Source organism: Anser brachyrhynchus, assembly GCF_964034855.1.
Source record: "Anser brachyrhynchus genome assembly, chromosome: 3".
In the NCBI taxonomy this organism is placed as follows: Eukaryota; Metazoa; Chordata; class Aves; order Anseriformes; family Anatidae; genus Anser; species Anser brachyrhynchus.
The window spans coordinates 79,493,907-79,559,536 of record NC_137696.1 but is presented as its reverse complement, the minus strand read 5'-3'; the positions used below and the strand labels follow the sequence as shown (position 1 = coordinate 79,559,536).

Genomic DNA, 65,630 nt, shown 5'->3' with positions numbered 1-65,630 from the left:
GTCACCCACCCCCATCCTCACCTCCTCATGCCCCACACAGAAAAACAAAACAAGCCCCAAGCCTGCCCTTAAATACTTACTGGGCCCACCTGGCCCCTCCCAACGGCCCGCAGCTGGGCTAATTTAAAGGTGTAATTGCTAACTAAGCAGTGGTGGCTGCTGCAGCTGGGCTGCCCCCAGGCTGGCTGTGGGGTGTGCTGCCTGAACAATGACAGGCCTGATGGGTTTCAGGAGGGGGTGTCTGCACGCCGGCTCCTTTGGGATTGGCTTGAAGCATTTGGACAAGCTCTCAGACATAGGGTCTGGTTTTTGCGTGACCCTGTGTGAAGATAGGAGTTGGACTTGATGATCCTTGTGGGTCCTTTCCAGCTCAGGATATTCTATGATTCTTTCTTGGAAGGAATGAAAACAAGATGGTCTGCCATTTGGAGATCTCTTAGAAAAATCTGTAATGTATACAAGAAAGAGAATAGTTAATTTCCACAGCAATTACAACATGAATTTCACTAAACAGACCACTCAACAAAATATCTTTTCAGGGAACCAGAAAACTGATACAGAGGAAAAAAAGCCTGGTTAAAATAACAGAAATCTACTGTCAGAACTTCACTGCTGAAAATGAAGTGAAACTAGAACAGCAAATCGTCAATAACCATTGATATAATTGGAAGAATTTTCATGTAAGTCATAGCAATTGCACTGCTCACACCAAATCTCATCTTCTTCAAATGTTTTTCAGAGCTGACATGTTATTAATTATTCACTTTCCAGTAGTGCACCTGGAAGTCTCAGTGTTTATCATTACACCAGGTACTAGAGAAACCCAGGGAAAACTGATTGTCTTCAACATTCAGTGTTGCAAGTAGTCATTAATCAATTCGCTTAAATATTAATTCCAAAAAATGTCCATGTTCGATTTCATCAATGGAATATCATCTCTGTCCACAAATAGTATGATAGTAATGTCATCAGTATTATGTAAAACCCATCTATTATTCTCTTAACATTTCCTTTCCAAAGTGTATCAGAAATGCCACGATTCACAAAAACTTAAAAGATATTCCTGGCGAACATCATGGAAAACTAGTCAACTTTCAGTGTCCCCAACCCACATATAGTTATACCACTAGTCTGGCTTTGGATTGGACCAGGTCCCCTCCAACCTCAACCATTCTGTGATAAGCACACAATAAACATGAAAGAGATTTCTAACACAATAACTACTTTATATACTGTTACAGTAATTCTTCTCAAAATACTTGACATTTAAATTCCAATGATGCAATGCTATATACTCTTGATATCTCACATAGAAAAAAATTCTTTTTTGTTTTATGTAGAAAAAATATATCCCCAGCCACTATCCTCATGGGTAACACCTGTGTCTATTGATGCAAGTGTAATAGCAATTAAGGTGATCTTCGAATGACAGTCCATCTTTGTATAGTGATTGGTATTCCTCATCAGGGTGGGGGAAAACTCAAATATCTGTATATATCCAAGCTTCATTTGCAGTATTTAGTATTATTATTTTGCTTGCCTTTATTTTTTAACTTTGAGATTTCACAATCAAGGCAAGTAGATCAGAAATTTTCTAGAAAGCTCTTCAGACTTTTACAGATCAGGTTAATTTTTCTAAAGAACTGTTACTGGAATGCTTTTTGATTTCATTAATCTTCTAATCTTTAAGCACTGACTGATCATCAGAACAGGGAAAAAATGTCATGAATAATATATGTGAGCAATCTTAATCCTCTTTCTACTTAAAAATGTCTATAGCCCAGATTGAGTCCAACATTTATTTAAACAACACCTTTTTCTCATTAATAAGAAGTTTGATATATCCAAAATTGCAAAAGACTGCCTCAGTAGCTTTCCTCAGCTACTTATATAACTTAAAGAATTTTGATGGTAAATGTTCACAATTCTATGAAGTATATGCCCATTCACATACATTTAAATTAAGTTTCTGTCATATTTACAATAACAATTCATTTCAATCTGTCTTGTAGAAAATGTACATAAAGGGAAATTCGCTACAGTCAAAACAAAAGTAGCAACTGTACAAACAGAAATTTCTTGCAGTATTTGACCAAATGTATTAACTAATAATTGTTATTCTTCCCATATGGGCAATATACCTGCATTTCACAGAAGTCTGCTCTCTTGTTAGTAAAGGCACTTCTTAGAAATATATTCAAAATTGTAAATTGTTTTTCTGCAGACTTTATTTTAGTTTTGAGATGCTTTTTTTTTGGGGGGGAGAGGGGGGAATTCAAGCTAGTTAGTTATTGATAATGGCATAAGAAAAAAAATCCACACAAAATTTATTTTAGTAACAAAAAGTACAATGATGATTTTCAAAGCCAAATGCAAGAAAATTAATAACTGAGATCTAGAAGCAATTAGGAAATAAATAAATAATGATTTTTAAAAAAGAATGGAAAAGAGAGTAAGAAGAATAAATAAAATGAAAGCTAGAGCTATACCGACATACACTGCGGTAAAGCTAACACCTGTCCAACTGGTCATAAATTCCTCAAGTATGTTTTTAGGCCTTTTAACACCTATGTCTGCTTGACTTTCTCTGACAGAGGACAATATGATTTCTAGGCAGACCATCTTGTTTTCATTCCTTCCAAGAAAGGATCATAGAATATCCTGAGCTGGAAAGGACCCACAAGGATCATCAAGTCCAACTCCTATCTTCACACAGGGTCACACAAAAACCAGACCCTATGTCTGAGAGCTTGTCCAAATGCTTCAAGCCAATCCCAAAGGAGCCGGCGTGCAGACACCCCCTCCTGAAACCCATCAGGCCTGTCATTGTTCAGGCAGCACACCCCACAGCCAGCCTGGGGGCAGCCCAGCTGCAGCAGCCACCACTGCTTAGTTAGCAATTACACCTTTAAATTAGCCCAGCTGCGGGCCGTTGGGAGGGGCCAGGTGGGCCCAGTAAGTATTTAAGGGCAGGCTTGGGGCTTGTTTTGTTTTTCTGTGTGGGGCACGAGGAGGTGAGGATGGGTGATATAGCGTGGCACTTGGCCTGCAGGTGCTGCTGCTGTGCTGGGGACCGGGGCTTTGCCTCGGGAGCAGGCCCCCACCGAGGCTGGAGGCTGGGTAGCGTGGGGAGCTTGTGTAGAGCCCCGGGGGACTTCGGGGCAATTGTGGAGAGGCTGCAGGGCCAGGCGCTGCCTGCCTCGGCCTCTCACTCAGCTCCTCCTTTAGATTTTTCTAAAGCACACTGTACATGGTTTTCATCCTTCCAAAAGTGTATATAGATAAAGAAACTTAAAGATCTCAATTTTTTAGGGCCACTACTACCAGTTGTTGCTGGTGTTAATTAGAACGTGCTGTTACTGGCCAGTATTTTTGATCAACCAAAAAGAGCTAACAGCAAGATCAGCACATGTAACAGAAGCTCTGTGAAAAGTGTGCAGTTACATAAAGAAAACAACTAGTATCTGTGTTTCTGAAATGCAATTTGTGGAAAAAGACTGATAGATGTCTGGTTCCTTTTGATTCCCTGAAAATCCTGTATAATCTTGTTGGTAATAGAAGATGAAATATACATTTATCCAATGAATATTGCTTAATATGTTACATTTGTGATGTACTGTACTTGTGCTGCACTTGGAAAATACAAAATACATGTGCAAAGATAGCATGAGAGAATGCATAGCTTCATGATGAGGAGTAAGGAGGACTAAAAGAATGCCAAATTTGCAAGACATCTAGATAACAGGGGCCCCTTGGACCCCAGGAACTGGGTCAAACCAACCTTACAGTTTGGACTGAGACCAAGAGCTCAGAGAGCATGCACAAGAAGAAAAGGTAAAAAGTTCAACTCTGGTAAAGACATCTCTTCGTCCGGATGACCACCAGAGAGTACTACGCAAGTGCAGAAGGACTGATAAGATAATTAGCATACGAAGCAGGGCTAGGCGGAGCTAAGAAATGGATATGCATAGATGTGTTGTAAAACTTAATGCATATGTAATATTTTAGGAGATAAAAGAGAACATGAGTGAACAAATCAGACTAAGTTAGATTTGGGCAGGCATGCCCCTAGCTTTCAGTGCCTAATAAAAGCATCCTCATATAATCACTTTGTGGATTATGTGTCTTTGTGAATGCTAACAATCTCAAGAAAATGATTTCGAGAAGTGAGAAAGGGCAATTTGATTGCTTTCCTAGAGCAAATGACATGCTGAATTCAATAGTGGATTAGGAAGGACTAAATGCTAAGGAATATACTGTTGTTAGTACCATCACACTATTAAGAAGATGGCTTAAATAGTATATTGAGTCTTTTCTTTGTCCAGCTTCTAGAGTTCAGTCTATTTTTTTCCCATTTTCCATGAAACTTTTAAGAATGCAACACAAATGTATTCCTGTCCCAAAGAGAAAGGGCAGTCTTATAACCATAAAGGCTATGAAAACTTACATGTAGTGATCAGGGGAGTATAAGGATGCAGATGAGACTTCCAGCACCATCATGCCTCCTGCGGAGTGACAGTGTGGGACAGAATATGCAGTTCATCTCTGATTGTTTTCCATCTGAACATCAAGAAACACTTTTCTGTTGTGGAGGTAACTAAACACAGGCGCATGTTGCCCACAGAGGTTGTGAAGTCTTCCTCCTTGGAGATGTTCAAAAGCTGTCTGGATATGGTCCTAGGCAATTGGCTCTAAGTGGACCTGCTTGAGAAGGAGAGTTGGACCAGACAATCTCCAGAGGTCCTTTCCCACCTCAGCCACTCTGGGTCTCTGTGAAACCATATCCTGAGCTGCATCAAAAGAAGCATGACCAGCAGGTTGAGGATGGTGACTCTCCCCTTCTACTTTGCTCTTGTGAGACCCCACCTGGAATACTGCATTCAGTTCTAGGGTCCCTAGTACAAGAAGGACATGGACATACTAGAATGAGTCCAGAGGAGGGCCATGAGAATTATGAAGTGGCTGGAGCACTTCTTCTATGAATAGAGGCTGAGGGGGTTGGGGTTGTCCAGCCTGGAGAAGAGAAGGCTCCAGGGAGACCTTATAGTGGCCTTTCAGTACCTAAAAGGGGGCCCACAGGAAAGCTGGGGAGGGACTCTTTGTCAGGGAGTGTAGTGATAGGACTAGGGGGAATGGCTTTAAACTAAAAGAGGGTAGATTTAACTTAGATATTCGGAATACATTCTTTTCTCGGAGGGTGGTGAGGCACTGGAACAGGTTGCTCAGAGAAGCTGTGGATGCCCCATCCCTGGAGGTGTTGAAGGCCAGGCTGGATGGGGCTTTGGGTAACATGGTCTAGTGGAAGGTGTACCTATCCATGACAGAGGGGAATTAGATGATCTTTAAGGCCCCTTCCAATCCATCCATTCTATAATTCCATTGTCCACATGATTGTGTGACACTTGTATTCAGCTGACACTGTACAAGGAATAGGTGTAGCCTTATATCTACTAAAGCCACTTTTCCTCCACCCAAAAATAACAATTATATCAGGAAAACATTTCTGAGTGTCACTTTCTATATGACTTTTATATATTCACCTACTGTATTTAATGTCATTTTAAATAGATAAACATGCCATGAATATTTCACAACATAAATGTAATAGGAGCCCCACTTCAGTACTGCAGCAAAGCTCCCTAGTGTTCACCTGTTTCCTGCCCCACTAAGCTCAGACACTTCCATGTGAGTTAGAGGCTGTCACATCCCTCCTACCTAAATCTTGCTTCATAGAAGCACATCAGAAGAAACTTCTGGAACCTCAAATATATAATGTTATATCAATGTGACAGTTTTTCATGTTTTCAAACTGCCAAAGAAAATATTTACCTCCATGAATAATTTCATAACAGTCTACAGTGTTTAAAGACCTGCAACAGCCGTTTACTTGTAGTATCAAAACTCTCCTAGCAGGTTTAGTCAATTATTATTCTGCCCACTGATATATCACCAGAAATACAATCTGATAGTATTTTTATAAAATGGTATTTAACAATAATAGCATGCACATGAAATCAGACTTTATTTTTATGCACATATAAATTCTACTGCACAAAAACCCTGCAGTTAACTGTTATTATGATACCTGTTAGATATCTTTTTCCTTTTATTGATGTGCACTAAGCACTTCTCAATGATGTTTCATGGTTTGCAGAACATATCTGAACTTAGCTGAGAAATGATTTCAAAAGTAGACTTCCACTGGGAATGTCAATGAGGTAAGGACATTTTTGACATATTATCTGCATTACTGAGCTTTATTTGATTTGCAAGATTAAAAGAGATTGAGTTGAAAGAAGCAGTGAGCTGCACCTTAATGGAACAATAACCTGACATCAAAGATGTGTGTGATTTGAAAGACTGAGTGGCAGCTGCTACAAGGAGATTATAAAATCAGAATCCAGGCTTCAGTAGTGTTTTGGTGTTGAACACAAACCTGTAGTTCAGTTCAGGAATAATTTTAGCACATCAAACGTAATCTATGCTGACTACTTTTTTGCTTCCATCTTTTTCCCTAATTAGATAATCAACAGCTTACATTACTGTCTGAAATACCCAGAGAGAATTATGTTACTTTTCTACTTGTGACAGCTATATTTTTAGCCAAAGCTTAAACACAGTCTTCATCATCTAGGGGATGACTCAGTGGGGTGAGGTCAAAAAATGGCAAACTGGACACGTACTTTCACTTCCTAGAAAAGGAAAGTAGAGAAAAATCACTCGTGTCAATCCCTCATTCCTATCCAGAATTTGAGCCTACAGCTCTCTGGTTCCTGGGTAATCTATCAGCTGGGAGATTCTTTTCAAGGTAAGCATATTCTTCCTTTTCATGCCTTTTTTTTAATACGTGTCTGACTAGATTTTAATGCTCAGCTGTAGAATGGGTTTGGCAGTTGTGAGTTTCTCTGATAATGAGTTACACTCCAAAACGCTTGCATGGTTGGGCTAAGGCCATGCCTTAGCACTTCAGCATTTTCTAGTAACTAGTTAACATTTACTATCAACTGCCAGTTTCATTCTTAGGCACTTGAGTCTCCTTATATTATGTATGGATAGCCCTGGCACTGAACTTGGGCTTCTGAATTCAGCTTTGTGGCAAAATGCCTGAAAGAAATTGAAATGTTCTTTCAGACACTGAGTTCTGTCTTTTACCTTAGTGATAATGTAAGAGATAATCTGAGGATAAAAGATTGACGAAGGTTGTAAAAGCATTCTGAAGGACAAATCAGGATGCTTTCACATTTGGGCTGTGTTGTTTTTGGCAAGATAAGAGGCTTGAGGGAAGGGACTTGGCTACAGACACTCACATTCACCTTCTCTGGCTGGTAGCTTATCCAGAGGGCTGTTTCCTTTTATAAATATGTCAACTCATGTTAAGAAAAAAATACATAATACAGAAGAAGAAAAATAACCATATACGTGTCAGGATGGAGAACTGGCACTTATGCTTCAGTTGGAGCATTGGATCATCCCAAGGATATTGTCATGCAGGAACACAGGAAAACTGAAACTGCTAATTCTGTCTGTAAGAGTTATTTGCACTCTCCTTCCCTCCCCATTGTATGCCTAATTCAAGCAAGGTTTTTTAGGAGGTCTGGAACTGTGAAAGGATAACATCAATAAAACTAAAATACTTATAAATGCCATTTTTATAGAATGCTTTTCTACATCTTTAAAAATGTACGCCATCTATGCCTTTAAAAATGTGGCTGTCCAGGCCCACAACTGGTTTTGAAAAATGGAGGGAGGTTTAGAGTGATCAGGTCAGAGGGTAACAAGGTAAAAAACTTCAAAGCTTCTGAAATACTGTCTTCAGTACAAAAAAACTGTGTACTAGTCCTATTCTCATTTCATTTTTTATTACAATTCAAATCTGTTCTATGACATCCACATAGTGAGCTGAGTCTGTCTGTGAAGATAAATTATTTCTAAATCCAAAACCTTTTGTCTTCATCCACATTGCTGGGACACGTGTAGGTCTGTATGATCAAACGGATGTCACAAGTGACACACTGTAATAAAGATGCCAGACAAAATCGGATGTAGGTGTCATCCCATTATAACTGTTCTGTACACACATCGGGGTTTCTGAAGATGCTAACAGCACTGAATAAAGAAAATTTCTTTTTTCTTCTTCTTGTAAAGAACAATTCTAATCACAGAGCTTTGGGTAACAGCCAATTTATTAGCAGTAACAACAACAAAAAAAATCTTGTCTTATAAACAAACAAAAGAGTCCTTGAAAATATTAAAAACCCAGAAAATAAACTGTGAAGGCAATGCAATAGGAAAATGTAAATGCAATTTTAGGGAAAAAAAATAAATTTTCACTTAACTTCCATGCAAATTTTCTTCCCTGTGGCCTAGCCTAAGTATATTCCTAGATCTAGGTGGGAGCATCACACAGAGCTTAACTAATCAAACTGAGAATAGTTAATCTTGTTGACATTAATAGCTTAAAGTTACTCATTTCACTGTGAAATTTGTATATCAAATGCTTCTCAGAGGAAACATCCTATACATGAGATGATAATCACTTCCTGAGCTAAATAGGATACATCATTACAAAGGTTTGTTGCAGATTTTTGTTGTTGTTGTTTTTTAATGTGTATTTTTTCTACAAATATTATGTGATCACAGTAATTAAAGACTGACAAAAGTAGACTCACCCACCATTTGGAAAATATAGTAATCACACTGTGCTTATAATGAACCATGGCGTATAAAATCCCAGTAGATCTGGTCAAAATGTTACATTTTTATAAAACTGAACATTCCAAAATGTATTTTAAGCCCACACCATGGACAATAGAATCGAACTTCTGTTTTACATGAAGATCCTGATTAATTGTTTCATAATGCAGCAATTGTTTAATAAACAAAATAGAATCATAGAATCATTTAGGTTGGAAAAGACCTCTAAGATCATCAAGTCCAAGTATTAACTTAGTACTGCCAAGTCTACCACTAAACCATGCCACTAAGCACCACATCTTTGCAATACCTCCAGGGATGGTGACTCAGCCAGTTCCCTGGGCAGCCTGTTCCAATGCTTCATAGCCCTTTCACTGAAGAAATTTTTCTTAATATCCAACCTAAATCTCCCCTGAAAATGAGGCTATTTCCTCTTGTTCTATCACTTGTTGCTTGGGAGAAGAGACTAACCCTCTCCTTGTTGAAACCTCCTTTGAGGTAGTTATAGAGAGTGATAAGGCCTCCTTTTCTGTAGGCTAAATAACCATAGCTCCTTCATCCACTTCTCATAAGGCTTGTTCTCTAGACCCTTCACCAGCTTTGTTGACCTTCTTTGGACACGCTCTGGAACCTCGATGTCCTTCTTGTAGGGGAGAGCCCAAATCTGAACACAGTATTCGAGGTGCAGTCTCATCAGAGCTGAGTACAGGTGGACAATCACTTCCCTAGTCCTGCTGGCCACGCTGTTTCTCATATCAGACAGGATGCTGTTGGCCTTCTTGGCCACCTGAGCACACTGCTGGCTCATATTCGGCTGATACCCCCACATCCCTTTCTGCCAGACAGCTTTCGAGCCACTCTTCCCCAAGCCTGTAACACTGCATGGGGTTGTTGTGATCCAAGTATAGGACCTGGCACTTAGCCTTTGTTGAACCTCATGCAGTTGGCCTCATCCCGTCAATCTAGCCTATCCAGATCCCTCTGTAGAGCCTTCAAGAAGATCAGCACTCCCACCTAACTTGGTGTAGTCTGCAAACTTACCAAGGGTGCGCTTGCTCCCCTTGTCCAGAACATTGACAAAGATATTAAAGAGAACTGGCACCAATACTGAGCCCTGGGGGACACCACTTCTGACTGGCCACCAAATGGATTTAACTCCATTTACCACAACGCTTCTGGCCCAGCCACCCAGTCAGTACTTTACCCAGGGAATTGTACTCCCATCCAAGTCTTGAGCAGTCAGTTTCTCCAGAAGAAAGCTGTGGGAAACAGTGTCAAAAGTTTTACTGAAGGCTACGCAGACAACATCCACAGCCTTTCCCTCATCCACTAGGCAGGTCACCTTGTCATAGAAGTAAATGAAGTTACTCGAGCAGGACTGGCCTCTCAAAAAAACATGCTGACTGGGCCTGATCACCTGGTCGTCCTGTATGTGCTCCGTGACAGCATTCAAGATGATCTACTCCGCAACCTTCCCCCGCACTGAGGTCAGACTGACAGGCCTGTGGTTCCCCAGATCATCCTTCCAGCCCTTCTTGGACGTGAGCATCACATCTGCTAGCCTCCTGTCAACTGGGATCTCCCCATTTAGCCAGGGCTGCTGATGAATGATTGAAAGCACCTTGGTGAGCACTTCTGCCAGCTCCCTAAGTACCCTCGCATGGATCCCATCTGACCCCACAGACTTGTGTGCATTTCCTCTTGGATTACGGGCGTTTCATTCTGCTCCCTGTCCCTCTCTACCAGCTCAGAGGACTGGGTACCCTGAGAACAACTGGTCTTGCCGCTAAAGACTGAGGCAAAGAAGGCATTAAGTACCTCAGCCTTTTCCTCATCTCTTGTCACTGTGTTTCCTCCCACATCCAACATAGGACAGGGATTCTCCTTAGTCCTCTTATTTTTTTTAACTAATGTGTTTATAGAAGCATTTTCTTGAACAGCGTTGTCTTGAACAGCAATTGCCAGATGAAGCTTCAGTTAGGCTTTGGCCCTTCCAATTTTCTCCTTGCATAGCCTTGTCTTTGTAATTCTCCTGTTCAGCCAGGCCAGTGTTCTTCCCTGCCAGCTCAATTTTTGGCACAAAGGGATAGCCTGCTCCTGCACCTTTAAGATTCCCTTCCTGAAGAGTGTCCAGCCTTTCTGGACTCCTTTGCTCTTCACGACTGAGTCCCAAGGGACTCTGCCAAACAGTCTCCTAAACAGGCCACAGTCTGCCCTCTGGAAGTCTAAGGTGGCAGTTCTGTTAAACCCTCTCCTTACTTTTCCAAGAATTGACAAGGCTATTATTTTGTAGATGACATCAAACATTCACATCACCCACAAATCCATCTCTCTTTGCAAGCAGTTGTGTAGTATCAAAATAAATATTTCAGTTTGAGTCAAGAACAATATTACTTTAAGATTTCTCTTTTTGAAAAATATCTGCCTACATAAATAAATAAAGTAAATTTTGAAATCCAATAAATTTCTCTATTTGTTTTTTACAAAATCATATTTTTATAACAAAAAAATGCAGTGAAATATTTGAGTCAAAATTACAAATGGGATAGGAGCCTTACATGTTGCAATTACTGCATATGTAGTACCTAATGAAGCTGTAAAAAAGGATAGTGAATCCTACAACTGTTATTGCTGACCTAACATTTTCACTACCAAGACTCCTGACCTTGCTCCAAATGTTCAACATGTTCCATCTGGTACACACAGAGATAATATCACTGTCATCTCAAGCATTAGATCAATTGTTGTTCCCACATGGCTGTGATCTACAGAGTCTCATATTTTATTGTTACAAGCAATATTATACAGAATATTATCAGCTGCCTAACAGAACATTTTTTATATTATATAATACATCATCAAACCTCTCCACCTATGCCTTGATTTAATACATCTTCACTGACATAGTTTATCTTCACACTAACCATTATTTAAAACAGTTTTCTAAAGCAGTTATTAAAGTAGTTAAAGCAGTATTGCTGTGCTACATTACCAGTTCCCTCAGTCACTTAACATTGCATCCATTCCCTCAGATTTCTGTTACCTGTGAATTTCAAAGTCTTTCAGATAAATATAAATTCATGATAAATTCATCTAACTCTCATAACTCATTTTTTTAGAATTCAAATAACTCTCTGCTCACCTATGATGTTATAATGCTACCTCAAAAATTCAAATCTATGTCAGAAGTAAACTTTTTAACATGAGGAGCAGAATGGTCATGGTCTTCTTTTACTCCCTGTTAGCAAAAATTGCTAGTTTTGACTAAGTAGAATGGATACATCCTTATGACTAAAGCCATAATATGCTTCTCTTTCCCAAACCCAAAAGTGGTTATTGGGTTATATATTGTCTGCTAAGTACTAGCAGAACATTGCAGTTCGGCCGTGAGAGCTTGCTTTGTTTGTCTGGGAAGGATTGGACACATTTTCAGGTCTAGAGGTTTGGGTTTGACAACAATTCACTTACAATGATGTAGATAAATAGAAAACATTTTATAAATTGCACATAGTTTATCCACATGCTTATGCAAATAAAGATAAGTTTGAAAAAAATGTTTTGCTCTTCTAACCTTGAAAAGTCTCAATCACATATCAATATAACTAGACCTGAAAATAATTCAGAGACACATTCTACTCTAGCAAGAAAAGGATATGCAGAAATGCATGCAGATGCACTCTGTATTACTATGTAAGACAAAACTATATGTATGATTAAACAGGATTTCAGATATTTTTGCATAATTTATGTTATTAAAAATAACTTTGTTATTTATGTATAGATATGCATAAATCAACTTGCATTAAAAAAATGTGTTTTAATCTAGAGTTAATGCTGTAACAATTTAAATATTATAACACTGCACCAATTAATTTAACAGGCAATGGATTTCAAATTAATATAACTTTCTTGTATTTCTTTTATTCTGTTAATATTTAAGTAACTGCATAACCATATTAAAACTAGGCTGATATGAATAAACTAAAACAGACCAAGGAGTAAAACTGAAACTGGCATGGAATGGACAAACAAATAGAAAGAATAAATTCTTCCATAAATTTCTTCTTAAATGAAACAATTTAACTAGATAAATAATAGGCTTCCATCTTATAAATAGATACACACGTTTAATCAAAAATCCAAAACAGAACACCATACCAGGTTCTATGAAGAAAATAAATTCTATCCCAGCCTAAACCATGACAATAGTAAAAATAAACATATTACTTCTGAGAATACCAAGGCTTGGTATACAGATTTTGATACCACCATCTCACAAATTCTATCCAAACCTGCTCTCTTTTCCTGTCATCTCAGATCTACTTGCCATGATATATATCTGGAATCATACATGTAAGTTTCTTTAATCAGCTTGAGTTTTCACAGCTGTATATTATGCTTGTTTTCTTACAAATGAAGGTGAAAGGCAATTACCATATTAATTTCTCTGGTTAACATACTGTAGCGGGTTTACGTGGCAAAGCTTTGGTAGTAGGGGGGCCATAAGGGTGGCTTCTGTGAGAAGAATCCAGAAGTTGCTCCATGTTAGATAAAAGGCCCGCCAGTGGCCAGAGCCAGGCCAATAAGCAATGCTGTTTGTGCCTCTGTGAGAGCATATTTAACAGAGAAAAAAGAAAAAAAAGAAAAAAAAAAAAACACTGTAGCACAACAGCAGCTGAGAGAGAGGAGTGAGAAAATGTGAGAGAAGCAGCCCTGCAGACCCCAAGGTCAGTGCAGCAGGAGGGCAGGAGGTGCTCCAGGCATGCAGCAGAAGTTCCCCTGCGGCCTGTGGAGAGGCCCCTGGTGGAGCAGGCTGTCCCCCTGCAGCCCATGGGTCCCACACGGAGCAGATCTCCACGCTGCAGCCCGCGGAGGAGCCCCCGGTGGAGCAGGTGGATGTGGCCTGGAGGAGGCTGCGGCCCATGGAGAGCCCCCGCAGGAGCAGGCCCCGGGCCGGAGCTGCAGCCCGTGGAGAGGAGCCCACGCAGGAGCAGGGGGTCTGGGGGGAGCTGCCGCCCGTGGGGGACCCGTGCTGGAGCAGTTTGCTCCTGGGGGATGGACCCCGTGGTACGGAGCCATGTGGGAGCAGTTCTTGAGGAGCTCCTTGGGGATCCCACGTGGAGCAGGGGCAGAGAGTGACCGTGAAGGAGCAGTGGAGACAAAGTGTTAGGGACTGACTGCAGCCCCCATTCCCTTGTGCCACTCAGGGGGAGGAGGTGGAAGAGTGGATGGGGGGAAGGTGTTTTTGGTTTCTTTCCTTTGTTTCTCACTTCTCTAGCTTGTTAGTAATAGGCAATAAATTTTACAAATCCCCCTACTCTGAGTCTGTTTTGCCCATCATGATAATTGTTGAGTGATCTCCCTGTCCTTATCTCAACCCTTGAGCCTTTTGCCTTGTATTTTCTCCCTCTTTCCCTTTGAGGAGGGGGAATGAAAGAGCAGGAGTGGTGGAGCTCAGCTGCTCACCCGAGTAAAAGCACCACACATAACTCAAGAAACATCACCACTAAACAAAGAGGTTGTGTAAAGAGAAACATAGTGACTGAAGAAGTAGGAAAAATGGAAAAACTGGGATAATTTTCCTCTAGAAGAGACAAGCAGAAATATGACAGAATGAAAGCAAATGCAATGAATAGTTCAGTGATATTATATGGGCTTTTGCTAAGTACCTTTTTTTCATGACAGAAGAACACAAGGGAATTGTATAAAATGAAAGGCTGAAAAATCAATCTGGTAACAGAAAAACCTTTTCACCCAAGAGCAATTAAATTATGGAGCCTCCTGCTGCAAGTTATTGCTGTTACTAATAGAACAGTCAGGTTCCAGAAATGGATCAAACCCGTAAAAATATAATAATGATGTGGGCTATAGTAGAACAAAAGTATAACCGGAAATTTTGCTAGAGACGTTCTCGTACACCAAAGCACAAAGTGTTTTCCATCAAAATGATCCAACTTTCTGTAGCTATAGTTACAAGTTAAATTTCAGGTGTAGAATCTTCTCAAAGATCACAGGTTCCTTCTCAACTTTTAACCCCCATATTTGAACATTCCACTATCATCAGCATAGAGTGTCAACAGCTCAACCTTTTTAAACCAGAATGTTTGTGGGGATAGAAGGAAGCATTAGACTACTAGGAAATAATATATTCTTTTCAATAAAAAACACTGTCTTCTTCTGTTTTCCTTCATCTTTTCTTTAAACAGGTGGAACAGGATAATAGACCTCCATTCTGCATCTGTCTGGCAAATCCTGTGTCTGCAGCTCTCAGTGTCTGGCAAACGTTCTGCTTCCTCTGTCTGGATATAAATACAGACAAAAGTTTCTGTAAGGATCCTGGGGTTTTCCTACGTTTTTAAACAGTTGTAAAGCTGCATTTTTGCAACATATCCACTGTGCTGATATACCTGATCCAGTTAATGCCAAAAACCACAGTGTGAAAACACAGTAAAAGCCCTGTCATATCAATGCATAAAACTTAATGTCCTGTTTCTATTTGTGGTTTAAATACTATTCATGTTTTGTGATTGAAAGGAAGTGTGCAGTGAAAGAAATTCACATGAGAAAATGAAAACCCTTACCTAGAAGAGGAAGAACTTAATAATGGTGTAAAATCCTTTCTGTACATAGGATTTATTAATATTTTGCTGCTGGTGGCATTCATCTCTCTTCTTTAGACAGCTCATTAAACAGCTGCTAAAGTGTTTAATAAATTAATTTATGATAATAAATTAACAGCTTACCCAAGATCAGAACCATTTTGACCATGCAATTATCTACAGTTCCCCAGGGCTCCCATAGTACTGTAACCTTATAGCTGGTAAACCAGGCAATACATAAAGGATTTTTACTGATAATTACATTAGGTATATTGCATTTTTTTCCTCTTTAAATATGATGCTACAAGGTTATGGACTTCACAGAATGGTTTCTAGAACAATATTGACTTAACTGTAAGTCATTAATAATATAATTAGTATGATCTCTAAAGGATGCCAACCTGAAGTTATCCTATGTTTTCAGACTGCAAACATGAATTAAATATATGGCAAACCAACCTTACTGAGAAAATTCCAGATATAATAGCAAGTTTAAGAGAAACTACTCTGAAATCTGCACAACTAGAAGAAAATATAAAATGTCAGTATGCATTTAAGAAGACAAAAACATCTTAGACAATCTTATAAATGTCTAAAGATATGTTCCACTCAAGTTTGCAAGGTGGCTCAAAAACCAAAAATGCCTGGAGTCCTTTGAGCAGCCACTTTGCATACACCTGCAATTCGTCCTGTTGCACTACAGACAAGCCCTAACTAAGACCCAGAAAATTTATTTTCATCTCTTTCATATTTGAACACAACCTTTATCCAAAATGTATTTTGGGAAGAAAGATCCTCTGGGCTATATTTTGTATATATTATTTTGTATTGGGTTCTTATTGGATCTTCCCAATGTCAGTTAGGTGTTGTGAGTTGGTTGTACATAACTTCAGCAGTTTAACAACTCCAATTTGGCCTGTGACTAACTTTTCCAGAAGCAGCAGAGGAATTCCTGTAAATTATCCCTCTAGAGAGTTTGACTGAAGGAAAACCTACATACTCTTGTAACTGCACGGAGCAGTTGTGAATGAGGTGAGGTGTGGATGTCATTTACTTTGTAGCAAGACACTGTCTCCCATACTATTCACACGTCCATGTTAACACAGTCTGGATGGATGGCCAACCAGATAGATTCTGTTTAACATCTTTATAGGTGATCTGGAACAGGCAATGGAGTGTGGTCTCACCAGGTTTTCAGATGGCATTAAATCTGGGGGAACAATAGATAACCCTGCGGGCACGCAGCTGCCCAAGCTACACAGGCTGGAGGAGTGGGCCAGCAGGTACCTGGTGAAATTCAACAAGGAAAAACAAGTCCTGCAGCTGGGGAGGAGAGACCCCCCTAGAGCAATATGGACTTTGGATGGCCTTCTTGGTTGGGGAGGAGCTGTGCAGAAATGCCCTGGGATAGTGATACACCATGCTGGGCATGAGCCAGCAGCACACCTGGGCTGCAAGGAAGGTCAACAGCATCTGGGGCCGTATGAACAGAGGACACCTATGTTAATTGCCTATGTTAATGGTAAACTATGCATCTCTCATGTGGAAAAGAAAAAGCCTACTTATTTCAATTAAATGTTTTCACAGCTTTCAAGTACGATCTGAAAGCAGAGCTAAAATTTACTTGCCTATCCTTATTTCAGTTATTAAGTACATATCCACAGAATGGAGTTTGAGGATGCAGATTCTTTTGAAAAACCTGATGTATACATTTCTGAGTTTCCTTACCTTTTTTTTTTTTTCTTCCTCTTGTATCTGCATTCTAACAAGCTTCCATCCCTTCATCTGTTTCTGACCCAATTCTCATTCAGGTGATTCACATCACATGTCAAAAGAATATGACTTACATGCTTAGATGTAAGGCACTGAAAGGAGACACTCAAATTATTTTTTCTTCAAGAGTGCCACCATAGTATTTGTCATACAATGTTCTCAAATGACTTCAGCCTTCAAGATTATAGATCACATTTAAAGATGAAGAGATTAATTAAAACTCCCATAAACTGTCTAAATATAGCATAAATAAATCCTGTTCCTGGGTACTCAGCAGACATATTCCAAACACAATCTGAAAAGCTCCTCTCATCAAGCTTCTTTTATTATGCTGTAATGAAACCTGTTATTCATGTATTCATGCATATCATCTTCAAATTTACATTCATTTTCTCCACTAATAAAACACCAACATATAAACTAGATCCTGATTTCTCAAGGACCACCCTCTAATGCAAAAGTTGGCGACCTTTTGAGGGAAGCATTTTTTTCTCATTTTTCTTTCTCAACTTAGACATGAAAAAGGTCAAAGAGAAAACTCAGTGAGGACCAGAAGACACTGACCCTCAGAACCCACAGATGCCTTATAGACAGTGTATCAGCCTTTCTGACGGGCCCAGGTAGCAGGAAATGTGATCACAATAGGAGTGAGCTGCTGCTGCCTTTCAGTGCTACATCATCCTAGATGCTGTGTCTTTTTCAGCCCTTTTATCTAGCATCCACCACTGGCCTTTATATGGTTTTGCTCTTTGATAAGTTGCTGATCCCTGATCCGTTATAAATGGTTGCATTTTGTGACAAGTTAGATGCACTCTATTCTCAGCTGATAATCTCAGTTTCCATCTTTTCCATGGAATGAATCAACACTTTCTACCACTACAATTTAAAAGGTATCTCCTCTCCAGGATTTTGTATAAATCAGACGTATCTCATAAAGAAGCAGAAACACATGCTAACAACCAAATCCAGATCACAGGTATATAGATACAAATACAACCTTCAATTAATAAGGAATTGCTTGCAAGGATATGGACCTTGGCCATTCTTTCCACTCAGGAAATGCTGAAAGAGTGAAACAGCATGAAAACTTTATAATACCACATTAGCAATTTCCCATTACATACTATTAGGAACTGTCATATTACCCTTGAGTCCAGCACAATCACGGATCTCCATTAACTTAGCAGAGGGGCTTTCTTCTCTCCCTGACATAACCACTAAACTACACAATACCACTCTTTCCTTCTGTCAGAATATGGCTCCATCAGATAAACCATCTGGCCTGAAATACTTTCCTTTCCTGTTCAAAATCCATTCCGTATTCCACCCAGAAGAGTTTTTGAACACAAAAGGGCTATTCAGGCCTAGCTATTTATCTGGAAGAGCAGACGTCTATCAACCGCAGATAGACTCACAGCTGTGATGGTGTTCTGCAGAGAGTAATTTCCTACCCACAAGAGAAACTGTTTAATAAAAAGAAGAACCTATTCTCTGATACAGAAGGAAGGCTATATCACACAAGCACGAGGGTGTACTGTAAGTATGATTTCTCTTACTATTTGTAAATCAGTGCCAGCTAATCTCAGTCAGTTGGGGTCAGATTAGCTTAAACAATTGTACATAATATTCACATCTTATTTCAGGGAAGGAAGTAGGTGAACAGTCACAGAGACTTCATCCTCCAAATTACTGATATAGACATTAGCTATGACTTACAGTACCACAGTATTAGTATATCATTTTAAGCAAGGTAAAGCTCTGTGTTGCAAATGAAGAATGCTGGACCTCAGTTCAATAGGCAACCTTTGCATTAAAATTGCCAGGTGCACAAATCTCCATGTTTTCTCCATAACAGCAAGAGAATCCTCTTCTTTCTTTCTTTTATACTAAATGTAATTCAATCATCTAGAAAAAAAATAAAAATAAAAAAAATAAAAGTGAAAGAGTGCTGATAAAAGGCACATGAGTACAGAATCTCCAATAATTGCAGAAATTGCATTGCATATGACTTTATGAAAATTCTACTTTGGAACCATATATGAAATCCCAGATGACAGAAGACAAACTCATATTTGTAAGTATGGTAACTAAACAGCACAATTATTTCCCTATTATTTTAGTCTGTATCAAGGAGAAGATCGGACAGTTTTTACTTTTATCTCAAGTCATTTTCACTTTCCAGTCTTTCTTGAAGCAAATAATCAAGCACTTTTCAATAAATGTTATTTATTTTAGCTCATATGAGAGGGAATTTGAATCACACAAGGGAATCACACAACAGTATGAATGCAGCATTGTAGAGTGCTATCATGTTGCTATTTACATACGTATATACAGTACATCACTTATCAATTATTGTTTCTCTTTGAAGAATGTTGCCAGTAGAGAACCCCATGCTAGGTAATTCAACATCTAGCTGCCACTGGGCTCAGTGAGAAGCTAGAGAAGAGGAGCTGTAAAGTCAAGAATCCACATAACATCACTAGCTGAAAAATTAAGCTGAGAATTAAGTAAAGCCACAGGCATACTCTGGAGCTTGCTGAGATCAGAAGTGCAGGTAACAAGCCTTCTGAGTCCTGGTCTTCCTAGCCACTGGTTGACTTTCATTAGCTGCATTAGAAGCTGAGAGTGCCAAGTACACAGAGCAAGTGCAAGTGGCCTCCAGTAACCCTATAGCCCTTCAGCCACACTGCTGCTCTTGGTTTGATTAGAAACTATTGAAAGATTACCAGTTACAGGTTACTGAATTTGGTTCTGGCTTCTTCACTGAAATAATCCCCTGTAACAATAAAGCAACACGACTGTGGACAGGAACCAGTCACTGTCAGAGTCCCTGTGTTTGCCTATAGATAATATGTTTGTGAAACGCAGAAAGGGGCTTATCCATTGCTGTTGGCTTAGGGACACAATATGGCAGTGTAAATACAAGCTGGGTAGGAAAATGTTCAATATTGCTTTGTGGTTTCAGTCATTAGTTCCAATCCATTTATGTTCATGGGATGTTCTCTTTCCATAAAATGTTCAGGACCTCCCTCCCACCACTCACCCACGCCTTCACCCACCCCACATTTTTCTTTCTAGTACATACACTATTAGTAAGACAACATATACTGAAAAAGTGTAGAGACAATCTCTAAGCGATTTATGGTGGCCCAGAAATAAGAGATGCTTGTTTTTAGAGCATCTTATAAATGTTATATACAATATAAGACTTTTTTATATATCATTTGGAGCATATGAGCTCAGATTTGTTGCTCTTTTCCTTAAGACAAGGCGTACACCTTTTCATGTGTTTTAATTTCATTATAGATTTTTTTTCTCTTTCCAAGAAACAAATGTTCTCCATCTCAACTTTTATTCTCCTTTAGGAAAACAGTGAATTCTTTACTTCTACCTTTTATTTTTCCTCTGCCTGTTATGCTGTGTGTTTTTTTTTTTTCTTGCAACACAAAGATTCCCTCCTGAGCTTCCAGGTTTCTTGTCTTTCAGACACCATCTTCTGCTACTACAGTGTTTATTTTTTACAGTAAAATATAAGATGGTGGCTTTCACATTACCATTCCCACTTTGATAATCCAAGCACTACAGTTAGATTCGTGGATCAATGTCTGACTTTTCCCTGCTGATGTTTGAGTCTTTGTAATCCTGATTTTGTTGTGGAATTCAGAGGATTTTTTTTCAATTACTCTGGATTTTTTTAAGGTTTGGGACTTGTGGGGAGAGGGTTCATTAATTCATGGAATCAGTTGGTAACCTACTCCCAGCACTGTTTCAGGCCATATGCTTTTATGTATCTCGCCTTACACTCCCTTTGTCAGTTTAAGACTGGACTACAAAGCTCTCACTCCTACTTGTGGCAGCAGTGGCAGCACTATTAGCTTTAATGAGACTGCTCATGCAAATAATCATTTGCTACTGATGTTAGGAAGTCGCTAGGAAGTAAGTGGGTTCAAATGCACATGCTCAGTCTGCAAAATCAATGGGGGAAGGATGAAAGGCATCTGCCAGCATTCTGGGTGCTCAGCAAAGTAATCTGAAGCTGAATCTCAACATGATTTTGATGTCTATATATACTACAGAACACTCCAATGTGTATGACTTGCATCAAGCTGACAATCTCCCTGCCTGAGGAATCTCTGAATAGTGTAATAAGATAAATATCTTGTGTTGCTATTTACCATTGAAATAGCATATATCTTTTATATGCTTCAAATCCCTGGAATGAGAGGTAATAAAATCATTAGGATGAGCCTCTGGGCAACTTCCAGAAGTGGAGTATGTTATACATGACAACAGGAGTAAAAGGCTAAAATGAGAGTTGCTGTAACTCATGCAGCAAGAAAGCAGAGGTTTCTAGTGCAGCAGGGAAGCTGGAGGGAGCACTTAAGGTATAGCAAGCTTCTCTATATGAGTAATGCTGAAATAGCTGCATGGTATTCAGTGATGCATATATTGAGCTGCCAGCATAAACTATGGTGGAATCGACCTTTTCAATCTATATATCATTTTCAAGGCACAGAGAAATAATAATTATGTCAAGCATTAATCTGCAGTCTGAGCATTTTATTAAATGTAAAGCTGTTGAATTAAAATAATAATCAATGCAAGATTGTCTTTTTTTTTTTTTTTTAGAAGTATTATTGAAAAGCTTTCCACTGTAGGGCATCCTGGAAGTCATTTCCTGAAGGAAACCTTAAAACTGGTAGGGGTCATGACTATCGTAAGTGCCTACTCACCTGGGAGCAGACCAAATCACCATGGTGCTATTGACAGCATCCTCTGTGGCTGCATGTAGGCCAGCACAGCCCCAGCTGCTTCCAACACTCTCCATTGTAGGTTCAGCATCTCATACTTTCCATTAAAAGCTGCTATTTTTAGGTAGGAGATCAAATGCTCTTTGCACTTGTTTTAAGGAAAAACATTCAATACAGACGATCTGAAAACAGAGCTGAAACTCTAATACGCTGTAAGCCTTCCATCACTTGTACAAGCTTAAATAGCACAGCTATTGGAAAGGACATTGTATCTGTTGTTGTTCCTCCCCCCCCCACTCCTCCCCTCCTCCTTTCCCCAACTGCAGACAAAAATTTGGAAAATAAACAGCTTATGCAGGTGAAAATATGATTTATAAATACAAGGGGCAAGGGAAAAGCATTCAGAAAAACAATATACAGATTTTTCCAGTGGGTACACAGTTCAAAAAGTGCCTGTGCCATATGGAACATTGATGATTTATAACCTGGGGACTTCAAGCTTGCTAAATGTATAAAACTATTCCCAGAATATTTATTAAAAAGAAGAACAGTTCCCTTGCAGAATAGCATTCAGTATACTAATTTCCATGTTTAAACTGAGGAATACAGAGAAAAAAAAAAAGTAAATCCATAACTTAAAGGACCAATCATTGCTTATTTGTTCTTAGCAATGTGCTTTAACACTGCAATTTATCCTTATTTATTTATTTTCTTTGCAGTCTAGCTTGCAAGCCCGGAAGATGTCAAGTAGTATTAGCAATGAATCGAAGGTCACGGGCTGCCGCTGGCTACCGTGGCGTGAAGCTGACACTCAGTCAGCTGGGTGCAGTGTGCTGCCTTGCTGATGTATGGAAGCTCCTACAGTGCGGAATGAAGAGCCAACAGCACCGGACACGGCTGCATTGCACACAAAATGTGCAATAAAGACACGGAGAAAATATGATTCAGTACACATGAAACGTGGACTTTGTAGGATTAAAGTCAAGGAGAATAAGTTCTCTGAAACTGGGTCTGTAGTGTCCCTGACCCATTTCCCTCTTGTACTCAGACATGTAATTTGAGCATGGCCCCTGCCGTCCCTTACAAGGGGAGAGCTGATCTCCAAGGCAGACATTATAGACTAAGACTGCTTGTCAAATGAAAGATGGCTTCTCAGATACTACCAATACTATCGTCCTCAACACCGTTAAAAATTTGCTGGAGTGATATTGATACAGCAGCCATTAACATTCTTTGCAATGACATTACTGTTACTGTGCTAGTCATTTTGTACTTATTATGCCTACTAATAATTAAGTTATGAAACACTTCTTGAATGACTGTGAAAAGCTGGGGAAGGAAAAAAAATGGACGGGGAGAATGAGTGAAGTTAGGTCCAAATTAAGAACTGCATGAGCTCTAGTAACATCACGAGTGTCTGATTCTTGCATTTCAGGAACTGATTTTGGTGAATCTTGGTCTTTCTGTGGGGCACCATTCAGTGTAATTCAGTGCAGAAAGATTTATAGGACTGCAACCTAAATAACAGAAAAAAATGAGTGCACCAATCTTCCAACTGTAAAAGCAGATATACATTTCAATTTGAATTTCAAACATAGTCTTTCTTAAGATTTAAAATTAGTTTACCTTACTTGGTTTTCTTTCCTATATTCTTTCTGATCACAGCTGAAGCAGAAGACCTAAAATACAAAAAGAAAAGCGTAATTAAATATGGCTGAAACCAGGAAATACCACCGATTCCAGTTCTCTGCCTTATTTCAAATATGTGAGAGATTCTAATTTTTTTGTTAGGTCCAGATGAGCAGTCAAACAAAATCCTTTTGTAATATAAATTAAGGACATCATATTTAGATATCAAACTTCTCAGTTGTTATTTGGAGATTAAAAAAAAAATCATTTAGATATCACTGTAACAAGCATGTTTCACAAAGTATTTGGGATTGCTGATTTCTCTATAAAGCCCCAAGGTTCACAGTGAATCTTCTGTAAATCATATCTCAACTACTTCTTTTTAAATTTGCTACCAAGAAGACTGAGAGAGGGATACAGCCTCAAGATCTTATCTTTGAAACTTTAATATTCTATCTTACACTTTCACTAAGTGGTTTAATTGATTCTCTTTCCTGAATGATTGATGTACAGGATTTTACATGCTGTTGAATGCCACCTGTTCTATAATCATTTTAATTATTGAATTGCGTTGTTGTATCAGCACATAACACCTTCACCTTAGTTTAAAATGACAGGTCTATTTATACCTCTGTATGATCTTCTGTTGCATTACAATCTCAGCTGTCATAATATAAATCCAGAGGCCCCAGTTTAGCAACTGAGGCAAGGCTTCTCTGTTTCTTTATTTAAACTGCAAGGTGTGAAGCAGGAAATAGGAGAATTCAGGGACGTTTTGTTTTCTGAGGTAACGCAGCTGAAAGTGGGACTGGATGAAATTCGCTTGTTTGGTGGCAGTTAAAAAGTATTCATAGTAAAATGGGGGGCTGGCTACAGAGGAGACTGTTTTGTTTTGTTTTCTTTAAATGTGGGATCAAAGAAAGCCACAAACCTGGGGGAATCATTTCATACATTTCACTCCACAATATAAACTCATTTCTTAGATCACACCACACAGCTGTGCAGTGAGTGTAGGTGCTTTTGGCTACAGCTGCGATAAAACCTTTGAAGAAAATCCCTTCTGTAAGCACATCAGTTGAGGAACACAGAAGACAGAATGTATATCCCACACCATTAGTCTCGGTGATTCTTCTTTTGCATGATACTGTTTCATGTTTATCTACAAAAGCCTTCATAAACATATTTTTTAAGGAGTCACTTATGGTCAGTCTAATAATGACTAGAATGCATAAAATTAGTATTGCTCAGGACATACAGTGAAACCTTTATCAATAAATCACAACATGAATATTTCATTTTTTTAGACAAATTAACAAATTTAGCAAGGAATCTTTCCATTTTCAATGTCATATCTTTGAGACTCAGCTGTTCATCTATTAAGGTGAATCCCCCTTCACACTAACTTGAATATGATGGGCAAGTCTATTTAATATAGAAAAATCTCAATAAGAATGTGAAAAGGGCTGAAGCATATTCCTTAGTGGTGCCTGAACATTAGTTTAATAAAAGTATTACAGGAATGAATGAATAAATGAATACTCTGTTCTCTGTATTCTTACAATGCCTTTAACCACTTGGGTTGGACTGAAGTCAGACAGAAGTAAGGAATGCCCTGAATTCTCTACTTACATTGAGATGGAAAAGCTTCCTGGAAATTGAAAGGAAAATCCCCAGCTGAGTTGCATATATTGTTGTTTCATATGACACCAGAACGAGCTGCAACTTCTTGATTTGCTCTTTTACTGTAACATAGATTCACAACACCAGCCTTCATTTTATCTCTGAATCTAAAATAATATATGCAGCTTTTATGTTGTGACATTAAAATAGGCTTTCCTGTGACTGCTGCCACTTTATAGCAAAATTTTATTTCCAGATGTAAAACTCTGGAAGTGACCTAAATCTATAACATAAATCTACAAGTAAGACACAAGACAGCTAAGCTAAAACAAAAAGCAACTGAACAATAGAATGAAAGAGAATATTCACTTTATGTCCTTGTCTTCCTTGAGACCTAAACTCAAATCCAGGCTTGGATCATAAAATAAAATGAGTTTGATCTTCTCATTTTGGCATCTGTTTGTGGAAACCAGAGTACTTCAATGGAGTTAACAGTCCCTGGTCAAGAGAAACATGAAGCTGAAAGGCCCCAAGTGTTCAAAGCAAGCAGATGGAGGGTGATCTGGGATAAATTGCATTCAGTCATTCTTCTCCTTGGGACCATATCTGACACATGCCAGCACAACTCATCTTTATTTCAGAGATGGCGTAATAGACCAAATAATTCTCAGGATGATAATTGGCTTTAAAATTATTAGCAGAACAGACCTAGCATTGACCATGAAATGGCAGCAGCTCCTCAAGAATATCTGAGAAATGAACACACATATTCTTTAGTAGCAATTTCTCTTTGGCATTTTTAAGGACTGAAAATTCTAGTTGTTCCTCATTTGGAAAATGTCTTAAAACATTATGGAATGAATCTAATTAAACAGACTGACTTTTGTGATTTGTGGTTTTTTGAGAAGAATAGGTTAATTTCATATTACACAACAGAGTACATTTAAATTTAATTTATGAAATTTTCTGTAATGTTGGCTTCATTTGGGAATCAAGAAAATAGATATTGCACTAAGGAAAGCAGAGAAGCTGTTCTTACCTTTTGTCTTTCCAGTGCTTCTAATCAATTTGCTGGAAACAGGGAATATTGACAGGTGCATTCGCAAAGCTCATCATCTTTCAAATCAAGATTTTTAGTCTCTTCAAGAGGTAGAATGGAACATGAAAGACCCCAGTCTCACTTAATTCAGCAAATCTCTTCTGCCTTCAGTGCCACAGAGCAACACATTAACTTTGCTGAATCACTTCACTTGGTGATAACAGATAAAGAAGTGTGGTCTTGGGAAAGGAAGAAATAACCCAATATTTGTTTCATATACTAAAGTATATGATCTAATCCCACAGTACCATCCATCTACTGGTCTTTTCCTTAAAAACATTTAGGGAAGTATGCATCCATTTTTAAATAGCAAGCTGGGGAACCAACTAGTTATGCTTCCTATTCATGTCAAGTAGGGTTTTGAAGTTAAATTAAAAATCCTTGTGTTTTGAAAATACAGCTGCGAGATTACTTTCTATAACATAGCCCAGTGGTACCTTCAGTGAATAAAGGGTGTGCCAAGTAATTTAATGAAATGCACAATACTTTAAATAGGATAGTAGCAATAGGTCTGAACTTTAAATTAAGCCTTTGAAAATACAATTAAGAGAACCGGGAATCAGAAATAATTCACAAAACAGTATTTTAAACATTGCATATAAAACAATTGAAGCTAGAATAGTATCAGCTTAAAAAGCACGCATTGTCCACTAACTTGCACAAGGTTTGTACTTCTTTCTATTTTTTTTTCCTTGCACCTTACAGGAGACTTGGAACAGAAAGAGAACAGGATCTGATTCAATTTTCACAGAGTAAAAGAAAACTAAAAGGTACAAAAACTGGAAGTACTTAATGTATTGGAAACATCCTATTGTTAAAGATTTGCCTAGAGAAATAGCTCTTTGTCCGTTCTCTCTTACAAAAGCTATAGGTGCTAGTAATATTTTCTTTGCCATTGCTGATAACTCTGAAGCGATGAGCACTTTCAACTATAACTGTATTTCCCATCCATCATTATTTTTCAAGCATTCCAGTTCAGTCAACCATTGACAACTGCTTATTTTTCCCCCAAGATGTGTTGTATCAACAGCTCAGTAAAGTCATCAAATGTTTTGCATGTTTTTAAAGGAAAAACAGTCCAAAAATGAGCATTTAATACTTTCCTTTGCTAATAAAAATAGAAAAGCTGGCTTTACAAAATGGAAGAATTATCATGAACTGTGATCTCTGCTCAATGTTTACCATTAGCTAGTAACAAACAGGTTTTCTTTTCAGCTATAACTCTTATTTGTGCAGGATAGATGAAGTAACTTTAAGCATAGCATTAAAATATTTCACTGATGAAATGGGGCTTTCCATCACAGTGTTCCGTCACAGTCCAACAGGTGTTCATTAGAATTAGCCAATGCTGGACATACACTGACTTTGAATAATTAATTTTCACTTCTAGATACTTAAGATTTCATCCTATCTGTGAGGGACATACTGATGAAGAAAACTTTATATCATATTATATGAATTAGACATCACTAATACTCAACCGTGAGGGACTGCAAGAAATGTTCCGCAGTACAAAGGATATTCTAAAATCAACAAGATTAATCAAAGAGAAATGGCATTTTCAGAGGAGAATGTGAGTGGAATGCTTCTGAATTCCCTGTCTAATGTCAGGAGGATTTTGAGATGTGGCCCAGAAATCAAACCATCTGAAGGGAGTTCTCAGTGAAACACATGGCTTCACATTATAGAGTTCAAGAATAGAAGGGAGCAAATACTGTGGTGGCTCTGGCATACTGTATTTAATAGGCCATTCAGAGTCTGACAGTTACTTCTCTGTGAGTCTTGTAAGTTGTGTTTGACTTTCAGAAGGACTTCCAGCCTTCATTTGAAGACTGCAGTACAATAAGAATTCAAGCACTTCCTTTGTTCCAATGGTTAATCAATCTCACTTTTAAGAATATTGTCTCATTTTAATTTTAACTTGTCTGTCTGCAACTCCCAGCCATTGGTTCAGTGTTCTGTATTTTTCCCCTGAAGATACTTATACATTCCAATGAAATTATCTCTCAGAGATGTGCAGTCTCTGTAGGGCATTTTACAGTTCTTTTCTGTACCACCATTCTAACATCCTTTTAAAAATGTTGATACCAGAGCAGTGCGTGGTACTCCTGTACCAGGCTCACCACTACTGTGTATAAGAATTAAAATCACTTTCCTGCTCCCATTTATTGCCCCCCAGACCCATTTATGAATCAAAAGACCTGCCAGCTCCCTGCTGTATAACACCAGCATATGTTTAGTTGCTTGCCCACTGTAAACCCAGATTGTCTTCCAACACTGCTTTTCAAGATATAGTACCCCATTCTGCATATATTCCTGATTTCCTTATTTCCTCTCCAGCTAAAAGATACTTTGTTTGGCAGTGTATGTCATAGAGCAGAACATTACTTTTATGAGTGAGGACATTATTACTATTACTTGGAGGTAGTAGACTTAACTAATGGCAGTTACCATTTACAGACTGATATCCTGGACATCACATGGACATCTGTGATCACATTGCTATTAGAACATTAGGAGATAGAAATATTACAAAGACCCAAAGACAAAGCAGTGATATAAAGACAGAGAAGAAAATATATATTCATGCATACACATACACAAACACACCAACAATGATATATTTTAATATTCATTATTATTTATTGATCTATGAATTTTAATTTTACTGTTTGGATAAGCTTAAATTAAAATTTCTTTTTTCATACATCTCAAAGTTCATCACACCTTCTACACTATACAGATGCTTACGTTTCACTGTAATTTTGTTTTCTATACAAAAAATAGATTAAAATTATATTATCTGTATAGCTGCTAGAGGTTCTGAATTCAAAATTCCATTTGCTCCCACTTATGCAGGCCTATGCATTTCTACAGCTTATCTTGGTGCTTTTGATAGTTCAATTCCTTCAAAGGTGAATTATTGCAAAGACATCACTGGCAAGGAGAGCTTTTTTGAACCTTCAGCCTGTGATACACTAACAGCACTTACAGCCTCTTAGTATTAGAAAAATGTTGAAGTAAAATAAATACCTTTTTTTTTTTTAAGCAATAAATTGGGAGGAGTGGAAATATTGTTACTTTTCTGTACTATTTGTTTGGCCTAAGAGTTTATTTACATTCCCTGGAATGGCTTTACCTCAGAGTAGGACAACTATATCAGATGATTTAGGACAACAGGCAGACATGAATTTAAACTGCAGTTTCAAGGCCCTTTTCTGTTGTGCTATATATTGTCCTGGGTATAACATTCACAATCCACAAATTTTGAGGTGAATCATTGAACCATAGAATGGTTTCAGTGGGGAGGGACCTTTAAAGATCATCTAGTCCAACCCCCCCGCCACGGTCAGGGACATATCTTTCACTAGAGCAGGTTGCTCAAAGTCTCATCCAACCTAGCCTTGAGCACCTCCAGGGACAGGGAACCCACAACTTTTCTGGGCAACCTGTGCCAGTGTCCCACCACCCTCAACATAATAAAAAGTTCTTCCTTATTTCCAATCTAAATCTACCCTCTTTCAGTTTAAAATTGTTGCCCCTTGTCCTGTCACTACAGGCTCTGGTAAAAATTCTTTCTCCATCTTTCTTATAAGTGCCCTTTACATATTGAAAGGATGCAGTAAGGTCTCCCTGGAGGCTTCTTTTCTCCAGGCTGAAGAACCCCTACTCTCTCAGCCTTTCTTCATAGGAGAGCTGTTCCAGCCTTCTGACAATTTTTGTGGCCCTCCTCTGGACAAGTTCTAACAGGTCCATGTCCTTCTTGTGCTGGGGGCTACAAACCTGAATGCAGTACTCCAAGTGCAATTTCATGAGAATACGGTGGAGGGGCGATAATCACCTCTTTTGACCAGCTGGCCATGCTTCTTTGTATGCAGCTCTGGATATGATTGGCTTTCTGGGCTGCAAGAACACATTTAAGATCCCTTCCAACCCAAACCATTCTATGATTTCCAGTTCATATCCAATTTTTCACCCATCAATACCTTCAAGTCATACTCCCTAGGGCTGCTCTCAATCCATTCATCACTTGGTCTGTATCGATTGGTGACTGCCCTCACTGAGATGCAGGACCTTGCACTTGGCCTTGTTCAAACTCATGATGTTCATATGTGCCCACTTATCAAGCCGGTCAAGGTCCCCCTGGATGGTCTTCCTTCCCTCTAATGTATCAACTGCATCACTCAGCTTGGTGTCATCCACAGACTTGATGAGGTTGCACTCAATGACACAGTCTAAGTCATTAATAAAGATATTAAACAGTACTGGTCCCAATACAGACACTTGAGGCACACCACTCATCACGTTTCTCCATTTGGACATTGAGCCATTGACTGTGACTCTTTGGATGTGACTATTCAGCCAATTCCTCATCCATCTAATGGTCCACCTTTCAAATCAATCTCTCCAATTTACAGGCAAGAATATTGTGGGGCACTGTATCAAAGGCTTTACAGAAGTCCAGGTAGATGACATCAGTTCTCTTTCCTCATCTACAGATGCAGTCACTCCACCAAAGAAGGCCACTAGATTAGTCAGGCACAATTTGTTCTTGGTGAAGCCATGTTGGCTGTCTCTAATCACCTCTCTGTCTTTCCTATCCTTCAACATAACTTCCAGGAGGATCTGCTCTATGATCTTACTGGGCACTGAGGTGAGGCTGACTGGTCTGTAACTCTCAGGGTCCTCCTTATTACCGTTTTAAAAATGGGTGTGATATTTTTTCCAGTCACTGGGGACTTTGCCTGACTGCTATGACATTTCAAATACCCTGTGGAGTAGGAACTACATCTGCCAGTTCCCTCAGGACCCTGGGTTGCATCTGGTCAGATGCCATGGACTTGCATATGTTCAGGTTCATCAGGTGGTTTCAAACCTGTTATTCTCTTCTTGCAGAGATCTTGACAAAGTAGAGTGCTGGGCAATCACCAGTCAAATGCAATTAAACAAGAGCAGGGGACATATTCTGTTCTGGGACAGGGCAACCCTGGATATATGTATAGACTGGGGAGTAAGAGACTGGAGAGCAGAAATCTGGGGGTTCTGGCTGATGGCAGGTTGAATATGAGTTAACAGTGTGCCCTGACAGCCAAAAGGGCCAACCATGTCCTACATCCAGAGACACAGAAAAAGGAAAATAAGTCAAAAATAATGAGTATCACTACAAGGTAACAACAGAAAACATCCCTACTAATTTGACAGAGGAAAATTCCTTGTGGACTCCAAATCTGCCAAGCCTGATAGAGCCATTTCATAATTCTCATATCCTGCTTCAGAGAAAGAAAGAAAGATTTATTTAATTGGGTTTTTTTTGACTGTTTGTTTGTTTTGTAAGAAAGCCAACCGACCTTCTTAATCAGACCAGCATATTGTTATATTGAATGAATACATAAAGTTGTGATTTTTGGCACAGCTGGAAGAACCTGACAAGTAAGTAAACATCACTGTGAATGCTAAGTCTATGTCTTACATGTCAGGGACGCAGACATTGGCTTTGCTTGTACTAAAATCAAAAGCAGAGGTTTTGATGAGTACAGCATATATCCAACCCCAAAGCCACTGCAGCAGTGTGAAGACTTAATGTTGCACAGCTCCAGGTGCTCAGGGAGCTCTGCAATACCTCCTCTCAACAGCACAGACCCACCCTCAGGTCATCACTGTTCTTTAACCTAGGAAAGTGCTGTCATTGTTTAAAGTTTACAATCTGAAATACATGCTAAAAATTGAGTATAAAAATGTAAAACTCAGGACACAGCTAGATGTACCTAACACAATATATCAGAATTTCTGTATAAATAAATACAACCCATTGCAAGCTAATTCTCTCCTCTCACATTCTTTATGGTCAGTTATTTACCTCCACAGCTAATGCCCAACAGATCTTTCCCTTCAGGAAAACTGGAGCTGTCTGAAAAGCAGAAAACATTTGGCAGAAATAACCATAATGAAGATAAGTGTTAACACAACATGCTAAACTCAGTCCAGGACACAGGCTTTCAAACTGTTATTTCCAGCTTGCAGTTGAGAAACTGTTTCAGACAACATAAAAAGCTGTATCTAACACTTTCTGACAGTGCCATATTGGCTGGGACTTGCACAAAAAGGAGGTGTACATGAAAAGGCAAGGATGATTTAACCTTCATTGCTACAAAAACTACTGAGCTATCAAAATAATCAGAAAATTAAAAACCAAAGTACTGAGAGAAACCAGCCAGCTTATCTTCCAGCAGCTTCAGCTGGAAGATCAATGGGATCTTGACAGGATTGGTATCATCAGCCCTTTACAGCTATTCAGATGTTTGTTTAAAGTGAATTAAAGAAAGCCAAGCTTTAAGAGAGAAAACAGAAATAGTGATAATAGAACAACTCAATCAAGTGAACAAAACCCTGTTATAGTCCACAGAGAGTCCAGAACAGAAAGGTGTGCACTTACCATTGATCAGGACAAATGCAAGCCAGAGAATAAAGGTTAAATAAAGCAATAAGAAGGGTACCAAAAGCCACTGAAAATGACATGAAAAAGGACAAGCTGTAAACTGGCACAGACCTTTAAAAGAGCGCTGTCCGAACTTTGTCTAGCTGATGTGTATATTGATAGCAAGCAGAGAGCTAATCTGCATGTAACAGAGGGGAATTCAGCCTTCCTCCTTCCTTTCTGCTGGAAAAAAAAAAAACAGTATTGATTTAAAATTGGTGTTACATGACATGAAAAAAAAAAACACAGCAAAAAGATCTTTCAAATTCAGTATCTCAAGGCCTGAATACCAGTCTGTGCCTCTATCAATTATTTTCACAGTGTTGTACTTCCACAGCCTGCAGCAGGGGCAAAACCTGCCTCTAGGGGTAGGTACCAAGAGATCTGGATAATTGGGTTGCAAGAGTTTGCAGGTGCTGTCCCTCACTTTGCACAATTAATTCCTCATCATGGATATTTTATTTGTTTCAGTTGTGCAGGCATACTCACAGCTTTAACTCTGAAACATGCAATCAGAATGAGCAGTGTGAGGAGTTATATAGTGTGCTGCTATGCACCAGTTACAAAACTAAGATGAGCCGATGAAAAATAAATAATATAGTTGTTCACAGGTTCTGATCGACCTTATTCCTCAGCAGGGCATTTGTGAGCTGGAGGAAGATTTCAGTGCCTAAGACAAAGGTGTTAAAAATAGAATAGAGAAAGCTACAGACAAGGGGAGCCTAGCTGGTGGAGTATGCTTAGTGGCATACAAAGAAAGAAGCCTTTAAGCTAATGCAGATGCCTTACTGCTAACTCTCAGTTTTTGTTTTATTCATAATGGCATCATTTTTTTTTTTTGGGGGGGGGGGGGGGGTTGGAATTTTCTGAAAAGAAAGGAAAAAACAGAAAGTTGCTTGGGAAGTACCATTCCTCAAAAGCAAAGTCTTTCATAAGAACTGGCTACTGCAATGGGTGTCTGTCAGATTTTGACCAGGGTCCTATCAGACATCTGTCTGACCTCATGCTATTTTCTTACTATGGTAACTCTTCCCTGTGTTTTCAGATCTCCAGAAGTTGAATATCTTGGAAGTTGGCAGCACGAAAAGCTAACTTGTCCCACCACCAAGTTCCAGCTCTTTCAGCTGAGGCTCAAATTTTCCTCCCTACACGTGAAATGGAGTATCATTTTCAAAGCTAATTTTTACATAATCTAGAGTCCATCAACAGAATAGTTAAGAAAGTTCTTCCTTTTTTTTTTTTTTTTCAAAAAAGAAACATGTGGAGGCTTTAGGAGACAGAGAGAAAAATATTTTGGCTTATTTTCTCACTCTTCTAAATTTTTGCAGGAAGAATGTCCCAAGTTTGCTCCCCCTCCTAGCTTTCCCTTTATTTTGCTGCATGGAATGTAGTTATATTTAATTCTGTGTAATCAAATTTTATATGGGAAGTCATATCATTATATAACAGATATTTAAGATACCTTTTCATATAAATATGCTAAATGCTCTGGAATCACCATATTCATAGCAGCTTTAGTCACAGCTGGTAATATTAATTGCTCTAATTTCTGCTTCCATTTCTCTCTCTCATCTTTTATTTTGTGCTTACTCCTTTTTGGAGATAAAATTTTGCATTCAAAGTAATGTAACATTTCAAAAGGAAAGAGCAGTTGAAAACATGGTTAAGACCTTCAGCTTACTTACTACACCAACATCAGAATCAAGCTGTACTCCAGAGAAGTTTGGTGAATGTATTTGCAGCTGCAGATTATGACCTTTTACAGTTTGCACACCCTAGAAGAGAAAACAGATGCAGTAAATAAGCCTCTGAAAAGGAAAATTCCTTTGGACATTGCTCAACTATGACCACTTGAAAAAAACATTTTTTGTGTTGCTTTGGCTGTAAGAGATAATTTATAAGCTGCATCCTAGGAGAAGAGCCGTCACTTCTGTCTCTTGCATTGCCACAAACACATGAATCTGTTGGGACACAGGAACACCGTTGTGAGCAGAAGGCAGACAGCATCAACAGTGGAAATATATCATACATAAAAGTGAAATGCACACAAAAGAGCTATAAATCAGAAAACAAATTAGCAACAAAAACAGGCAGTTTGTCAATATCCATCATCACAGGAGCTGGGGAGGCATTAGACCTGCAATGTGTTGCTCTGATTCAGCAAACCTGCAAGTCCCTGATGGCTCTCATTTGATGGTCAGCACATATAGGTACGATAGTTCTCCAACATGCAAATGAACTCTGAGGAGACTGTTCCTGTGCATGGAGTTAGTACCCTGCATTTTTTTTCCTTTAGTGGAAAGGAAACTTGAGGCATTTATAAATGGCCTCATTCCATCTATCTGATGTAACTAATGCCCCAGCTTTTTATTACCTGAATTTCCAGGTGATAAAATTTATTGCTCTCTGAGGCTAGACAAAGAAACTGATGTGAGCGTATTCATGTACATATGCAGATGTATGTGAGGAGAGGAAAAAAGACAGTATAGCATAAGAAAAAGGGCCACTAGATTTCATAATCTTTTTTTTTTCTTTTCCTCAGAAGCACATCATTTGAAATGATTTGCCTAATTCTTATATATTTACATAGCAATGAATTTTATTATTCTATATAGGAAATCACAGGGTGGAAATGAAAATAACAATCCCTTGTTACAAATATAATTAACTGATGAACAATAGCTAAGGAGAAAAAAAAAAAGAAAAAAAGAAATGCTTGGAACAGCAGGGTATCAGCTACTTGGTAGTAAGTAAGTGATTATTTTATTCTATAACATCCTGGACCATGAAGAAAGCTGGTCTCCAATGCTACAGTTAACTTCATCATTTTCTGTCTATAAAATCCAATAGCAAAAATGACTACTGATGCATTTTATAAATTGAACATTACAAAGGAAGTTATTTGAAATGCAAGAGATGAGTATGTTCTCACTTCATCTCAAGTTTTGAGAGAAATGACATTGCTAAAAACAGGCCAAAAGACTAGCTATCTCTAATATTTTAAGAAGAAAATGTTAAATCTATTAATATATTAAAATATGGTTCATTTGGGGATCTATTTTTTTTCTGAAGTAGCATTTATATATATCTTTTTTTTTTCAGAATGAAGAACACAGACTTTCTTATGTGTTTATGTATACACAGACATGTATATGTGGGAAAGAAACTTTTCTTCATTGTTTACTCAAGACACAACACTGTGACCAAACACTGGAATTACTCCAAAGGTGTGAGACAATTCAGACAGTTCCTGTATACGTAAAATTAAAAGATATTTACATTAGTCTTCTATCCAAATATTAAAAGGGTTTTTTTGTCAAGCAGATATGGGCATATCTTCACATATAAAAATATTCTGAAGGGTCCAAGACTTTCAAAAATAATTTCATTTACCGGGGCTGTTCACTGTGGTTTTAACTGCTTAACTACAATAATGAAAAAGATAATGCAATTTTTGTGGGCTTGTTTGTGTGTGTTGTCACCAACCCATTACCCACCCCCTTGACATGAACAAAGGAGAAAATGAGAAAATGTTGCTGTGGTATTGTACAGATCTAGCCAGCACATCTTCTCAAAAAAAGAGGTAGAACTAGAAAAGCAAAGAGAAGGTGGCAAGAATGAACAAAGTTACTGAACAGTTCCTGGATGAGGAGGAAGAAAACTCATCAGAGGTTCAGCTGCATAAGCAACATTTGTGGGGAGGGGTGGGTTATGCTACAGGCCTATGAAGTCATGATTGTCACAAAAGAGATAACAGTGAGTAAATATTCCATGAAATAAGCACTCATTAATTTACAGGCACTAATAACTTTAACAAAAAATGCAAACCTAAACGATGAACTCATTGCTACGATCTGATGAAAGACAGTGTTATGTGTTGAAAGACAGTTTGGCAGAAGAAATATGCATCAGTTATTATTAACCACAGAATTATGAATACAACAGATTAACAGGAGTTGGAAAGGCTCATGGGAAGAAGCTTCACTAAATACTTGCCCTCTTCAGAAACCCTTTACCTACATCTGTGCTGCCAGCTTCACTCTCATGGGAGACACTAATCTCAGCAGACTTTCAGTGTAATCCAGTACAGCCAAATACACATCCTAACTGTATGGCTTTAGACTTTATTTGGAGAATTTTGACAGTGTATTTTAGGCAAACAGGCCATTTTATTTTATTTTATTTTATTTTTATTATTTTATTTTATTTTATTTTATAGCAGTGCATGCCAAAAGGAAAACCTGATATTCCCATACCAATATTTGGGGATTGTTCTGTATGATCTGTGGCTGCCTTCTGCTATTACCTGCAGTGGTTGTTCACTGGTGGGAATATCCTCTGAAGCCATCTACTGTTCATTTTAAGAACACCCAAAACCCAGAATATCTGAGTTTGAGTCAGTATTTACAAATCAGACCTTGTTTTCTGTTAAAAAGTTTCCCACAAGATTTCTTCACCAGATGGTGGAAAAGTTTCACATTATTAATGCCATCCAATTCTATTAGAAATAGTGGATTTGTTATCTAGGACAAAGAGAAAATTTATAATCTCCATCTGTATAAAGTGTTTGATTCTGAAAAAAATTTTACATAAGCAATGAAATCAGGTAAGTCTACTCAACAATTATTGCAGAATCTGAGCATGGTATAACAGACATCTACTTCTAAAGCCATTAAAAGTTTTTCCTTCTTTATTTTCAAACCCCAAAAATGTAGACATATAATGGAACTTAACAATTTAGGCTGCATTGAATACAAAATCATACCACCATTTACAAAATAGATTTCTTTTCTGTATCATTCAGAACTATCCCTAAGAAATCTGCTTGTTTTGTAACTGTGGGAAATGTCACAAACACAAAATACTGGTCTTTTTCATCCAAGAGATATTGATATTAATATTTAATCTGTATGAGGCAAGGCATTTTCATCTATATTTCATTTCACATTTAGATTCAGAGTCTCCTGTTTTACAGAACCCATCTGCATCTCTATCAGTCTTTTTAAAATGTTCAGTGGGCAGAATCCTCCTCTCTGATTTATACCTTGATCAAGCTGAGTAGAACAAATGCATGCATTTTGGAGAGCAGCTGCATATACTGAGTCTCTGACAGATGCTGAGGTTTCCAGTTCCTATCAATTGTACTATTGTATCCATTTTGTTTTTTGTATAGCATCAACTTGAGAACATGGGCTAACTGAGGCACAGAAAAAATAAAAGCTGTAAAGAACAGGGTCTGAAGTAAAAAAAAAATAAAAATCTTCCAATGCTACAGAAAAGAACATTTAATACACTATGGATGTAAATTTGTATTTTTAAAAGATAGAGAAAAAAAGAAAAAAAAAAGGGTTTTTTTCTGGTATTTTGGAGCCAATAAAAACAAATAAAATGTTTGAAACCTACCATCCCAAATGCTCTGTCCCTCAGGCACATAAGTAAGTACCTCACACTTGCTCAGTTTATAGGTGAGCCTAGTTCATTCTACTTCCAGAAAATCTAAAGGTAACATATTCAAGCTACCCACCTAAATAGACGTTTAAATCTCTACCTAGACACCTAAGCAACTGTGTTTTAGAATGCATAAAATAACTACGGCTACACTAAAACTTAATAGATGCCATTACCATCATTAACTATTTTACAGATTTTTTACAGATGCTTTATGAGACAGACTCTGCAAGTGTGTTTATGCTGCAGATTCAGCCACCAGCTACCTTCTTAAAGCCCTGATTTGCATTTTGTCCTGGCCAGACAGCAAAGACCGCACGTTTTTCAGTTTTTCTACTGAATAGTCCTCAACTGCTAGCCATGAGGAGACATAAAATAAGGTCAATTTGTTGTCAAACCAAGCAAGTGCAGAAGAGAAGGTGGCATTATTTATTTGAAGTACAGGTGTTTCCTCTGGTTTTACTTCAGTTTTCCTTCCTGCTCTGTTTACACCAAGCATCCTGAATTTCTCTGTATTTCTTGCTTTCCACAACATAACAATGTCTGAGACCATTTAAAGTCACTGCAATGTTAATGCTAGTGACAAGACCAGCACCATTAAAGAGGGACTGCATTTTTACTGTTCAGTCCCCACTGAAGCATCCCAGCTGCCCACTTACCAAATCACAACCATGTCAATAGATAAGCTGATGGCTGCCTGGAGCTCCCTGTGAGTAGCCCACATAGGTGGATGCCTATGCCAGTAGTCTTCAGAGGTAAACAGAAATGAGACCAACTACCTTTGAGCAACATTGTATATACCAGCTCGCACATAATTTATCAAAACAGGATTTCTCCACCATTATTCTGAAAGGAGATCACCCTCCCACTGGAGTGATATGGCAGGGGTGTCTCAGAGATATTAACTTCTTGTCATGGTTTTGGCTGGGGCAGAGTTAATTGTCTTCGTAGAGGCTCACACAGTGCTGTGCTTTAGATTTGTGATGAAAATAGGGGTGATACCAGAGGGATGTTTCAGTCACTGCAGAGCAGTGCTCGCACAGAGCCAAGGCCTCTCCTGCTCCTGGTGCTGCCCGGCCAGCAAGGGGCTGGGGGTGCCTCAGGAGCTGGGAGGGGACACGGCCAGGACAGCTGGCCCAGGCTGCCCACAGGGATGTCCCACACCCTGTGGTGCCGTGCTCAGCGACAGCAGCTGGGGGAAAGGAGGCGGCAGGGGGGATGCTGGGGTGATGGCGTTTGTCTTCCCAAGGAGCCATGTCGCGGGGTGAGCCCTGCTCTCCTGGAGGTGGTTGAACCCCTGCCTGCCGATGGGAAGCAGCAAGTGGATTCCTTGTTCTGCTGTGCTCGTGTGTGGCTTTTGCCATGCCTAGCAAGCTGTCTTGGTCTTGATCCATGAGGTCTGGCACTTTTACCCCTCCAGTTCTCTCCCCCATCCCAGCTGGGGGCAGTGGGCAAGCGGCTGTGTGGGGCTGAGCTGCCTGATGGGGTTAAACCACAACACTTCTCATGCTGTAGATGCTGACTGCACAGAGATGACATACTCACAGTGTAAAGTCTTTGGGGAACAAGTATCTTTCTGGTTATGTCTGCATACTAACTTTTCAGTTCATGGGTAGAGCATCTAGAAATACTCATAATAAAAATAATCACTAATAAAACAATAGCAGTGCACTAAAATATGTAACCATAACTCTGCTCGGGATTTTTACTTTATTCCTACTGTATTGATATATTTGTCTGTAAGTACTGGAGTGCAGTAACACAATGTATTTAAATCACGCTTATTATGGCATACCTATTCAACTTAAGCATCTTGGGAAATCTCTCTTTGGACCTTTCAACACTAAATTGATTTCAATGAAAAATAATTCCTTTACTCTTTCAGAAAATAAATGTTTTAGAGTGAAATAACATTTCAATATTTCAACCTCTGCAAATTAGAACCTTGTATATTGTATAGCATATGATTGTTCCTGATAGTATTACAGTAAAGATGGCTTCTGCTAACCATGAACTCATGGGCCATACAACAGCTGACAAAGGCTCTTGAAGAACAGCTATGGGTTTGGACTGTGAGTTTGCCAACTTAGGGCTTAAATAAGTGGGCAGCACCCCTCTAACAGAACATGTTATATTTTCCACGGCACAGTTTTGAATGTATAAGAGGGTTAGGATAGACTTAGCCTGAGCGGAGCTCTGCTCTACAAATACTGCAGCTTGGTGGGGCACTTAATTCACGAAGTACTACACAAGGTAAATGAGGGCTTCCAAAGCTTATTTCTACAAGTACAAATAAGCATGAGAGCTTGTTTTTCTTTGATGTGAGAATATTGATTAGATTCACAGAAAATGTCAAGGAATCAACTTCACAAAAAACTGTTATGCAGAATGCTCTGGGGAACTTCAGTTTCACAATGAGTCTGAAGTAACACAGACAGCAATGGGGAAAAAGAATTTCCCTACTAGAGTTCTCAAGTTACATCATATTCTCCCAACATCTTTACATATATACTTGTTAAATAGAAGAAATCATGTGATGAATGCAGAGAGGTATTTTCTCCAGTATTTAAAAAGAAATCAATAATGAATTGCAGTGGAAAAAGAAAAGGGTGATGTATACCTGGGGAAAATAAATGTTCCTCCCGTGCATTCACATTATGAACCATGCTTTTCTGCATGTGTCACAGCAAAATTATAAAATTGCAATTTTTCTGCTGTAGCTAAGGTAGGTGAGCCAGGAGTTAAATAAGCAGAAAAGGTTTTAAGAAATATATGGTGTACTTTCCAACATTTAAAAGCACTTCCTGGCACAGCTCTGAGAAGTAATTTAGAGACTGTTTGTTGCCCAAGGGAAGAGGACAGTTCAGGGGAACTTTATATAAGTTTAATATAAGTAACTAATTTTTCAAGGCCTCAGAAAGGTTAGCAGTGTTTCAGCTAAGCAGCCTGAAGCCACAAAAGCAGCAACCCACAACTGCCTTCCTACAGCACAATGTTACATATAGGTTGGCCTCCGACTTCAACTGATTTTGTCTTTATTCAAGTTTGTGTACTTCATCATCATCACTTCTTATGAGCATCTGTTAATTCTTCCTCATCCCACTTACCAGAACCTTAAACATCCTGAACCCTCTTTTACTATGTTCATCCCGGGTAACGCATCTTCTTTCTGCTTGTTACTCTGGAAACTTGCAGCATCTAGGTGTGTGTATGGCAGAGGATCCCAGCGGCAACAACGGTAGCAAAGCAGGCAGTGACCACCAGTCCCATGCATGTTGAGTGTACCTAATTCCTCACACACCAGCTTTTCCCTTAGGTCACTGGGGCCATACAGAAATCATTCCTATTGACAGCCCACAGACATGGCCAGGGCATCTGTTCCTGAAGTGACTATATGCTTGGAAATATTTAGGCATAGTCATGCCTAAATCATGAGTTCCTTTGGAAAGGTAAGGAGCACTTATATTTTCCAATGAAAGTAGAAGCTGTGAGCAAACTAGAAAAAGCTACACTGCAGTATAGAGGTTTGTCCTACTAATTTTCCTTGGTCTCCCCAAACAAACCAGTTCTAGTAACGGAAATCCCCCATAATGGATCCATGGATCTAAAGGTCACAGTTTGCAGTTCTGTAGCAATTTATATGCCATAACATCATCAAAACAAGGAAAAGGATCATGGTATAGACAAATTCTTTTTAAAAATTTCTAGCACACAGGTTTTTGATATTTTCATGGGTTCGTTATGTGATACAATATTTGACATAATGGATAGGCAAGAAAACTAACACAATAATTTTTCGTAATGTATGATGTTTTCTGTTGACCTTATTTGCCCATTATTTTTCTCCAGACTGCTCCAAAATGCCACAGCATATCAGTTTACCCAGATGGGACAACAACTATTTTTAATGCATAAGAAAATAATGTCCAAAAAACTTTACTGATCTGGGGGGGAGGGGTGAGAGAGATGAGTGGTGACGCACAGCAATGCATTAGGTTGAAGTCACACTGATGTTTACCCCAAGCATTAAGTTGTCTGTGTTCTGAGGAATTTAACATTACATCCTGACCTAACCTTTCTGCCACATGTTTGACATCAGCCAAAAGGGTCATGATCAACAATTTTGTCAATAATTTCCTCTTGACACAGACTCTTAGCCAACGTCTGAGAAAATCAAACAAAAAAACAAAACTAACAAAAAAACCTGCAAGAGCTGTCTAGCAAGGGGAACATCATCCATACTGCTAGGGTAGGCAGGCAGGCATGAAAGTCCTATGCAATTCTCTTCACGTTCTGTGTTATCTTAGAGTTTAGAGTGCAACATACAGCCATTTGCACAGCAATGTGTCTCCCTCGCAGGGGGGTAAACAAACACCTTCAGGTGAGTCCTCATAGGTTGGGAAAAGCTCTTTTTCACAGGCTTCTCTAAGACCTGCTATTTCAAAAAAGTCTGAAGTTCCTTTAGAAGTATATGAGTATTTCTACAAGCATCATCTTGCAAAATTTTCTCAATTGCATAGTCTCTGTTGTTCCTCGACTGTAAATGCAAATAAGGTCTTCTCTATGGAAATACATCTCTCCTTTTCTTTCTCAACAGCTTCTTAACACTGAAATTCTCATGGGTTTGAATCATACCTAGAAATCATGAGAGATGGTGAATTTGAAGGATAGAAATGTTGTTAACAGGCAAAAGCTTTGGTCTAAAAATATCAATCAATGGTCAAGCAGCATGAACGTTCCTTTATACCATGAGCAAATAAGTATGATCAAATACTGATCTGGAACAAGAAGCATTATTTGAATAACGAATAACAAGTTAACAACACACAGAATTCTGTTTTACCCTCTCCTTTTTTCCCCATCTTTGCAATATAAAAATACTTACAACTTTGTGTTAAACATCATACTGATCCTGATAAAGTTTTTTTTTTCTTTTTTTTTTTTTTAATCTTGTGTGTGTGTGTGTGTGTCCTTACGCTTATGTGGATGTGAGAATTACATTCCATTGCAGGATGTCACTAAGGAAAATCTTGAAGACTAACATCTTCTCTGAACCTAGTTTTAAAAAATTAAATGGGTGTTGGAGAATCATCAGGGAACATAAATGAGGGACATACACTCAGCTGCTACAGAATCTTAATATGAGCAGATATCCCACTCATCCCCCCTTCCTCACTCCCACCCCCGCCCCATCATACCCCATAGCTTTACCACGTACAACATATCCAATAGAACACCATCCTTCCTAATAGCATTGTTAATGTATATATTGATAACAACTATAGGGATTATTTTTTCTACAGTATTCTTGGCAGAAACATATATTTTTCTTTCATGTGACTCATAGGTGCAATGTTGCTGCAACTTAGTTTTAGTAGTAGTAAGTACCAGAAGGTAAAGACTTTGCTTCTGTTTTTAACAACAAAATCCCTATCAAAACCAAAAGAAAAGAAAAATTTAAAATCATCTCCTCAATTATTTAGCGTAGTCTTAATACAAAGAGGTCTTAGATTGCAAAAGATACAATATTTTCTAGTAGCTGATAAGTCTCACTGCTTGTATGTCAGTAAACAAAGCAGTGGGTAAAGCAGCAACTGTGTATTCAAGCTCCTGAATGAAATCCTACAATTTCCTACATCTCTGTAGTGTAGGAGTCCCTTATTCAAAAGAAGTTTTTGGACCCTTATATCCTCTTGTAATCCTCTGCAAGAGAACCATATAGATCAGGGGCATGCTACAGAGGTGCAGGATTGTACAATTTAAAGACTGTTGGGTCACAGGTTTCTGCTTTGAGGAGAAACTCAGGAGAGTCCCAGATAGTGCCTGGGGACAGGTAGCAAGGTCCCAGACATGGCGAGGTGGTGACACATGTCCCAAGAGCAGCACTATAGCTCAGGCAGGGCTTGGGGACTCTGCTGCAATAGGGTTCTGGGGCTGTGGGCAAGAGCAGGGGTCCCATGTGAGGAGGCAGGGCCATTAAAGCCTATTAGTGCACTCAGGGCCCTGTCAGTGCCAGATAGCTAGAGGAAAGGTGCTAGTCCTGCAGTAAATGCATACAGACTTGTAGTCATTGCAGTTGAATAACGCAAAATGCAACTTAAAAATACATCTGGGCTGGCAAGACTTCATTTTCACTACTAGCCTATCCCAGTTACGCCAGAAGTTTCTGTGAGCTGAGTCACCTGAAGCATTAGTGAAGTGGCTTGAATGAATGGACTCAGAGAGAGGCTAAACATTAAAGGAAAGCAAATAAACAATCTGAAGAAGATGACAAGTGAGCTCACTTTCTAACAGCTCTGTGGTACTTCTTTTCATTTGGGACACATTCACAAACAACAAACAATTTATTAATGTCCTTCACTAAACTTAAAATGCTGTTGGATAATTTAAATAGAGAATCAATTCAGTTAATTCACAGAGAGAGAGCATTTGAGAAATAAATCAGATCTAATGACTTGACAACTTTGATAGAGAATTCCTCTGAGAGCCAGAATTCTTCTCATCTTAGGCACTGTTTTCAGATGCAAAACCATTTCTTTAATCCCAGAAGACTCCTATCAAACACAGACTGCAACTTATATTTACTATTGAAGTTACCTTACTAGTAATACTTTACTATTGTAGAGTAACTTCATCCGAAATAATTTCTAATAGATGAACAGCATAAACCAAAATCAGGAGTGCAGTCACTAAAAGTAAACACAACTATGAAGACAACTTATGTAAGAATGAATATCTGTGACAATCACAGGTTAAAGTTAAGTAACAAACAAAAGGTTAAACTATGAGCCTTATTAATGGAAATGTATGGATCAATACAACATTCTACATAAATAAGCAAAACTATCTGTGTCTGAGAAGAAAGGTTGGTCCGGTCTCACACTCTGGGAAAGCTGGTTACCCCCTGCCCCACGCAAGCAGAGTGTCCTCAACTTCATTGCCTCAACCCACAAAAAATGTGTAGGAAGCAGAGAGCAAACAGCACCATCTGCCCTCTACTTACCTTCTTCTCCAGAGAGCTGGGACTGAGCAGTTCAGTCCCATGCCAGGGACTCACTGCTTCACTGTGAGTGCTACTGGTTTATATTCAGGTGGTAGAAACTAGGCAAATCACAATCTGCCTGCCACTTCCTGACCTGCAGAACCATGCAGATTTCGACAAGGGAAAGAGGACCTCTCCTGATACAAGATATTCATCCTCAGTTTCAAAACACATTATGATACAAAAATTATTTAAATGCTTAATGAGGTTCTACTCAGACAGCAAAGTCATATCAAAACTCTCCATTGTCCCTTGATGTACCTCATTAAATTTTAGAAATACATTTGAAAAACTTAAGTCATCCAAGACTATTTCCACTTACAATGAAACTCACAACCTTCTCAAAATGAGATTCTGTTTGAAGCTGTCTCTCTCTATAAAAAACACAGATGTTTAACCTTACAAAGATGATTTTTATTCCCCTGTAAGCTCCCAAAAATGTGTATTCAAGCTGTTGGGATGTCCTAAATGTCTTTTACAGCAATATTTCATATAGAGAAAAAATTGCATGAAGTTCATTTCATACGTGTACATATTTAAAGTTTATTTTTAAGAAACATTAAGTGCACACAAGTCCATAAAGTAGTCACATTCACTGACATATGTTCAAGATGTGGGAATAAAGTCCTGAAAAATAATATATCTGAAATTCCTGGCAGTCACAGAATCACAGAGTGGAATAACTTCTCTGGGCAGTCTGGCCCAGTATTTTACCACCCTTCTGGTTATAAAAATAAATAAATTAATTAATTAATTAATTAATAAAAACAACAACAACTTCACATCTAATCAGAATTTCCCATGTTGTAACTTGTCTTCTGCTGCTCCACCTGTCCCTCGGCATTTTCAAGGGGGAGTCTGGCTCAGTCTTCTCTATCATCAGGTTAGGGTGGTTGTAGAAAACAACAAGGTCCTACCTGAGCCTTCTCTGAGCAAACACTGCTCTCCTAGCCTGAACTTCTTTACGGAAAGGGTTGTTAGGCATTGGAATTGGGCTGCCCAGGGAAGTGGTTGAGTCACCATCCCTGGAGGTCTTTAAAAGACGTTTAGATGTAGAGCTTAGTGATATGGTTTAGTGGAGGACTTGTTAGTGTTAGGGCAGAGGCTGGAGTAGGTGATCTTGGAGGTCTCTTCCAACCTAGATGATTCTGTGATTCTGTCTTTGTCCACTGCATGTTCCAGCCTCCAGCCAGAACCTGCTACCTCAGTGGAAGGTTTCTCCTCAGCCAGGGAGAGTTGTCTCCCAAGACAACAGCAAGCCCACCAGGATGCTTCCCAACCACCGTGTAGTAACTCTGGATGCTGTTGTCACCACATGCTCCTGCTGTCCATGTCTTCCTGTAGTTAATGTACTAACTAGTTAACATATTTAACATATTAATTAATGTATAATATAGTTAAGTAGTTAATGATCTTACAGGAGATTGTAAGGGTAATTTCTGAAACACTCTAAGCAAAATGGCAGTACTTTTTTACTTCTCCATGTTATAGATTTTAAGTAAGAAACAAGTGCAATATGCATTATAATTAGTTTGCATTTCTTCATATGCAAAAAGGAAAGGTAAAATATTTTTTCTCCTTACGTTTTAGGATCATGTTTTAATTGAAACATAAATATACTTACTTAAAGGAGGAAAGGCATTTTTCCAGCTCTATTTTGCTTAATAAAATAAATTTACAAGTATACAAATAGATTATACAAATAGCTTACAGATATTTTTAAAGAAATATATAAATCTGATATAGGCAAATTTGAAAGAATATGTTGAAAGAAAAAAAAAGTCTGTATTACTCTGTACTGGAAAAGAACATATATAGTGAAGATGAAAGTAAGTTTCAGGGAAAAAGGTTTCAAAACCTTGATTATAATTTGTATATATACTTTCAAGGAGAGGAGATTCCTTTATTGCTGCTTCTTAGAATCCCTTCATGCTTGTGATGTTTTACCAGATCTTCAACATAGGTGCAATTAAGTACTTTAATTTGAAGAATACAGTGAAATTGAGAAAAAAAAAAAAAAACAAAACACTGTATGAACAATGGACACAAAGGCTTCTCCATACCCACCTGTGCCAGCTGGTTTCTTCATGTATAGAAATGGGACAGGTCAGTCTAAATCAGTCAGCCTTGACACAGGCAGCAGATATTGCCCACTTTCTCACATCCCCAGACACACACTGGTCCCAATTCCCAGTGTTATTCTAAAATAATTAAAGCAATGTACATCCACACTGCCCTTTTTCCTTATTACTGTGGTACAATGGTACTTCATAAACTTACTTCTGTATGTCTTATTCAAGGAAACAGATAGCCAGGGTGCAAGCATGTCTCTCAGTGTAGGATCAATGTGTATGCTATCAAATTCATTGTCTCAGTGTATTAATAAGAACAGTTTGACAGAGAAGCTCAGGAAGGGAGAAACTACCAAATCCTTCAAAGAATGAATCTGAAACATCTTCCTATATTGGTTTTTAGTCTCTTTTTTATTACTTGTGAGCTGACATTTTGTGAAGCACATTCTAATGGGTCATCAGACTGGACATAGAGCAGAACTGTTTAACTGTTTGCCAGACTTTATAACCTTCAAAGGATATCTGTCCAGTTCTTTAAAGTTCTCTGTAGATAATAGAGGCTTTAATTTGTGGGTAATATATTTCTGCTGCCTTTGATTAATTATTGCACATGTTTTTCTGGGCAAGGTTATATTCTATTATTGTTTGTTTCTACTAGCGGTCTGTGTGACAGTGATTATATAAACATGAAAAGGAATGCAACCTGAACAGATTCTGTTCTAAGCAGTGAAAAATCAAATGGGAAATAACACAGAGACCAGAGGAATTTAAAACTGAAGGAATCTTTTTGGTAATGAGCTGCATTTCGATTACACCAATTACAATGCATCTCAGTTTTTGTTTAGTCATATGAAATCCTGTATTAATTTACCACAATGCCATTAAAACTGAGTACCAACTCTACCACCAGACATGGAATGATCTAAAATACAAGAGACATAGCATTCATAGAAAAAAACAATACCTTTGGATCTCTTTAGATACCTCGACTCATTACTGACAAAAACATATAAACTCTGAGTACATAATACTTTGTATGAATAGAACACGTTATTGTGTATTCTAAGCCTTGTCTTCTTATTAGGTGGCATGTGTACATGGAAAAAGGTATACGGGCAGCTATCAGAGAAATCTGTACACCTGTGAAATGTCATATTTGATTCCCTTTCTACCTGCACTGAGTGTTAGTCATATCCTACGAGATGTCTAAGAGTGAACTCCATAACAAGGTTCCCTCCCTGATAAATAAATATATGCCTGAGCTTACCTAGGTAAGTATCACTCATACCTTGAAAGACTACTAATTTGGGAAAAAGAGGTATATAAAGTTATCAAGGCTCAGATGTATATTGGCTTCTGTAAAATGTATTCTCAGTGGATTGCACTCCCAGAGATCAATCCACATGTCATTTACGATTGTTCTTCCTTGTGCTTGATAACAGATTGTGCAGAGGGACAAGTTAAATCTGTAAGGTCAGAGTATTCTTAATACATGTTTCATAAAGACTTAACACAGAACAAGTTCGCTAACAATATGCTCTTCTTCCTGAAAAACTCAGATAACTCACTGTTCCAATATTGAATCTGGCATACAGAAATAGGTAGAATTTAAAATATTGTAATATACATAAATCTTTCAACAAAGTTGCACTGTCAAGAACACTGTCAGATCTTAGGTCTGTTAGATAGCAAGACCTCATTTTTTTTTTCTTTTTTTCTTTTTCTTTTTAATATACTTTAAAATGTGGTAAGGTTTACTACTGCCTTCCCCTTGAATTTTGGGCATCTTACTGTAAAGCAGCCATTTTCATGTAAAAGCAGTAGATATGATCTGTATATTTGAAAGGATGAAACTAAGTTAGGATGCAGAAGTGTAAAGATCCTGTTATAATTTAAGAGACATTACCATGACTCAAAGTGAATTTTGATGCCAGGAACTCTGAGGTTACAACAGAGAACACAATTTGCTGGCTCCTTTTCTGGGTCAATTATCAGGCTCCCTGTACATTTATGTATATAAACAGAAAGCAGGGAAAGTTCCTATCTACCTTCTTTTCCTATCCATCTATTTTCATAGAAAGAAAAGAGACATACAGGCTGTACAGCAGATGTATCATATTCAGTATGTGCCTCTTAAGCTGGCAGGTGAAAGACTAGGCTGTTGGCAAGGCCTTGCCCTGAAGTGAAGCTAGCTTAACAGGATGTGGAAAACTACAGGATATGATATGAGAAATTGATATATGTGCCAGATATCAACATAAGAACCTGATGAAAGCTCCAGGTAGTGGAAGGGACAGACGGGTTTGGCAGATCATTAATGGGGAATTATGTTAGAAACGATTGAGCAGAGTGAGGGGGAATACCGAGGCCTTCCAGGAAGCAGGTTCTTGCAAGCCCAGCAGTGCCTACATGACCATATCAACAACACCTTGTAAGACCCAAATTGCCTTCCTTACAGCATCTGAAGTATTGAATTTGGGTACAAATGTATCAAATCTGGGATCTATGTGGAAATTGTACCTAATTACAGCTTGCCAGACCATTTGTTTGGCAGTAAATTGGTGTAGAGAAAGGCAGGTACAAGAACAGGAAAAAGGAGGGTCAAGTAACAGGGAAAGGAAAACCAAGGGGTGCAAATGCTTTGACTGGGGTTGACAACAAGTCCTCATCATAGTCTTGTGCTTGTTCACTATCAGCAGACAAGAACAATAAACCAGATGTTTTTCTGACCACCTCCCAGGAGTCAAATCTGTTTCCGTGGTCAGGAGTCCCAAGGACAGGATGTTTTCCGTGTCTCAGAGAACGCCTGGTCAGACAGATCAAGCATCCTGGTGTCACCATGTTGACACCCATACCAGGCTGACAGAATTGGCAATGACCTACCACTTCATGACAGTCCTCAGCCCTCAGCTATGCCTCTTAGCTACTGCATCATAGCTTATTCACTTACTGTGTTTATTCATGACCTTGAGGAACCAGTTTACACTATGTTACTGGACTGTATTAAGACCAAGGAAGCAGGTTCGCCCCTCAGGAGGTGTTGCTGAACACTGGAGATGGCAAAGCTCCCTCCGTAACCTTTATGTTCTCAACATGTCCAAGGGCTTTTAGAGAACACAAAATCATTCTAGGAGACTGAAGACTTTAACCTCCAGGCCAGATAAGGACCACGGCATTTTAATTATGTCATTTGGATGACTTGCCACAACCTGGTGAGACATTGTAAAATTAGATAGTTCTGTCTACACTATGTGTTTGCTCATGAAAGCATAGTAACAGTAAATGAGATCAGTAATCTTTAAGTATTTACAGACAGCTCTGCAGTTTCAGTTTTTCTCTTTTAACATTTTAGATAATTGATATGCAGTGCTTTACTAAAGATAGTAAAGATTTGTTGAGTTTTATGAAGAATGACAGACTTTTGAGTTTCCTCAAACGTTTTAAACGAGGGATGAGTATAAAAGTGTAGACCTTGTTAGAGAGAATTTTGGCGGAAAACTCTCTCAATCAAAAGAGTGGCTTGATAATGCAGCTGAGGCAGTAAGTTATCCCAGAATGAACAGTTCCTCATCCAGTTAACCTAGTATCAGAGTGGAACTTCACCTGAACAAAAAATAAGTAAATACCTTACTGGCTGGAGAAGCTGTTACTCCAGAGGTTTTCTTTTGCTACGGCTTTTGCAAGAACAAGCCAGTGAAGATGATCAGCACAACAGCCTGTTGTAAAGCTCAATTGCTATTTGATAAGGTCAAGGTAAAGCCATTTTCCTTCCTTTCAAAATATAAAGGTCTGGTAAGAGTAGCTTGTTAGCCAGAATGACACTGTCTAATTATGAAGACTGTAGCATCTCTGGGCAGAAACTTTTGAAAATCCTGGCTTACAATATAAAAAATAAAAATACCAGCAAATTTTTATGAAGTTTTGCAAAAGTTCAAAAGAATGATTCTTCATATGAATGCAGTGCCTCAATGAATAAAGTCTTTTTATGTCTGAAAGCCCAGTGCTGCATGTTTTTCCCTTCCTTTTCATCCAAAAAAAAAAATCAAACTGGCAATACTTCCTATGAAATGAAATAATATTTGGCTTGCTAATATTGACAACCTGAAGGCATAAAACTGAGCAGCATGACATAATTGAAATTAAATGGTAGGTCCTACTGGTCACAGTGAGACAATCTTCAGCCTCTCTTCAGCTGAACTGAAGTAGTACACAACATCTGTTATATTTACCAACCCTAGGATCCAATTAAACCTCAAGCAACAGATCTCCTTTAGAAAGTATTTTAGACTGAAATTTACCTTATACAATGTCAGGCTATAAAAGGTTTTATACTTTCCTAATTACCACCAACAAACTGACAATAATACCCTCAACATTTAAACTGCAATTCAGCTGAATTTATCTAGGGATTTGTGCTCTGTTCTTTCTCTTATGGTGTCCCATGATTGCAGCAGTGCTCTTCTGAATTGGCTGCAATTTGCAGAGAATAAATGTCTTTTTGTGACATGTAAGACACTAATTCTACAGTGATTTCTCATACATGAGATAAAATTGAGAGAGGAGCTAAACATGCTATTCTTGTTCCTATACTTCTGAATGGGAATGAATGAGATTCCACCATCAAATCACAGGCATAGAAGTGGGGAAAGGAAAGGAACCCAAGACATGAATCAACTACATTAATGGAGGCCAACTCAAGTGAAAACTTTCTGTGACAGTAGTTTGCTTACAATTCTTAAAGACAGACAATGATAAGATATTTTCTAGATAGACTGAGCATTTACCATCCAGATAGCAATGGTTTCCTGGTATTCAGTTTAAATATTCCTTGATCCAAATTGAGTTAATGTCATCTTGCCCTTGCCCAGAGAACAACTGCTCGCTATCTTTTTATAACAGCCTTTAAACACAAGATCATTTCATGACTCAGCCTCCACTTATCTAGACTGAGCAAATACTGTTATTTCAAGCTTTCCTGATAGATCATATCTTTTAAATCTCTGTACTGTCTTTGGGCTCTTTCCTAGACTGTGATGTATTTTGTTCACATCGTATTTTAAGACTGTTAACCCAACAGTGGAAAAAGCATTCTTCTCGAGGCCTTACCAATCCTGACCAAGATACTCATGGTCTTTCATACAATATTCCTAGTTATACTTGCCAAAGTAACTAAGATTTACATATTTTTCAATAACATCTTAAAGTTAACAGTAACTAGTCCAAGACAATGCCCATTCTTAGATCCTCTTTCCCTTTTTAGGATGTTTTTCAACAGGATCTGACTGACATCTCACAAAGGACACATTTTCCAACTCACTTGTCGACTTGAATTACCAGCCTTTCAGCTTAGAGCAGGAGTACTCCGGAGATTCTTGAACCAACAAAGGGACCATGGTCTTCTGAGAGTACTTAAACCTTAATTGTTTTCTACCCGCTGTGGCATGAAAAACTAAATTGTATAGGAGCATTGTACTCCCATACATGAAACAACATCCAGGAATACTGCTAGATGCTGGGACACAATTGCCAGTATTGTTAAACAGCAATGCCAACTCCTTGGCATGGTCCGAGGAAGAATTTGGTCCCATCCTATCTGTGGTTCTCCAATCCAGTTCCTGTGCATGGTTTGGGACAGGTCAGACACCTATTATTAGTTTTGTTGGAGATGTACTGCTCTAGAGTAATGAAGTTACTACTACAAGCATAGACTTTGGTGTCTAGGAAATCAATGTCCAGAGTACATTGGATTCACTGTAATAGACACAGCAAATATTTACTGGAATTTATTAAGTCATTCTTAATGCACAGAAAAGATTTGCAGGCAAAATATAAACAAGTTAATTCAAGTGAAAAGCATAGTTAGGATGTGATGACAGACACAAAGAGAGAAGCTCAACAGCTCACCTTATTACCTCTCTGATACATTGCCTTAACTTTGGAATTATCTCCATGTTTCTTTCAGCTAGACAAGGTAATCGAGCAGACTGAACAATCATCACAGCTTGAGAGATGCACCTTATTCAATAAGTGGGAAAGAAGGTTTGAGACGAAAAGTATGACTGAGCCCATGACGCTGACTTGCACATACTTTGTGAGAGACCCTTTGCTCCCCTATATTGCCTTAGCCAGTCATTTCCCATTTGTGCATTTGATTTATTCTTGATGAAGTATAGACATTTCTACTTGTCTTTTGTCAAGGTGTAATTGAAATTTGAACCAGCCCATGAAAGAGGTGGTAATCCTCCCAGTTTGCTGTCAGACATAACATATATTGTACCTTCTTTCTAACATCCAAGTCATTAGCAAAAAAATGGAACAGAATTGGCCAAGGGCAAATCCAGCTGTGCACCTGCTTGATGGTAATTTCTCCTAAGGTGCTTTTCCTTTGGGATGGGGAGAGTCATGAAAAGAGTTGTTTGGCAGGACAATAGTGATATCTTTCACAAAGCCAAAGGACTACAGAAACTGTTGCTCTAATGTGATTTAATTTAAAAGCAGATAACAACAGATCACGCTATTATATCAAGAAAATATGAAAGAAGGGTACTGTAGAAGATTGTGTTTTTTAATGTTCTGAGGTCCTATACAAAGACTGATATTTTTTTCCCCATAGGAATAGATTTAGATTTCAGATGCATAAACTTTACCTAGAAAAGTCAGTCAGGACCTACTCCACTTTAGCACAGATTTGTAAAGACAGTTAAGGACATAAATATAGTGATTTGGCAGAAAGTCATTTGCAGAGTCCATTTTGTTGTGTGTGTGTGTTTGTTTGTTTGTTTGATTGACTTCTTTTTCAGGGTGAACTTTATGGGAATTGTAGAAAACTCCATTTGTCTCTGAGGATTTTGTGCTGAAATTTTGAAAATCTTACTGAGTAACCAGCTTTCTACATTTGGCTTTTGTACCCTGTCACTTGTAACTGCATGAGGGAATGGTATCTATAATTAGTTTACTGGAAGGGGTTACAAAGTGTAAATACTAACAAAAAAATAAAGTCTCAAAATGAAATGATAATAATAGTAATAGTTGTAGTAGCAGCAGCAGCAATGATAATAACATAGCAGATGAATGTTTTACCATTCAAGCATTAAAATTACAGTGGGCTAAATGCTGAAATATATAATGGAACAGAAAAAAAAAAAAAAGAAAAAAAAAAGAAACACTAGTGCCTAATTCTCTTATGGTATATATTGATTAAATAAAAGTAGAGCTGGAGCAGCAGAGAATGGAGCCAAATTTTACTCACATACAATTCCCAGTCTAAAAATTCTCATGCATGGGCCGATATTATTCTCAGATCTAATCTTATTTAACAACATACCTAATCTTTAGAGGCTTAAGTAGAGTTGGCATAGAAATTTTTCAATGAATATATTGTTATTGTTATAAGTACAGCAAGTCTTTTTGTTCAGAATTCCTTTTTCCTCATACAGGTACAAGGACTTTCAGTTTGCAAATATCCATTCCTGAAGATCACTAAAAATTCTGTTGTGCCAGGACCAAGCGTAGTCAGAAGTGGAGTTCTGTTTTTTCCACTTGTCAAGATCAAAATTTTAATAAGAAAACAAAAATATGAAACATTTTCTCAGGTGTAAGCCCCACTCAAAATCTCCAAATATATACATAATGTCATTAGTGCAGACTATTCCTGTGCTTAAAAATATCCGTATCTTCAGAGATCTTCTGAAGTGAAGAACTAAGAGTCTATTTTTCACATTAGTTCACGTCTTGCAGCAAAGAACCAAGTAAACTTTCCATATACAAAGAGACAAGGTACATCCTTTCTGTTGATGACACTTTGACATCTTAAATACTTTTGAAGAAAGGATTCCTTTAGTCCTTAAAATAAAATAGAATTACTGTGGGATTTAAACTTAAAGATTGATTCTTTCCTTTCCTCAGTTCAGCTATCATACAGCTCCTTACTGGAGCATTTATTATTTGGACAGTAGATCCTTGTGCCATTTTGTGTACTCATTAAAGCTTAAAAGTACAGGGTAGCACTTAACAATTAGTAGTGACTACCCACTACAACCTTTTTTTCCCCCTTTCTTATCCTTTTTGTTGCTGTTGTTAGCTTGTGAGCTAGATGTCCTAAAGTTTCCTGCAACTATTTCTTGACATTAAAGCTTCGTATACAGTGTTTTATATACAGGTTATGAAAAATACAGTGTTTTTCAAAATTAGCACTTGGATAATCAGCTGGTGGAAAACAATACCTCTAAAATGTAAGATGAAAGTAGCAGTATATCACTTTTTTTTCTCTCTATTTAAAAACATGCTAAGAATATACTTAGGGAAGTTCTAGGGAACTCAGACATGATTTTCTTCTGGTGACCCTGGCCATGACTCCTCAATTAATTACAAACATACTGAGGAAACCTGGACTACTTAAGGAATTAGTATACAATTTTGGACAAGAAAGTAAAGAAACAACAATTACATATTTGCTGCCTGACCTAAACAAAGAGAAGGAGCTGCTCTATAGATACATTTTAACAAGGTAAGAAGTAGTGTTTTTAATTTGCAAGTACTTGGTTTTAACAGCATTTAAAACATTTCACATTTCTAAGGAATGCATTTGTTTATAACCTGCATTGTTCTGAAAATTACATTCTTTCCTCTACAGTAGCAAACCTTCATTTTTTTCATAGGTACAAAGGCCAGAATTTAAAAAAAAATAAAATAAAAAGCTTCCCATTATCCTTTAAATTCTCAGGCTAGATGGCCTACTAAGCTTTTTTGGAAAGCCTAGCCTAAAAAAGATGTCACAGTAGTATATAGATTTCTCCCTTCTTCTCCAATAAGCTCTCCTACTTTCCTAATTGACTTCACTCAATTACCTCTTGTACTCTGCAAAATGTTACAATCCATCACATTTATAGTGTGATCCTCTTAGGCAGATGACTCAGCCCTGATGTTCTTCAGCTTGCATATATCACAAATACAAACTGCAATGAGCAGAAAGTATTATTTGCATAATAGAGCTGGAAAATGACTCAGAGGTGAGTCTTAGGGAATTTACATGCTTTACTTTTAATAATGTTTACCACCAGTTTAATAGCAGAGGTCAAATAATAAGAAAAGATAGGATTACCTGTACTACAATTTACACTTTGTGCTGTGTCCTTTTTACCAGTAGTTTTGAAAGGTGTGTCAGATCCTAAGTTGCATTCGCTTTTCCCTGTTTTATCCCGGCTTAGGTTATTTCCTTCAGTTTTTGTAAACTCAAGGAAGACAAATGAGTTAAAATTGGAAACTTAATTATTTGCTGTCCCTTTCATGTGAGAAAAAAACGTTACTAAAGTGATTTTGTTGATTGGTAAATCCTTCCCTACATTATAGCATTTTTTCCTTGTTTACCCATTGTTATTTTACTAACTCTAAATCTTAGCTTGTTGAATATGCTCTGATTGTCGATTGGTGTGTTTTTTTTCTTTTCATGTGCAAATTGTCTACACTGGCTAAGTGAAGCAATAGTCTTGAATTCCTATCCATGCTGAAGGAAACAACAAAGTCATGTTTTCCATCTGCAAACAAATCTCCTTTTTTAAATAATAACAGGTCAAAGCCAAAACCACATGCAATAAATTTTCCGCATGCTGCCATTGACTCTAGTGAGTTTACAAAGGTGAGAAAGTGCTGGTGCACTAAATAAGGGTCTTCACATTCTTACCATATGGATATTTACTACACACTGAAACCAATGTATTTCCTTGGACCAAAATACCAGGCTCCTACACCAGACCACCAAGGAGCTACAGAGTGACCTGGCTGGCCATGACAGATAAAAGTCACTTCTCAACACAGTTTCTATTAACCACGAGCTGTGAAAAGTTAAAAACTGAAATCACACATGATGTTTATAAGCCAAGGCTGTGATTAAATACCACCATTTCTACATTGACACTTTAATCTTAGTCAGCTGTGGATAGGTGAGAAGACACCATTTGAGATGAACAGTATTTTGCACTACAGGTAAAATTATTGCCATTTCAACTGTATTATCCTTTTAATGAGATGGAATAATTACAATTTAGAAAGCTATGGGTTTTTGCACACTTAGGTTTCGGCAACAGAGACAGGATCTCCTAAGGAGTACTACAGGTCTGATACCTTGAAGGTGTACCTTGTTATGCTTTGCATTTGGACCCATGTTCACTCAGATGGCTGGAAAGTGGCTTTGCGGAGAAGGACCGGGAGTCCTCATAGACACCAAGATGAACAAGAGTCAGTAGTGAGTCATGGCAGCAAAGAAGGCCGACGGTATTCTAGGCTAAATTAGGAGAAGTGTGGTCAGCAGGTTGAGGGACGTGATCCTTACCCTCTGTTTGGTAATCCAGGTGGCCTCACACCTGGAGTACTATGTCAAGTTCTGGGATCCCCAGTGCATGAGAAATATGGACATAACGGAGAAAGTCCATGTATTGGGTTTATGTCAAAAGATTTTGGTAGTGGGGGCTGCAGGAGTGGCCTCTGTGAGAAGAATCTAGAAGCTGCCTCATGTTAGATAAGGGCCTGTTTCAGCCGGCTTCACAGGGACCCGCCCCTGCCCAGAGCCAAGCCAGTAAGCGACATTATTTGCGCCTCTGTAAGAGCAGGTTTCAGAAAGAAAAACTGCGGCAATAGCAGCTGAGAGAGCAATGAGTGAGAACCAGCCCTGCAGATCCCAAAGTCAATGAAGAAAGAAGGGCAGGAGGTGCTCCAGATGCTGGTGTAGAAGTTCCCCTGTGGCCTGTGGAGCAGGCCCCCCGTGGAGCAGGTGGATGTGGCCTGGAGGAGGCTGAGGCCCATGGAGAGCCCCCGCAGGAGCAGGCCCCGGGCCGGAGCTGCAGCCCGTGGAGAGGAGCCCACGCAGGAGCAGGGGGCCTGGGGAGAGCTGCCACCCGTGGGGGACCTGTGCTGGAGCAGTTTGCTCCAGAAGGAAGGCCACTGTGGTATGGACCCATGTTGGAGCAGTTCTTGAAGAGCTGCTGCCTGTGGGCAGCCCCCGCAGGCTCAGTTCAGGCAGGACGGCATCCCGTGGGAGGGACCCCGCGTGGAGCAGGGGCAGGGAGTGACCGTGAAGGAGCGGCAGAGATGAGTGTTAAGGACTGACCGCAGCCCCCGTTCCCCTCTTCCCCTGTGCTGTTCGGGGGGGATGACGTAGAAGAGGGTGTATGGGAGGAAGGGGTTTTTTGTTTGTTTGTTTGTTTCTCACTTCTCTATTTTGTTAGTAATAGGCAATAAATTTCATTAGTCTCCCTATGCTGAGTCCATTTGCCCGTGATGATAATTGTTGAGTGATCTCCCTGTCCTTATCTCAACCCTTTAGCCCTTTTCATTCTTATTTTCTCCCCCTTTCCCTTTGAGGATGGAGAATGAGAGAGTGGTTATGATGAAGCTCAGCTGCCAAGCTGGTTAAAACCACCACAGTCCATCAAAAGGACCAGAGGGGACCAGAGCATTTCTATCATGAAAAGCTGAGAGAGTTTGGACTGTTCAGTCTGGAGAAGAGAAGGCTCAGGGGGAAATTTTATCAAGGTTTACAAATACCTGAAGGGAGGTCGAATAGAGGACAGAGCGAGTCTCTTTTCAGTGGTGCTTAGTGAGAAGACAACAGGCAATGGACACAAACTGAAACATAGGATATTCCCTCTGAACATGAAGAAATCCTTCTTTACTGTGAGGGTGATAAAGCACTGGAAAGATTGCCCAGAACGTTTGTGGAATCTCCTTCCCTGGACATATTCAAAACCTGCCTGGACATGGTCCTGGGCATCTGGCTCCAGGTGGCCCTGCTTGAGCAAAGGATTTGGACCAGATGATATCCAGAGATCCCTTCCAACACTGAATTCTGTGATTCTGTGAAATCCATAAAGAGGCACTACAGAGAATAGGCAGGGAGACACCCTCTAACATCCAAAATTCATGGATGGAGAGTCAGTAAAATGGGGACTTCCGGAGAGTGGTGAGGCTTACTTCCACCCTAAACACCATCTGTTGGCTGCCACTGCCAGAAGCTACTGTCTATTGGATTGATCCAATAGGATATTTCTTGTGTTCTCAAGAAGTTCTGTGTAATTTTTTTAAATTAAAAAGTTAATTCTGCTCTACTTAATTTATAATTAAACATTATGAGAGAGAGAACGAATGACAGTCTATATCTCTCATGTATATATGTGCTCATTTTATACATAAATATATAAGCATGCGCTTATTTATATATACAGTAACGTATTATTCCTGTTTGTTTCTCAAGGAATAGATTTTTCTAGCAGAGGGTTAAGGTTTTAATTTTTTATTATTGATTTTCCCATCATTCATCAAAATTCATTAATATTGCAATGTCTAGCCACTGTGGTGTAGGAACATCATTATAGAATTAATGCTCTTACTACAGAACTGATTGTCTTAACCACACTCCCAGAAGACTGCCTTATTTCAATAAAAAGGAATTCTCCGTTCCTCACAGATGTTTCTACTAACCCTTTCAAAGAACCCTCTGCTGATACACAGAATTCATTGGTGTACTTTTGGGGGATATGCCACCCTCTTCTCAGTTATTGTATTGTCTTAGAAATCACTGTCAAAAATGAGAAGGCAATAAAATTTAATTAAACATTTAGGGTTTTGCCTAGCGTTAGTCACTCCACATTCCCTCAATAGACTTTTCACTGCCTATGCAATAATGACATCTCTAAATTGGAGATTGAATTGAGAATGCTTTATTAAATCTACTTTAGCTATTGGAAGATTATTATGATTATCATTTCTAATGTAAAAGCACCTCAGAGCCCTAAGCATGTACATGTCACTGTACTAGATGCTGTACTAGCAGAGAACAAAAAGATGGTTCCTGCTCTTAAAAGATATTCATTCTATTGCTGAACAACAATAAAATTCATTCTTCTTTCAGTCATTTTGAATTCTTGCCCTATGTCTCTAAATATATTTTCTAAACATTAAAGAATTCAAGGTGTCTATGAAATGCTCACTTCAGCTGTTTACTGTTTATGATGGGTAACAAGTTATTAGGGTCACATGTGAATACTTCTACTCTGTTTTGAGGATTTAAACTTCTTAAAGAAACAGAAGGAATTGGAAATGCACCTGTTTACAAACAGATACATTTGTTTAGAATGGATATAGCTATTGATAATGCTGGAAAGATGTTATTTTCCTAACATACAAAAAGAAAAATATGTTTTCACAAGTATTTCTGAACTAGAAATAAATAGACACATCAACAAAGTGAACACATGAAAAAGCACAGCAACAATGAAATATTGCATGGCTACATCATCATCAACTTTTGCAACTGCTCAGAGAATCATCATTTTCCATCCTGGACATCTTTTAATCCAAACTCCTTCTGAAATTGAAATACCTTAAGCAATGTAATGGTGTCCATAGCCCAGGGGAAGCACTAGAATTACACTGACACTCTAATGGCACTATGTATAGTGCTATTGAATTTCTTTCTTTAGGCTGGTTGTTATGAGTTCAACTTGTATAACTTATAAATGGGAAATGGGCTTTTTTATTGTCAAGAATGCTTTAAAAATCACCAGACTGAGCTGTACTCTGCATACAAAATAGATTTTTAAAAAGTCATATTGTTCAAATCACAATAAAATGTTAGCATAATTCTATATTAGACCAACATGTGCTACTGTCTCATGAAGAGACGAGAGATTTTACAACTTTTAATTTTATGAGGTTGACTGATGAGGTAAGGCTTTTCTGTCACTGTTTGATCTGCTAAACCCAATAGATCTACAAAACAAATTTTAAAACAATTTCACAAGGCAGAAAATTCAAAACTGATCGAGTACTCTTCCTCCTTATTGCAACCAATAGGAGACCAACATTTTGACTGGAATTGGCACCCTAGCTTTGAATTTGCTAGATTTCACCGGTAAGCACCAGTAAGTCTGCTCTGCCAGAGACAGAAACTCCTTTCCATAGCACTGGATATTTCCATGTATCTGGAGAGCTTCTCAGAGATCCAGAGACTTACCTGCTATTATACTGTGGGAAGAACTCTCGGCTGAGTGCCAAAACTGAAATTAAGCATCGGTTAGGGTGGAGACTAGATTAGGACATGTAGCAGGCTGAATTTCAAGTGAATAAACACAGGGACCTAGTGTCATTTTAGAAGCCCTGTAGTGTCATCTTCTGGCAGCCATACCAGAAAGTCAAAAACTTGTGGCATATCTGCAAGCCTGATGAAAGTGAATCAATCTCCATCAGTAGCTTTAGAATTAAAATACTTAATGTTGAATCTTGAAACGTCTTAAAGATCAAGAAGGAGCTACTGCTAGCAGACAATACCCTTAATTTGGCTATAGCTAGGGTTGGGATTAGGATTAGTATCAGGGAAGCAGAGGCTGAAGAATCTTATTAATTATTTGTCCATGCAACATCTCTGAGGTAGATAAATATAAAATGACAGAAAAGGAGAATAGCTTGTTCTAATCCCAGGCAGGATCACTACGTCTCTCAGTTAAACAGACAGCTGTCGTTAGCATTTATAGACAGAAAGATTTATAGACAGAAAGGCTATAATTCAGGTTCTCGCAAGCTCCTTGGACAGAAGATTGGTCCTGGCTGTATAAAGAGCTTATGATATATTCTGCTGTGGGTTCTTCTTGCAGTTAGGGTTTTTCTTACTACCTGGAAGTCTATTATAAATATTTCTTTGAAGATGTCTTCTATTTGGGCACCTTTAACTGGTGTAAAAGAAAGGGGACTTGCAAACAGGATTACATAAAACTGAGGAGTACAAATTAATTATCTTCTATACATGAAAAAAAAACTGTGACTAATAGTAATGGTCTCTGTCCTGGTGCTCACTGCTCACCCAATGGCTATCTGCTGGCCAGCTGTCATCTGCCAGCTGGGGCAGTGTCAGTTTTAGTGACTTCCTGGAGCAGGATGATCACAGTGTCAGTTTTAGTTACTGCATGGAGCAGGGTGATCCTTGATCTTGCTAAAGGCCATTCTCCTACTCTGTATTTTCTCTCAGAATTTTTTATCCTTTCTTCAGGCCAGTATTTTCCTCCTGAACAACTGCTATTATTTAAATAAGTGATTTCACTTCTGACTTGGTTTTTACTTTTCTAACCTTGCAGAACTGACAAACTCTCTCAAAGTTTGGGGATTTTCTGGCATTAAATTGAGCCAACTGCATTTCTCAAAACTGCACCTGGGTCATACAAAGCCAAGCTTTGCAAGTCTGGAGCTGAAGGTCTGAAGAGCTGGTCTCATTCCTATCTCCTGAAAGGTTCACCTGACCAAAGCAGAGCAGAGGAAAAGTGGCTAAACTCTCTGTCCTGTCTTCCTGTGTGTCTCTTAATTTCAAAGATAACAGTATGAGTTACAGTTGGGATTAAGACAGGAAGAAGCAACCCAATTTTACATGAAGTTAACAAGGAGCTGCAGCTTTCATTATCACCTTAGTCTGCATGCAGTAGAGCACACAGGATGCCAAACTATGCAAGATGCAAAACTGGGAATAAAGTACAGACAGGTGAGACTGCTGAGTCAGTGCAAGTTAGTAAATGTTCAAAACAAAGTGAAATCATGGACTGTTGAGGAAAAATGAATAAATAAATAAATAAATTTAAGATTAAAAAAAAAATTAAAAAGGACTTCTAGAAGAAGGATAGAGCAGGAGGGGGGCAACGAGGCTATCTAGCAAAGGATCAGACTATTTTCCAGGAGTAAAGGAGGCTAACAACTCCCCACATGACAGATAGCTGCCTAACTGGAAGAAATTCATTGTATGACTGCTTTGGACATAGCAGACATATCTATGCATAGCTTATACCAACCCATCATTGTATTAACAATACAAAAGTTGTCATAGACTCAAATTCTGAAATTTTACACTCAATAAAAGATACCCAAATAGAAGTGACCTAAGGATACAACGGGCGTAGTCCTATTAACTATGAGAAATGCTGGTGCCAGAAAGAGTATTCAGTAACTCTGCCTTCTCTGTACCCTTCATCACAAGAGCACCCACCCTATTCAGCAGGCCCACATTTCCTCTAGTCTTCGTCTTGCTACTGATGTATTTGAAGAAGCCCTTCTTGCCGTCCTTTGCCAGATCTAATTCCCAATGTGCCTTAGCCTGCCTCATCACATCCCTGCATATTCTGACAACGTTCCTTTATTCCTCCCAAGTGATCTGTCCCTTTTTCCATATTCCGTATACTTCCTTCTTCTGTTTTGAGTTTTGCCAGGAGCTGCTTGCTTAGTTATGCAGGTCTCCTGACCACTTTGCTTGACTTCTTACTCATAGGGCTGTACTGATCTTGAGCTTGGAGAAAGTGATGCTTGAATATTAACAAGCTCTCTTTCTGGAGACCTAATCCATGGGATTCCTCCAAGAAGGTCCCTGAAGAGGCCTAAGTTTTCTCTCCTGAAGTCCAGGGTTGCAATCCTACTTATTGCCCTGTTTCCTCCACGCAGGATCCTGAACTCCACCATCTCATGGTCACTGCAGCCAGTCTCTACATCTCCAACCAGACCTTCTTTGTCTGTTAATACAAGGTCCAGTAGCACACCTCTCTTTGTTGGCTCCTCCATCACCTGTGTCTGAAAGTTATTTTGAATGATCTCCAGAAACCTCCTGGACTGTTTGTGCCAAGCTGTTTTGTCTTTCCAGCAGATGTTAGGGTTCTTGAAGTCCCCTATAAGAACCAGGTCTTGTGATTCTGAGGCTACTTCCAGCTCTCTGTAGATGATCTCAACAACTTCCTGTTCCTGATCAGGTGTCCTATAGTAAACACCCACAACAGTGTCAGCCACATTAGCCTCCTCTTTTGTCTTTATCCATAAGCTCTCAACTCACTCATCCTCCACCCCACATCAGAGTTCCATACGTCCCAGTTGTTCTCTCACGTAAAGAGCAACTCCACCACTTTGTCATCCTGGCCTGTCTTTCCTAAAAAGCATGTAGCCATCCATGACAGCATTCCAGTCATGCGAGCTATCCCACCACGTTTCTGTAATTGCAATGAGATCAAAGCCCTATGACCACACACAGATCTGTAATTCTTCCTGTTTTCTTCCCATGCTGCACACATTGGTATACAGGCACTTCAGAGGTTCTCAAGCATGCCAATATCCCAGGAGGGGTGCAAGAGGACACCCCGTAGTCATGTCTTGTAGACACTTCCTTAACTGCATGCACTTGATGGAGGCATCCCACTTGAGCCTTGTTTTGCTGCCTAGGTAGTCTCTATAACTCTCCCCTTCCCCCATCTTTCCTAATTTATAGGATAATAGTCTCTATTTTTTTTCCTAATCTAATGACAATAGTGACTTTGCATTATTGTTAAAAATACAGTGAGGATTGGGTCAGAATTACAGAAAGACATTGCTTTATTACTGCATCCTTCAAAGCTCCCTTGTATCAGATATAATGATTAATACCAGAAATGACCACTGGAGAACAAGTTTCAGAGTTTTCAGTTTTGGTTAAGCAAAACTGTGTGTTAGGAGCTACAATTACTGCTGACTTAAGCCCTTCAACCAAGGCAGAGAGTGGTAGTTTACTTTGAGTTCTCTGGTTTAATATTAAGCCCTGATTTAATTTTCAGGTAGGCTCAGGGTCAGAGGCAGCAGGAACATGCTGATTCTGCAGGACTTCCTCAGATGTCATAAGGAGTGATTGAGGAAGAAGATGGTGCCTTCTGAGATCATTTTCCTCTTGATCTTGGCAGTGATGTGAAATGATAACAGATGTCAGAGCAAGAAAGTAGCTCCTATATTATTTTCTTCCCTGTATAGAATCTCTATATAACTGATAAACCTAGGGTAAAGGATGACTCAGGGTGAGTGATTTTCCCGAGGTGGTTTCCCTTACTAAATTTATAGCTAGGGTTAGGATTAGAAAGGAGAGAGGATGAAGTGCATACTTTATTACTGCACCTTTCAAGGCTCAGGAATGTAAAACAAGATCTAGTGCTACCAAAAAAAAAAAAAAAAAAAAAGCAATTCCTAGTTCAGTCGCCACCAAAGAGTGGAGTACCTTAAGCAAAGCATAACTGGTAAGTTTACAATTGCAGACAAAATATTGGGAAGAGGAATATGTCTGTTGGTGAATGGTTAATGTTTCAGCTATATGGAGGCACTCCTCCTACACAGCATCCTGAAATCTTGCATCCTCATATCATGGGGGAAGAATACATCATATTTTTACTGAAGTCTGTTTTGGTGTCTCTAGGTTTCTGCTTAATTTTGTTTTGGGGCTGAAGGCAGATGTATCCTTACTAAAACCTCTGAGACGAGGTTCTTTCGCTGTTCTTTCCCCTGTAGTTGTGTTTTTCTCTAATAGAGAAGAAATAGGAATAGAGGTTAAGCTTAGCAGTACATATGTCATGAATTAGCATCACCTTACAATAATGACTGAGAAATTTTGTTTATCT

At 38.7% G+C, this 65,630-nt stretch overlaps 1 long non-coding RNA gene across 1 annotated transcript; it reads left to right on the top strand.

Annotated features, from left to right (window-relative positions):
- The first annotated feature begins 33,185 nt into the window (after positions 1–33,185).
- On the top strand, positions 33,186–36,798 carry LOC308193433. Its single transcript, XR_013949627.1, has 3 exons — positions 33,186–33,324; positions 33,689–34,853; positions 35,746–36,798. It is a non-coding gene; the product is annotated as an uncharacterized lncRNA (long non-coding RNA).
- The last annotated feature ends 28,832 nt before the right edge of the window (positions 36,799–65,630 follow it).